The sequence below is a fragment of the Pleurodeles waltl genome, chromosome 7 (assembly GCF_031143425.1).
Source record: "Pleurodeles waltl isolate 20211129_DDA chromosome 7, aPleWal1.hap1.20221129, whole genome shotgun sequence".
Taxonomy (NCBI): Eukaryota; Metazoa; Chordata; class Amphibia; order Caudata; family Salamandridae; genus Pleurodeles; species Pleurodeles waltl.
The window spans coordinates 1,502,063,878-1,502,135,966 of record NC_090446.1 but is presented as its reverse complement, the minus strand read 5'-3'; the positions used below and the strand labels follow the sequence as shown (position 1 = coordinate 1,502,135,966).

General features: G+C 49.0%; 1 protein-coding gene across 1 annotated transcript; it reads right to left on the bottom strand.

Annotated features, from left to right (window-relative positions):
• Positions 1 to 12,463: 12,463 nt before the first annotated feature.
• LOC138247448 (protein RoBo-1-like) lies at positions 12,464 to 67,860 on the bottom strand. Its single transcript, XM_069202074.1, has 5 exons — positions 67,722 to 67,860; positions 60,326 to 60,445; positions 58,092 to 58,247; positions 36,946 to 37,095; positions 12,464 to 12,617 (listed from the first exon to the last, which is right to left on the bottom strand). Exons 1-5 carry the CDS (start codon positions 67,771 to 67,773, stop codon positions 12,487 to 12,489), a joined length of 609 nt encoding a protein of 202 aa, XP_069058175.1. The 5' UTR covers positions 67,774 to 67,860; the 3' UTR covers positions 12,464 to 12,486.
• Positions 67,861 to 72,089: the final 4,229 nt, after the last annotated feature.

The following is a 72,089-nucleotide window of genomic DNA, read 5'->3' as shown; positions in this document are numbered from 1 at the left end:
AAACGCGGTATTCCATTGGCGGTACACACCGCCGCGGTCAAAATACACACACACATAGAAAACTCAGCCACATTGGCCAGTTTGAAATACACACACCTGATACACATACTAACACCACTCCCACACACCCAACACAATATAAAACACACACCCACATCACCCACATGCCCCTACGACCGGAATCATTGACGAAGGCTAGAGAGAGAGCACAGAATAGACAATCCCACAACACAGAGGCACACAACACCATCACCCACACAGAATCCACGCACCAAACACCACACACCACCACACGCACCACACTCATCACCACAAACGCCACCCCACACCTCAACCACACCACCCCATGGCACCCCAAAGACACCCCAGGTTCAGTGACGCAGAACTCAGGGTCATGGTGGAGGAAATAGTCTGTGTAGAGCCCCAGCTCTTCGGGGCATAGGTGCAGCACACCACAATTGCTAGGAAGATGGAGCTATGGCAAAGGATAGTGGACAGGGTCAACGCGGTGGGACAGCATCCACGCAATCGGGACGACATCAGGAAGAGATGGAACGACCTACGGGGGAAGGTGCGTTCCATGGTATCAAGGCACAACATTGCGGTGCAGAAGACTGGCGGACACCCACCTACTCCCCCAGAATTTACCGCTTGGGAGTAGGAAGTCTTGCACATCCTGCATCCTGAGGGCCTCGCAGGAGTATCTGGAGGAATGGACTCTGGTAAGGCAAATCTTCACTACTGCTTCCCACCCCCACCCCACCTGCATGCCAAATCATACCCCCACCCTCACCCCCTCCCCCATCACACCAACCCCTAGCAAAAGGCTCACCATCACAACCCACCCATCCCAACACCAAGCCCTGCATGCGACCACAAAGCATGGATACCCATCACCAAAGCATGCCCACTGCACACACACATCACCCCCACAAGCCACCCTCACAAAATCCCCCACAAGGAAATGCCTGCACTTGGGTACACGGACACCCATCCATCACACGAAATGCCACACACAGAAGCAATAACCATACCTTTATACCCCTGCAGGACCCGAACGCGACCACACCGCCACGGAGGGTCCCGAGATGTCCATCCCGCCCCCAGAAGAGGCCCCCAGCGATGACAGCAGCTCTGTCTCCCTGGAGCCAGACGACCAGCCCGGCCCATCGGGGACCTCTGGACAGTCGGTTCCCCACAGACAGCCACAGGCTACACCAGACCCAACCCCCTCTGGGAACACCAGCACACCTCCCACCCAGCGGGCCCATGCCTCTGTCTCCAGGACACGTCAATCAGCGGTGTGTCCACCACTACAGGGCACCCAGGTTGACCCACCACCCCAACAACAACAGGGACCTGGGGGCAGTGGTAGTGGGCATACCGTCCAGGGGACAGAGGCCCAGGAACACAGGGGAACTGGGAGGGCTGCTGTGCGACAGGGGGGGGACAGGCCCGGGGAACCCACTCTCCAAGAGGCCCTCTCCTCCATCATGGGAGCATCCCAGGAGACGATGGCGACGGTACTGGCCCGGTTCCAGGAGATCCAGGAACTGCAGGAGGAACGGTACATGGGGTTCAGGGAGGAACTGAGGAACATCGGTTCCGCAATGGGGACCATCGTCGTGGCCCTTACCCAGATCGTCACCACATTGCGGGACCATGTGGCACCCCAAAGGGCCCCTGTCACTAGCCCAGGCCAGGAACAGCCTACCACCTCCGCCGGCGCTAGTGGACAGGAGGCCCCCACACAACGACAGGCCACCAGAACCCCACCTCCTGCAGAAGAAGAACCACCCCGCAAGCAGAACCTGAGATCTCACAAGAAGACAGAGTAGGATTGCAAGACCCCCGCCAGCCTAAGATACCCCCTGATGTCATCCCACTGTCCCACATTGTCACCCTGTCCAACTTTGAACTGCCCTATCTCCATCCTTCCCCAGGCATATGGCCAATGCACCTGTGCGACTGAGAACTGGACTCTGCCATGGACATTACTCCACCCCCACCCATCACCGTTTCCCAATCATGTACCTATATGTAGCACTTAAAATAAATCACTTATTGCACTTAAATAAACAGGAGTCTGCTTGTATTTACAACAAATGTATTACACAGAACGGTGCAATAATGTCCAGTTACTTTGTGATGACAACATACCAATCTCAATAAGCTTTAGTCCATGGGCAAACAAAGCTGAAGTCAGGCAGTGGGTCACACAGCTCTGAAAAGGGAAGGGAAAGTCACAAATCAGTTAACAGGAACTGGGGGGAAACACAGACAGTGGAGACGCATGAGGCCTTCAGTAAATGTAAAATGGGGTGGCTGATTCTTACCTGGGTGCTACTGAAAGTATTGTTGTATGACTGTCTCCCTGTTGTCCGTGTCGTCCCCGTCGTCTTCCTCCTCTGCACTCTCCACAGGCTCCACAGCTGCTACAACACCACCATCTGGACCATCCTCCTGCAGAAAAGGCACCTGGCGTCGCAATGCAAGATTGTGAAGCACACAGCAGGCCACGATGATCTGGCACACCTTCTTTGGTGAGTACATGAGGGATCCCCCTGTCATATGCAGGCACCTAAACCTGGCCTTCAGGACCCCGAAGGTCCTTTCTATGATCCTCCTAGTTCGCCCAGGGGCCTCATTGTACCGTTCCTCTGCCCTGGTCCGGGGATTCCTCACTGGGGTCAGTAGCCACGACAGGTTGGGGTAACCAGAGTCACCTATTAGCCACACACGGTGTCTCTGTAGCTGTTCCATCACATAAGGGATGCTGCTATTTCGCATGACATACGCGTCATGCACTGACCCAGGGAACTTGGCATTTACATGGGAGATGTACTGGTCAGCCAAACAGACCACCTGGACATTCATCGAATGATAACTTTTTCTGTTTCGGTACACCTGCTCACTTCCACTGGGGGGAACCAAAGCCACATGGGTCCCATCAATGGCACCAATGATGTTGGGGATATGTCCAAGGGCATAGAAATCACCCTTCACTGTAGCCAATTCGCCCACCTCAGGGAAAATAATGTATTTCATCAGGGCAGACAACACTCTGGACAAAACCTTAGAAAACATAGGCTGAGACATCCCAGATGATATGGCCACTGTTGTCTGAAAAGACCCACTTGCCAAAAAATGGAGTACTGACAGAACCTGCACCAGAGGGGGAATCCCTGTGGGTTGGCGGATGGGGGACATCAGGTCTGGCTCCAGCTGGGCACATAGTTCATGTACGGTTGCTCTGTCAAGCCGGTATGTAAGTATGATATGTCGTTCTTCCATTGTCGACAGGTCCACCAGCGGCCGGTACACGCGAGGACTCATCCTTCTCCTTGCAAGTCCCAGCGGACGGTGCCTAGGAAGGACAACATGGAGCACAGAGTCAAGCAACCCACAGGTTCGTTCACACAGCTTGCACAGTACATGAATCGCTATGCATTGAATGGCTTGTATGAGTGGCAATGCAAGGCCTAGGCCTGTGTGACGCAGTAGAAAACATGCCATGTGGGTCCTTGAAATGGCGGCTGCCTGACCTGTGAAGTGTGACAGTGGGATGTGAGGTCACTGCGCTGGCGTGGCACACCGTGGCGGTAGGCGGTCGAAGACCGCGGCGCAAAGCAGCATTGGTTAACATTGAACCCTATGGCTCTCATGAGCCAATGACGATGTGCGCCGGCGGTCGCGGTACGCACCGCCGCGGTACGCACCGCCGCGGGCGTGACCGCCATTTTCTATCTGATTAATCACTCGAGACCTGATCATCCACAGGAGAGGACCTATACTGCAAGTGCTGCTGTGACCTCGGTCTGGGAGATACAATGGCTGCTGCGACTGGGGAAAGGGCCCCTGCCTTCACTTCCGAAGAATTGGAGAAACTTGTTGATGGGGTCCTCCCCCAGTATGCGCTACTCTACGGTCCTCCAGACCAACAGGTTAGTACACAGGGTGCACGTTGAATGGGCTATGCCTGTGTTGAGTGGGGTGTATGTAAGATGGTGGGGAGGGGAACGAATGAGGAGTGCAACGCACGAAAGATGAGAGCATGTGCCACATGGCAAGGTTGGGGAGGGGGGGGCCACTCACATTGACCAGGCAGAAAACTGATGCGATTTCCTTTCCCACCCTGTACATGTCAAATAGGTCAGCGCCCATCAGAAGATCGATATTTGGCGTGTCATCGCCAAGGACGTCCGGGCCCTGGGGGTCCACAACAGACGGGACACCCACTGCCAAAAGAGGTGGGAGGACATCCGCCGCGGGACCAGAAAGACCGCCGAGTCTCTGCTGGGGATGGCCTCCCAACGTAGGAGGGGTGCCAGCCGCCAATTGACCCCCCTGATGTCCCGGATCCTGGCGGTGGCCTACCCCGATTTGGATGGACGCGTGAGGACATCACAGCAGACACAAGGGGGTGAGTATCAGCACATTCTGCTATCTTTGCGCGCAGTGAAGGTGTCTGGGTGGGGGAGGAGGGGTGTGGCTATCTCCAGGCCAGGGCGCATTCTGTAGGCTAGGCCCCTCCGTTAGACACGGCCCTGTGCCCCCGCCCCCCACCTCTGTAGGGTGCCAAGTACAGCTATCCATGGTCCGGCCTCACCCATGTGTGCATTTGCCGTCCATAGACCTGTAGGCCTAGTCACAATAACTGAGTAGTGTACCCCCATTGCGCGGCCTAGTTCAGGGGGCTTCTGTGTCTGTCCTCTCCGACAACGGTGTTGCCAATGCATGCACTCAACCTGTCTTCATTTCTCCCCACCCCCCCTTTTTTCTGTCTTCCTGTTCATGTGTGCATTAGCATCATCAGGCGAAGGAGAAGTGGCATCGGCGCACGAGGGAGCTGCATCTCACATGGCCCCGGAGGGCCATACAACAGACTCCGAGTACACCAGTGAGACGGAGGGCGAGTGGAGCTCCACAACTGGGACGCGTGGAGACGTCAGCGACACTGACACGTCCTCGGAAGGGAGCTCCCTAGCGGTGGCGGCAACATCCGTGCCCACCACCACAACAGGTACAGCCGCCACCCAGCGCACCAGCCCCGCCCTCCCAGCAGCCCCTCAGCCTTCGCTCTGTGCCCGCTCGCCCAGGAAGGCGGGCATCTCCTTCGCCCCAGGCACCTCAGGCCCTGCCCCAGTTACCCCTGCTGCCCTCAGTGAGGAGGTCATTGACCTCCTCAGGACACTCATTGTTGGGCAGTCTACCCTCTTGAATGCCATCCAGGGTGTAGAAAGGGAGGTGCATCGGAGCAATGCATACCTGAAGGGCATTCATTCGGGTCAGGCTGCCCATCAGCGATCGTTCAACGCTCTGGCCTCAGCACTGACGGCAGCTATTGTCCCTGTCTCCAGCCTCCCTCTTCTGACTCCCTCCACCCAGTCCCAGTCTCCTGTTCCTCTGCCTATCCCATCCACACCATCAGACCAGCCTGCACACACCTCTACACCCAAGGGCAGCTCATCCAGACATAAGCACCACAGATCCCACAAGCATTCACCCAAGCAACATCCAGATGCAGACATGCCAACAGTCACTGCCACCCCTGTGTCCCCCACCTTCTCATCTCCCCCCTCCCTCCCTGTGACGTCTCCACTCACACCTGCATGCACACCACCATCAGCCAGTACTTCCATCACCAGCACACCCTCCATTACAGTCCGCACACGCGCAGTCACCACCCCCACTGCCATTTACACGTCCCCTGTGTCCTCTCCCAGTGTGTCTGTCACCCCCTCTTCCAAAGCACACAAACGCAGGCAGCCACCCACCCAACAGTCATCCACCTCAAGACAGCCTCCGTCACAAGCACCTGCACCCAAAGACAGCACACTTGACTCTCCTACAACCACATCCTCTTCCTCCACTCCCAAACCCACTACACCTACCCGTCCCTGTCCTTCCAAAGTCCTTTTCCTTTCCAACCTTGAACTCGTTCCAATCACTGACCCACCCCCTCCATCTGGTAAGACCAAAAAAAGCACCTCAGCCACCACCAGCCCTGCATCTACTGTGACCATAGTGCAGGGCTATTGGAGTCCACCAGATCCTAGGGCAGGAACATCGGCCAGCAGCAAGGGGACAGCCAGCCCCCCCCCCTGGGAAGAGGACAAGGAAGAAAAAGGCCCGGCGCGACAAGCCTGAGACGGCTGCCACCAAGGACAGTAGCCTTGCCCCGTCACCTGCCACATCATCCAAGGGAGGCAAGGGCCACAGAGCTCCAGCGATGGAGGGCAAGGGCAGCAGGGCGGAAAAGTCAGGCAGCAGGCGAGCTGCCCAGGAGGTCCCCACCAGCCCCATCTTGGGTGTGACGGACGACACGCCAGGGCCCAGGACTCTATTACAGGAGGGCGCTGCGACCGCAAGTTCGGATGGGGAATGAGCGGGAAGTCTTGCCCAGGTCTGGCTCCCTAGACACACAGGACAAGCACCGCTGAACGGGCCCCGCCGGGCCAAGAACCGCTGAACGGGCCCCGCTGGGGCAAGAACCTCTGAACAGGGCCCCGCCGGGGCAAGCACCGCTGAACGGGCCCCGCTGGGCCAAGAACCGCTGAATGGGCCCCGCCGGGCCAAGAACCGCTGAACAGGGCCCCGCTGGGAGGAGCACCGCTGAACGGGCCCCGCCGGGCCAAGAACCGCTGAACGGGCCCCGCCGGGCCAAGAACCGCTGAACGGGCCCCGCCGGGCCAAGAACCGCTGTACGGGCCCTGCTGGGGCAAGAACCGCTGAACAGGGCCCGCCGGGGCAAGTACCGCTGAACGGGCCCCGCCGGGCCAAGAACCGCTCCGCTGGGCCCTTCATCTCAAGCACCGCTCCGCTGGGCCCCGCCGTCTCAAGCACCGCTCCGCTGGGCCCTTCCTGTCAAGCACCGCTCCGCTGGGCCCTTCCTGTCAAGCACCGCTCCGCTGGGCCCTTCCTGTCAAGCACCGCTCCGCTGGGCCCTTCATCTCAAGCACCGCTCCGCTGGGCCCCGCCGTCTCAAGCACCGCTCCGCTGGGCCCTTCATCTCAAGCACCGCTCCGCTGGGCCCCGACGTCTCAAGCACCGCTCCGCTGGGCCCTTCCTGTCAAGCACCGCTCTGCTGGGCCCTTCCTGTCAAGAACCGCTCCGCTGGGCCCTTCATCTCAAGCACCGCTCCGCTGGGCCCCGCCGTCTCAAGCACCGCTCCGCTGGGCCCTTCATCTCAAGCACCGCTCCGCTGGGCCCCGCCGTCTCAAGCACCGCTCCGCTGGGCCCTTCATCTCAAGCACCGCTCCGCTGGGCCCCTCCGTCTCAAGCACCGCTCCGCTGGGCCCTTCCTGTCAAGCACCGCTCCGCTGGGCCCTTCATCTCAAGCACTGCTCCGCTGGGCCCCGCCGTCTCAAGCACCGCTCCGCTGGGCCCTTCCTGTCAAGCACCGCTCTGCTGGGCCCTTCATCTCAAGCACCGCTCCACTGGGCCCTTCCTGTCAAGCACCGCTCCGCTGGGCCCTTCATCTCAAGCACCGCTCCGCTGGGCCCTTCATCTCAAGCACCGCTCCGCTGGGCCCTTCATCTCAAGCACCGCTCCGCTGGGCCCCGCCGTCTCAAGCACCGCTCTGCTGGGCCCTTCATCTCAAGCACCACTCTGCTGGGCCCTTCATCTCAAGCACCGCTCCGCTGGGCCCTTCATCTCAAGCTCCGCTCCGCTGGGCCCGCCGTCTCAAGCACCGATCCGCTGGGCCCTTCCTGTCAAGCACCGCTCCGCTGGGCCCTTCCTGTCAAGCACCGCTCCGCTGGGCCCTTCATCTCAAGCATCCGCTCCGCTGGGCCCCACCGTCTCAAGCACCGCTCCGCTGGGCCCTTCCTGTCAAGCACCGCTCCGCTGGGTCCTTCATCTCAAGCACTGCTCCGCTGGGCCCCGTCGTCTCAAGCATCGCTCCGCTGGGCCCTTCCTGTCAAGCACCGCTCCGCTGGGCCCTTCATCTCAAGCACCGCTCCGCTGGGCCCCGCCGTCTCAAGCACCGCTCCGCTGGGCCCTTCCTGTCAAGCACCGCTCCGCTGGGCCCCGCCGTCTCAAGCACCGCTCCGCTGGGCCCTTCATCTCAAACACCGCTCCGCTGGGCCCTTCCTCTCAAGCACCGCTGGCCCATTGACAGTGCCGGTTCAGTTTCGAGCAGGGCTTCAGGGAGCACTCGGGGCACCATGCCTCCTCCAATCACAGTGGAGTCGGTAATCCATCTGATGGAGTGTGGCTTTGCGCCCCCCCAAGATGGGACAGTGGGCATGGAGGCCCCTCGTGGATCTGGCGTCGTGGACTCATGTGCCCCCCCTTCCCGTCCCCCTGAGGTGCTTTGCCCATGTGTTTGTGCACATTGGCCCACAGACTATGGAACTTTGACGGAATGTGCAGGACTTTTTGCCTATGGGTATCTTGTTGACTATCTTCATTCCTTATTTTTTTATCTTTTATATGGCATATTTGCCATTCCTTCTATGGAGCTATTTATACATATATTTTTTCAAACATTTAAATTGTGTCTTTGGATTATTCCGGGGGGTTTGTGTGGTGTCACTCTGAATTGTTGCTCGGCAATGGGGTGTAGGTATTTGTGGTGGGGGGGTGGGTGTATGGCGCATGTGTGTCCCCGTAATCTTTTCTCCTCTCCCCTCCCCTGTGTTGTAGGTGCAGTACTCACCCTTGTCGTCTGCGCCGGCGTTCGTACTCCTGGTAGATGAGCAGGTAGACAAGAGCTGGTAGGATGTGTAATTCGGGCTCCATGCTGTCCTCCTTCCTCGTGGAGTGTGTATAGGTGAGCGTTTTCCCGTTCGTTGTCTGTTTCCGCCGTGTTTTTATCGGCGGGGCTCCCGCCCTGGAAAAGGTGGCGGATTGGTGAGTTGTGATAGGGTGGGCGGTACATTGTCTGCCGCCTGCCTGTTGGCGGTGACCGCCGCGCTGTTTGTCGGTCCCGCCGTGGCGGTCGGAGTGTTAATGTGGCGGCCTGTGTTGGCGGTTCCCGCCAGAGTTAGAATACCATTTTTTGGACCGCCGGCCTGTTTGCGGGTTGGCCGCCGCTTTATCACCGACCGCCAGGGTCAGAATGACCGCCTAAATCTCTGCTGTGTAACACAAAAGAGGTCGTGAAACAGCACTTTAGAGAGTATACTATGACTCTCAGACTTCAAGGTGCGCTGAAGTTGAGATCAGTTGAGCCTTATTCCCAGATTTCAACTACAGATGCCATGGAACTTTATTTAGCCTGGTTTGAGAGTCCATCAGTATGCTCTCTCCTAACCTTGGTCAGGCTAAACTTAATTCACTTCAGAGTGGCTTTTCCCATGCAGGCCACCTGGCGAAGAGATCTGCCCTCCGGTCCTTGTGACACAAAATCTAAGCAGAGCACGTCACTTTATTTTATTTTGTACATTGTATACTGATCCAAGATCAGTTTTCATATTGCCAATGTTGCATAGGGCAAATGTTAGTCATTAAAAGAAAGCAATGATCTACGTACTTAAACTATTGATGATCAAAACTTGCCACCCTATATTAAATTTTATTAGATCTGCTACAGTTATTAGGAAACGTTATGAACTGGTTGACGTACCTGCATAATCGTAAATGGTTACATGTCATGATTTTAGAATGCTGCATAACCCCCTTGTAGTAAGCAAGAAAGTGTACGTTTTCAGATGGACGATATTCTATTCTGTTATTTTAGTCCTAAATATGTCACATAGGCATGGTTTTAATGTAAAGCTGTATGGTTTAGAATTTTAATTGTATTGAAATAGTTTTAAGTGATTCTATGGCAAATGACGGATAAAGAAAGATTTTGACTGGTAACAGAATGCTTAGTGTTGTAGACACCATCAGTGAACTCTTAAACACTCCCCAAGTCAGAAATTCAGAAAGGTGGAGACCTCCTGGACCATTACCTTCTGGCTTCTCCAGGGATCAAATTCTCCATTCAACAGTTTAGAGGCTCTAACTGCCCCAGTGAGTCTTCTTCGTAAATGGTTATGTGTCAGAATACCATTTATAAAAATGTTATTTCAAAGGAATACAATTTACCCATATATAGATAGACCCATTGGGTGTAGATTTCCTATGTTTAACTCCAAAGGGCAACATTTTTATAAAAGATATTTAGGACACAATGTTTATGTCAGTTGCTATTCTGATGATGATATTTTAGGACCATAACCTGGAAGCTTGCTCCATCAGGGATTCTCTTAGAAGCAAAAGACTTTGGCCTGCATTTTAGTTGGGCAAGCATTTCCAAACATCAAACTGACTGTGCATTAGCATTGAAATGTTATGAGCTGGATAAATCCATCTATCATCTCTTCACTGTAACACACAAAGATCTAAGGGCCTCATTTATGAGGCCAGTGGCGCAGGGGGGCACAGCAAGTGCACCACCGGGAAAGGGCAGAAATGCACTGTATCTGCAAGATATGGTGCATTTCTGTCCTTTCCCCCAGACTAGAGCACAAATTGCTGCCTAGCGCCAACGCAGAAACCCTTATACCACGGTGCAAGGGTGCCTGCCTTGTGGGGAAGACTGCTTTTGTGCAGGAAGGTTACCTTCCTGAACAAAAACAATCACAAGAGCTGTTTTAATCTCTTTGTGTGCTGCAGTCTGCAGCACACATAGAAAGAGGAAAAATGGGGAAAAATAAAGATATGTTCCCCAGTTTTGTTACTCTAACGCCACCCCTGAGGTGGAGTAAGAATCTGACGCATACCCAGACTTGTAAATCTGTGAATGTGTTCGATTCCTTTGGATTCCATGGACGTTGCATGGTAACATTCCAAGCAACACCCATGGAAGGCCCCTCTCACTCAGAGTTATGCATGAAAGAGGTCCATAATTACAAGGCATGAAAGCCACGCATGTGGGTCTTGTAAATATGGGCTGGCACATTGTGCCACCGGAGCGTCAAGATAAATGATGCTCCATGGCGCAGTGTGCTGCTACGGCCTCGTAAATGAGGCCCTAAGAGTCTGTGTGTTTTTCCATCTCAGGAATGAATGCAATGGCCAACACCTCGCCTTATTGATGTATGTCACCAGACCCAGAGCAGCACCCATAATCCTTCTTGGGGCACAGACTTTGTAAGAAACGGGAAACAAATAAATTAAATGTGCCAATTAGGGGTGTACCTATTCTAACATGTTTAGAGAGGAGATCAAAGCACTTTACCGCTGGTTAGCAGCAGTAAAACATGCAGAGTCCCATTCCCAGCAAAGCAGATTCAGCAAAAGAATGCATACATCTGGGAGAACTGCACTCAAAGATGGTCTTTGCGAACAGTCCTGAATGCTCAAAGATACATGAAGAGAGCCCCTTCTAATTTACATGTCTTAAATGTGTCACACTGCCTTCACCACAGTAGCTAGGTGCAAAGGTATGAAAAGTATAAAGGACAATTTGATGACAGATTTGTTTGTCTCATGACTATTTCCCTGTGCTTACTTATTACCACGCAAAAAAAGTGATGGGGCAGAGCAGGATGGATACAGGAAAACACAGGAAAGTCCCACAAATGTAAGTGCATTCTGTGTTTGCAGAGTGTTGCTAATCGTTGTCGGGAGACATTGGCCAGAGGTGGAGAAGGACATATGGATGATGAGCTACAGAGTTTGATCATCTGCACTTTTCCGAGTCCTCTCTCAGAAGTGAGTGGGACTTTTTTTGCTTGGTCCTGGAAGGGAGCTGCTCAGGCTTGAGATGATCCAGGGATGAAAGGGATATGGTTAGGCAGCCTGTAGCAACTTATTTCAAAGACAATCGGACAAGTTAATCAGGATCCTCTATGGTATCCCGCTTTCAAAGGCTCAGTTGAATCAGATGCAATGTCAGTGGGAAATTAAACCCATTTGAAGTCTGAAGTAAATTACAAATGCTGTAGGCTTCAAAAATAACATGCTTAAGTTTTAACTAATCTTATAAAGGTTGACTGTGACTCTCATGATGTCTGCCTCCTGTATGGCTCTTCAACGTTCACCCATCAGTGCTGTATCCAGGCTCCCCAACTTCCATCTCTGCTTTGTCTGCCTTCTCTGTACTGTCAAACACTACCATGCACACCACTCCATTTCCTCTCTCTATAAGTGACATACATAAATATATTAGGAGTAGGCAAAACATTCTGTTCCGTCAGAAGAATTGGCAGAATTTTGGCATCTCTGTGTTACTCTTGTAACGTGGAGTTTTAGCCAAATTCCACCAAACACTGAAGGGTTTGACGTGCCTATAGGGGAAACCCAAACTACAGAAAAAAATGACCCAACAAAGGCGGCATTGGCCCACAAATAGCATGGTTGTATTTACAATGTGCATCCCTTTCGACTGATTATTTGTGCCATGATGCGGTTAGTTGAAATGGGTGGTCCTGTTCTTAAAACCTGACTCTCGGTATTAGATGGTTCCAGTCGTCACAGTGAATTATCGATGATGCTATCTATGATTAACAAGGCTGAGAAAAGGGGGGGTTGTAGACATCTAAGACCATGTTAAACTTTATTGGAAGAAAAACACTTTAAATCCAAATTATATGCTTTAGTTGTCGCCAAGCTGACAATTCCGACGTCACAGGCATTCTTGGTAGCACACCCTCTTATGCTGTACCCTTTCAGCGGTACATCTGAAACACAAAGACAACAAACTCTCAGTTTCCAAGCCTCTTATGTACTTTGGAAGTTGGTAAAACTGTATAACTCTGTATAAAATACACTGATTGGCTGAGTGAGATATTGTGTGAGTAGGAAAAGCTGTAGATCACATCACTTTCATGTTTGATGATTGAACTGTGATTTTTTTCCACAAACGAAGGTACGAAACAACATACTTCTTTCTGTTCAGGCCCATATTTATACCTTTTTAGCGCCACGTTTGCGCCGCTTTTTGACGCAAAAGCGGGGCAAACTTACAAAATACAATTGGGCCATATTTATACTTTTTGACGCAAAACTGCGCTAACGCAGTTTTGCGACAAAAAAATTAGCGCCGGCTTACGCCATTCTGAAGCGCCATGCGGGCGCCGTATTTATTGAATGGCGTTAGCCGGCGTTAGCCGACCGGCGCTGCCCGGTGTGCGTGAAAAAAAACCACGTACACCAGGCAGCGCCGGCGTAGCGAAAAATGGCGTTTGGGCGTCCAAAAATGGGGCAAGTCAGGCTGAGGCAAAAAAATTGTCTTAACCCGAATTGCGCCATTTTTTTTTGGCGCCCAGACGCCATTAACATGACTCCTGTCTTAGCAAAGACAGGAGTCATGCCCCCTTGCCCAATGGCCATGCCCAGGGGACTTCTGTCCCCTGGGCATGGTCATTGGGCATAGTGGCATGTAGGGGGGCACAAATCAGGCCCCCCTATGCCACAAAAAAAAATAAAAAAAAATACTTACCACAACTTACCTTTTCTTCCCTGGGATGGGTCCCTCCATCCTTGGGTGTCCTCCTGGGGTGGGCAAGGGTGGCAGGGGGTGTCCCTGGGGGCAGGGGAGGGCACCTCTGGGCTCATTCTGAGCCCACAGGTCCCTTAACGCCTGCCCTGACCCAGGCGTTAAAAAGAGGCGCAAATGCGGGGCTTTTTGCCCCGCCCACTCCCGGGCGTGATTTTTGCCCGGGAGTATAAATACCACGCACATGCCTGGGAGTCATTTTTTAAGACGGGAACGCCTACCTTGCATATCATTAACGCAAGGAAGATGTTCACGCAAAAAAATGACGCTAACTCCATGAACTTTGGCGCTAGACGCGTCTAACGCCAAAGTATAAATATGGAGTTAGTTTTGCGTCGAATTTGCGTCGAAAAAAACGACGCAAATTCGGCGCAAACGGAGTATAAATATGCCCCTCTTGTATTTTGCAAGTTTGCACCGCTTTTGCGTCAAAAAATGACGCAAATGCGGCGCTAAAAAAGTATAGGACAAATTGTGCCAGCGACTACACAACATGGGAATTTCCCACACAGATGGGCGTATTACTTAGGGTGAAAATAACTCACTTATAGAATAAACACTTTTGCTGCAATGTCACTTTAGTGTGATAACATTTGTTCATTGTACTACATTCTTAAAACCTTTAAGCTGTCACATGTTTCGCTTGCTGTTTGGATCAATCTAACAAGCTTTCTGAAGGCTGAATTGGGCAATAAAAAAAGACCAAAATCTCATTGCAAGGTTCATATTATGCTGTCTCAGGTATGCATTAAGTATATTAGTGGAATTAAGACATCATTGGGGTGATTCTGAGTCTGGCGGGCGGCGGAGGCCGCCCGCCAGACTTCCCCCACCAAAATACCGCTCCGCGGTCGAAAGACCGCTGAGGGTATTTTGGGATTTGCCCTGGGCTGGCGGGCGACCGCCAAAAGGCCGCCCGCCAGCCCAGGGCAAATCATCCTTCCCACGAGGACGCCGGCTCAGAATTGAGCCGGCGGAGTGGGAAGGTGCGACGGGTGCAGTGGCACCCGTCGCGTATTTCAGTGTCTGCATAGCAGACACTGAAATACAAAGTGGGGCCCTCTTACGGGGGCCCCTGCAGTGCCCATGCAATTGGCATGGGCACTGCAGGGGCCCCCAGGGGCCCCGCGGCACCCCCTACCGCCATCCTGTTCCTGGCGGGAGACCCGCCAGGAACAGGATGGCGGTAGGGGGTGTCAGAATCCCCATGGCGGCGGAGCGCGCTCCGCCGCTATGGAGGATTCACAAGGGCAGCGGAAAACCGGCGGGAGACCGCCGGTTTTCCGCATCTGACCGCGGCCGAACCGCCGCGGTCAGAATGCCCTGCGGGGCACCGCCGGCCTGTCGGCGGTGCTCCCGCCGACCCTGGCCCCGGCGGTCTCTGACCGCCGGGGTCACAATGACCCCCCATGTACTTGTCTAACAGTGAATGCCTGGTGCTTAACACTCCTCAACAATGAGTGAGGACTGGTGTCAAAGAGGCAAGCAGCGAGCACACTGAATATAAGGTAATCAGTGATGTACATGCTAGTGGAAAGACAGCAGGTGCACATATAGGGATAATAACTTGGTACATGGTTTTCAAAGCATAATGTTTCAATAAGGGACATAAACATTGTATGAGGTAATTTTAACTGCTCACATAAGTATCATAACTGCCGTTGCCAGTCACACTAGCATTTACAGAACTATTGTACATATGAAGGCTAGGCATTTTTTTATCTTTTTTAATTCATAATGCCGGACATTTTTTTGTCTTTTTTAGATCATAACAAGAAGAAGCAAATCTTGGAGAGACCAACTTTGGTTACAAGGCAATTTAAAACAATAGAAAAGGGCATCCCATATCAGTCACAAATGACTGCACAGTTGCCAACCCCAGGGAGTCCATGCCACAGCAGTTTCTACTGGCTACCAGTAGTCATTCAAAATGGTACCACATGCAGGGCCTTGTTCTGATTGGTTGAATGCTCGGGCAATGAGATTCTTCAACAAGATATTTCAACAATCCTTACTGGGAATGCTCTCAACCAATTAGAAGATATTTCACACAGTTAAGACCAGCATCGGCTGCCGCAAATGTCAAGAAGGAGGCGGTGTGGGGGATGATGGGGACAGGGGAAACAATGAGAAGAAAAAAAAACTTTCCAGCTGTTCCTGCCATCTCCTGCCCCATTGCTTGTCGCTCCTCCTCTTGTGATGTCCCAGTATTCAATGGGACACCAACACAGGCTCCCCAGTACTCCTGGTGCTGCTTTCATGCTAGACCTAGCATTAAAGCAGGGCCAGGATTGGTCTGAGTGGCTCAGGCTGCTACTCAGACACAGCCCTGGGGTCTGTACAGTTTTTTCAGCCCGGCTGGTCAACACAGCCAGGCCGAAGAAACCTAAGTGTGCCAGAGATGGCCGGCCAAACACACATGCGCACTTAGGTGTACTCCCTTCGACTCCCACTCCCAATTCCCATGACCCAGCCGGCCCCTCCCTGAACTGCTGGCTGAGCCAGCAGATAGAAAATAAGACAATAGCCAACTATTGTTTTATTTTTCATCTCCTGCCTCTTGGCCGGGGGGGCGACGCAGCTCCACCACTGTGGAGGAGATGCCCCTGGACAAGACCATCCTGATTTGGAGCTTGTGGTTTTCTGTGTTCAAGTGCAAAACCTGCCTTTTTTGCCTTTCTCTAGTCTGCTCTTACGTTATATTGTTTTGTATTTGCAGTTTTAAACACTGTGATCTTGGCCCAGTGGCACTAGAGCACTTGTAGGAAAGTAGCCTCTTTCTAGCTTGGTTACCCCTACTTTTCACCTGTTTGTCAGTGCATTTGACTGTCTCTGCTAACCAGGACCCCATTAGTTATGCTCTGTCCCTTAAAATTGGTTGTTCAATACTTTTAACACAGTATTTCACCCACAATTGGCATACTGGTGCCCCCTTATAAGTCCCTAGTATATGGCAACTAAGTACCAGGGCATTGGGGTTCCAGGGGATCCCTATGGGCTGCAGCAGTTGTTATGCCACCCATAGGGAGCCCATACAAAGGGTTGTGCAGGACTGCCATTGCAGCCTGTTTGAAAAGGTGCAAGCACTGCTCCAGGTAAATTATAAGTCATCCCTATAACAGGACCTCCAGCCCCGAGGACAAGATGCAGAGTACCTGTGTGTGAGGGTACCCCTGCACTAGCAGAGGTGCCGCCACGACCTCCAGGACCATTTTCCAAGACTTTGTGAGTGCGGGGACACCATTTTACGCGTGCACTGGACAGAGGTCACTACCTATCTCCAGCTACATAATGGTAACTCCGAACATGGCCATGTTTGGTATAAAACATGTAGTAATCATACCCCAATGCTTTTGCAAGCATTGGTTGTATGATCCCATGCACTTTGGGGGCTCCTTAGAGGACCCCCAGTACTGCAATTACAGCCTTCTGAGATTTTCCAAGCAGCCCCAGTTGCTTCCACCTCGCAGACAGGTTTTTGCCTTCCTGTTGCTTAAAAAGCTTAAGCACAAGAAGGCAGAACAAAGGATTTCCTATGGGAGATGGATATGACACCCTCTCTCTTTGGAAATAGGTGTTATGTGCTTGAGAGGGGTAGCCGCCCCAAGCCACTGGAAATGCTTTGAAGGGCACATTTGGTACCCTCCTTGCATAAACCAGTCTACACTGGTTCAGGGACTCCCAGTCCCTGCTCTGGCATGAAACTGGACATTGGAAAGAGGAGTGACCACTCCCCTGTCCATCACCACCCAAGTGGTGGTTCTCAGAGCTCCTCCAGAGGGTCCTTGGGTTTTGCCATCTTGGATTCAAGGTTGGCAGGGAACTCTGGGAGCATCTGAGTGGCCAGTGCCAGCAGGTGACATCAGATCCCTCCCCTGAAAGGTGCTGACCTAGTTAGGTGACCAATCACCCTTTCAGGGCTATTTAGGATCTCTCCTTTAGGTGGTTCTTCAGATTCGGATTGCAAGACTCCAGCAGGAATCCTCTGCATCCTCCACTTCAACTTCAACTTCTCACTGAAGAAACTGCATCTTGATCCTCCAGGAACTCTACAAACTGCAACAAAGAAGCAAGACTCCTTCTGCAACATTGTGGGGGTCATTCCGACCCTGGCGGTCATGGACCGCCAGGGCCGGGGACGGAGGAAGGTTGTTGGCGGTGCTTCCGGGGCAATTCTGACCGCGGCGGTAAAGCCGCGGTCAGAAAAGGGAAACCGGTGGTTTCCCGCCGGTTTTCCCCTGCCCCAGGGAATCCTCCATGGCGGCGCTGCAAGCAGCACCGCCAGGGGGATTCCGACCCCCATCCCGCCAGCCTGTTCCTGGCAGTTTACACCGCCAGGAAGAGGCTGGCGGGAACGGGTGTTGTGGGGCCCCTGGGGGCCCCTGCAGTGCCCATGCCATAACAGGGCCCCATTAGGATTTTCAGTGTCTGCAAAGCAGACACTGAAAATCGCGTCGGGTGCCACTGCACCCGTCGCACACCAGCAACTCCGCCGGCTCCATTCGGAGCCGGCTTCATCTTTGCTGGGGCTTTCCCGCTGGGCAGGCGGGCGGCCTTTTGGCGGTGGCCCGCCCGCCCAGCGGGAAAGTCAGAATGACCGCCGCGGTCATTTGACCGCGGTACGGTCTTTTGGCGGTCTGACCCCCTGTATCTTCAGCTCCTGCCAGCAACTGCAACTGTTTACCGGTTGTGTATCCTGTGAGGATAGCCTGTCTTCAGCCTGCACCAGAAGAGCGAAGGAATTCCCTTGGGTGAAGGAGTCACTCCCCTGCTTCAGTAGGCACCGACTGCAATGATGACCAGCTGCGTGGATCCTCTCTCCTGATGAGCTGCCTGGATCCTGCATCACAAGTGGTCTTGACGGTCCTCACATCCAACTGTCCAACTTTGGTGGAGGTAAGAGCTTGCCTCCCCACGCAAGACAGTACCCCGTGCACAGCGTTTTTTGCAGCTGCCAAGTCTTGTTGGCATCCTTCCACAACGTTCTTCGTGCACCTTGCTGCTCTGGCCCCCAGCACTCTTTTTTGTGACACACAGCTTCCTCAGTGATTCTCCAGCGGCGTGCGAGCCTTTGTTGTAGTGCTGCATGGGCCTCCTTTTGTACCTTCTTTGTCCCCCGTGCTATGGGACTCCTGTGTGTGCTGTCTGGTCTTCTGTGGGCTCTCTGAGTTGCTGTGAGCCCCCTTTGACTCCCTCTCCTGGGTAGAGTCCACCTGGTCCTTCCTGGCCCAAGGCCGCGCCATTTTCCGCCAACTGCAAGCTTTGTGTTTACCAAGGCTTGTTGGTGGACTACAGTAAGGCAAACCAGACTGAAATCCTCCATCAGGTGTGGGACATCACTTGCACCAACCAAGAACCCGACTACGTCTTCTTGGGTGCAGTACTGACTGTTCTTATTCTCCAGTGGTTCTTCTCTTGCACCTTCATCCGGGTTAGCAGGGGCTCCTGTTCTCCCTGGACTCTTCTGTGCTTCTTGGACTTGGTCCCCTTCTTCCACAGGTCCTCAGGTCCAGGAATCCACTGTTGGTGTCTTGCGGTCTCTTCTGGTTCTTGCATAATCCTTCTTTTTGTTTCAGTGTGTTTTCTAGTAAAGTTACTGTGTTATACTCCTACTTTCCTGGGGTCTGGTGTGGGTTCTACTACTTACCTGGGGTTTTCTATTACTCCCAGCTACCCTCTACACACTATACTTGCCTAGGTGGGAGACTGAATTTCGCATTCCACTTTCTTAGCATATGGTTTGTTTTCCCCCCAGGCTCATTTCTAAGTATTGTGATTTTCACTAATTGCAATATTTTCTAACTATTTTTATACACATTTCTGCATACTAATGTATATAATTTGTGAATTACGTACCTCCTAAGGGAGTATAGTCTCTATGGTATTTTTGGTATTTGTGTCACAAAAATAAATTACCTTTATTTTTGCAACACTGAGTATTTCCTTCCATTTGTGTAAGTGACTACAGTAGTAATGCATGAGCTTTGCATGTCTCCTAGATAAGCCTTGGCTGCTCACCACAGCTACCTCTAGAGAGCCTGGCTTCTAGACACTGCCTACCCTATACTAATAAGGGCTAACTGGACCTGGTATAAGGTGTAAGTACCATAGGTACCCACTACAAACCAGGGCAGCCTCGTACAGTGGTCTACAAAACAATAGACTAGGTCACGCATTTATTTTTGTCTTGTAGGGATAGGAGATTAAGGTGGTCATTACAACCTCAGCGGTCTTTTAAGAAGACCGCCGAGGGACCGCCGTGCGGAAGACCGCCAGTAGTGGCGGTTTGCCGCTCGGCGTATTATGACCGTTGGCTGCTCTCTGTCGTTTTTCCGACGGAGAGCCGCCAACAGCCATACTTGCGGGCCACGCCGCCAACAGAACACCACTGAGCTAATCACGTCCTGTGATTCTGCGCGGCGGTGTTCTGTTGGCGGTGTGGTGTTGGCGGAGCCGCCCCCATGGCTCCCGTCCCCTCCCGGCGGATCAACGGAACAGGTAAGTTGATCATCCGTTAGGGGTGTTGTGAGTTGTGTGGGTGCATGGGGGTGTGCGTCTGTGTATGTAGGGGGGTGTGTGAGTGCGTGTATGCTTGCGGGGGTGTTGCGTGTTTCGGAAATGTGTGCGTGAATGTGGGTGTCTGACTGTGTGTGTGGATGTTGCTATGTATGTCGGTGTGTGTGCGTGTATGTGTGTTGGTGGTGCCTGCGTGCGTGTCCGGTGTGTATGTGTAAGGTAATGTCGGGGGTCCGGGTGGGGTGGGGGGTGTAGGGGAGAGAGTCGGGGTGGGGTTGGGGGGGTGGGGGAGACCCCTATCAGTGCTAGGGAAGGAATTCCCTGGCACTGATAGTGCTTACCGCCATGGATTTCATAGTGGTTCCTACTGCTGGAAATCCACGGTGGTAAGCCGGGTCACAATACCGGCGGCGGTATTGTCACGCCCACCGGGCTGGAGACCCAGGTCTCCAGCCCTGCGGGCGGAACGGGGAAGCGGCGGATGACCATGGCGGTAACCGCCATGGTCATAATACTAAAAAAAGACCGCCAGCCTGTTGGCGGTCTTACCGCCGCTTTAACACCGTCCGCCAGGGTTGTAATGACCCCCTAAGTGATTTGCCCCAGCTCACAGGATGTATATCATAGGCTGGAATTAGAGCCTTGTTCAACATCTCTAAAGTCATCATAAATTAAAAATATTAGGTGGAGGTATCTAGTTGGGGAATAGGTTGATAAAAGGAAAGCCAATTAACTGTAAGAGGTGAGGCTGTAGAAGGCCCAGAAACAGCAGGCCATAAGGTCTTCAATAAGTGTTAGACTTTTCATCCTTGGCGTTGGTCTCCCTTAACTTTTTGCCTCTGTTCCCCAGGTTGTTGATGTAAACTGGACTCTGTTTTTGCTGTTTTGTTACTCTGGGCACTTTACCACTGTTATCCGGTGCTAAAGTGCAAGTGCTCCTATAAAAAATGTGTGTGTAATTGGTTCATCCATGATTGGCATATTTGATTTACTGGTAAGACCCTAGTACAGTGCACTAGAGATGCCCAGGGCCTGTAAATCAAATGCTACTAGTGGGCCTGAAGCACTGGTTGTGCCACCCACAATAGAAGCTCTGTAAACATGGCCACTGCAGTGTCTGTGTGTGCAGTTTTAAACTGCCAAATCGACTTGTCCAGTGTACTCACTTGACAGACCTAAACCTTCCCTTTTCTTACATGTAAGACACCCCTAAGGTAGGCCCTAGGTAGCCCCATTGGCAGGGTGCAGTGTATGTTTAAGGTAGAACATATACTGATGTGTTTTATGTGTCCTAACAGTGAAATACTGCCAAATTCAGTTTCACTGTTGCAAGGCCTATCCCTCTCATAGGTTAACATGCGGGCTGCCTTCAAATATGATTAAAGTATAGATTCCCTTTGGGAGCGGATAGACATGTGGAGTTTGGGGTCTCTGATCTTTTAGTAAAGTCGATTTTAAGATTGTGGGGGTGATTTTAACCCTGGCGGTCGGTGATAAAGCGGCGGCCAACCCGCCAACAGGCTGGCCGTCCAAAAAATGGAATTCTGACCCTGGCGGGAACCGCCAACACAGCCCGCCACATTAACACTCCGCCCGCCGCGGCGGTACAGACAAACAGCGCGGCGGTCACCGCCAACAGGCAGGCGGCAGACAATGTACCGCCCACAGTATCATAACTCACCAATCCGCCACCTTTTCCGGGGCGGGAGCCCCGCCGATAAAAACACGGCGGAAACAGACTACGAACGGGAAAACGCTCACCTCTACGCACTCCACGAGGACGGAGGACAGCATGGAACCCGAATTAAACATACTACCTGCTCTCGTCTACCTGCTCATCTACCACGAGTACGAACGCCGGCGCAGACGACAACGGTGAGTACTGCACCTACGACACACGGGAGGGGGGAGGAGTAAAGCTTACGGGCACACACATATGCGACCCCCACCCCCCCAAACTATGTACACACCAATGCAGAGCAACAAGTCACAGTGACACCACCCAAACCCCCCTGATAAATGCTAAGACATAATTAAATTGTGAATAAAAATGTATGTACATATTAGGCTCTGAAAAGTTATGCTCAACTAGCCAAAAAATCAATATCAAAATAAGTCTATATACAGTGCAATGGATAACCGAGGCAATTAGTCCTGCACATCAAAAGAAAATCGAAGTGTCCGTGGGCCAAAGTGTAACAACACAAGGGCAAAGCCCACACAGGAGACCTGAGTCCTCTGGAGAGAACACTGCAGGGGCATCTGAAGAAAAAACTACAGGCACCTCAGGGGGAAGGGAAGGGGGGGGCACCATAGCCACATGAGTCCACGACGCCAGAACCACGAAGGGGCCACCATGCCTACTGTGCCATCCTGGGGAGTGCAAAGCCACAGTCTCTCAAGTCTCTACAGTAGGTGGGTTGCCCACTGTTCCATCCTGGGGAGTGCAAAGCCACAGTCTCTCAAGTCTCTACAGTGGGTGGGTTGCCCACTGTTCCATCCTGGGGAGTGCAAAGCCACAGTCTCTCAAGTCTATACAGTGGGTGGGTTGCCCACTCTTCCATCCTGGGGAGTGCAAAGCCACAGTTTCTCAAGTCTATACAGTGGGTGGGTTGCCCACTGTGCCATCCTGGGGAGTGCAAAGCCACAGTCTCTCAAGTCTATACAGTGTGTGGGTTGCCCACTGTGCCATCCTGGGGAGTGCAAAGCCACAGTCTCTCAAGTGGATTACAGTCTCCACTGGTCAAGGAGGAGGCATGGTGGGCACAGTGAACCGTTAACAGTGCTTGACAGGAAGGGCCCAGCGGAGCGGTGCTTGACAGGAAGTGCCCAGCGGAGCGGTGCTTGAGACGGTGGGGCCCAGCGGAGCGGTGCTTGAGACGGCGGGGCCCAGCGGAGCGGTGCATGACAGGAAGGGCCCAGCGGAGCGGTGCTTGAGACGGCGGGGCCCAGCGGAGCTGTGCTTGAGACGGCGGGGCCCAGCGGAGCGGTGCTTCAGACGGCGGGGCCCAGCGGAGCGGTGCATGACAGGAAGGGCCCAGCGGAGCGGTGCTTGACAGGAAGTGCCCAGCGGAGCGGTGCTTGAGACAGCGGGGCCCAGCGGAGCGGTGCTTGAGACGGCGGGGCCCAGCGGAGCGGTGCATGACAGGAAGGGCCCAGCGGAGCGGTGCTTGAGACGGCGGGGCCCAGCGGAGCGGTGCATGACAGGAAGGGCCCAGCGGAGCGGTGCTTGAGACGGCGGGGCCCAGCGGAGCGGTGCATGACAGGAAGGGCCCAGCGGAGCGGTGCTTGAGACGGCGGGGCCCAGCGGAGCGGTGCTTGAGACGGCGGGGCCCTGTTCAGCGGTGCTCTTCTGCACGGCGGGGCCCTCTTCAGCGGTGCTCTTCTGCACGGCGGGGCCCTGTTCAGCGGTGCTCTTCTGCACGGCGGGGCCCTGTTCAGTGGTGCTCTTCTGCACGGCGGGGCCCTCTTCAGCGGTGCTCTTCTGCACGGCGGGGCCCTGTTCAGTGGTGCTCTTCTGCACGGCGGGGCCCTCTTCAGCGGTGCTCTTCTGCATGGCGGGGCCCTGTTCAGCGGTGCTCTTCTGCACGGCGGGGCCCTCTTCAGCTGTGCTCTTCTGCACGGCGGGGCCCTGTTCAGCGGTGCTCTTCTGCACGGCGGGGCCCTCTTCAGCTGTGCTCTTCTGCACGGCGGGGCCCTGTTCAGCGGTGCTCTTCTGCACGGCGGGGCCCTGTTCAGCGGTGCTCGTCCAGTAAGTCAAGGGAGCCAGACCTGGCCTGGACTCCCTGCTCAGTCGCCCTCCGACCGTGCTGTTGCTGGACCCTTCGGTGACGGAGTCCTGGGCCCTTTGGTGTTCTCCCTAACACCCGGGATGGGGCTTGTGGGCCCCTCCTGCTCTGCGCTCCTGCTGGCTGACTTCTCCGCCCTGCTGCCCTTTCGCTCCTTAGATGGGGCTCTCGGGCCTTTGCCTCCCCTAGCTGTTGTGGCTGGTGAAGTGGGCGAACTTGGGTCCTTGGGGGCAGCCGTGTCAGTCCTCTCACGGCGGCCCTTTAGTTTCCGGGTCCTCTTGCCTGGGGGGGGCTGGCTGTCCCCTTGCTGCTGATTGAAGTGTCACTGCTGGCAAAGGGTGGACTCCAGAACCCATGCACCACAGTGACACTCGAAGCTGGGCTGGTGGTGGCTGAGGTGCTCTTGGGACTCTTTGCAGATGGAGGGGGTGGGTCAGTGGAGGGAAAGAGGTCAAGATTAGCGAGGAAAACTTTCTTAGGACCAAGGTAATAGGTAGGAGAAGTGGTGATGGGAGTGGAGGAAGAGGATGTGGTTGTAGGAGAGTCAGGTGTGCTGTCTTTGGGTGCTGGAGGCTGTCGTGAGGTGGATGGCTGTTGGGTGGGTGTCTGCCTGCGTTTGTGTGTCTTGGAAGAGGGGGTGACAGACACAGTGGGAGAGGACACAGGGGATGTGTAAATGGTAGTGGGGGTGGTGACTGCACGTGTGCGGACTGGACTGGAGGGTGTGCTGGTGATGGAAGCACTGGCTGATGGTGGTGTGGATGCAGGTGTGAGTGTAGACGTCACAGGAAGGGAGGAGGGAGACGAGGAGGAGGGGGACACAGAGGTGGTAGTGACTGTTGGAATGTCTGCATCTGGGTGTTGCTTGCGTGAATGCTTGTGGGTTCTGTGGTGCTTGTGTCTGGATGAGCTGCCCTTGGGTATTGAGGTGTGTGCAGGCTGGTCTGATGGTGTGGATGGGATAGGCTGAGGAACAGGAGACAGAGACAGGCTGGAGGCAGTCAGAAGAGGGAGGCTGGAAACAGGGACAATGGCTGCCGTCAGTGCTGAGGCCAGAGCATTGAACGATCGTTGATGGGCAGCCTGACCCGAATGAATGCCTTCCAGGTAGGCATTGCTCCGATGCACCTCCCTTTCTACCCCCTGGATGGCATTCAAAAGGGTAGTCTGCCCAACAATGATGGTCCTCAGGAGGTCAATGACCTCCTCACTGAGGGCAGCAGGGGTAACAGGGGCAGGGGCTGAGGTGCCTGGGGCGAAGGAGACGCCCGCCTTCCTGGGCGAGCGGGCACGGAGCGTAGGCTGAGGGGCTGCTGGGAGGGCGGGGCTGGTGCGCTGGGTGGCGGCTGTACCTGTAGAGGCGGGGGGCCCGGATGTTGCCGCCACCGCTAGGGAGCTCCCATCCGAGTACGTGTCGCTGGTGTCACCACCGGTCCCCGTTGTGGTGCTCCCCTCGCCCTCCAGATCACTGGTGCCCTCGGTGTCTGTTCCTGGTCCCACCGGGGCCTTGTGACTTGCAGCTCCCTCGTGCTCCGATGCCAAGTCTCCTCCGCCTGATGATGCTAATGCACACATGCACAAGAAGATGAAGAAGAAGGGTGGGGGGAGAAAAACGAAGACCAGGTTGAGTGCATGCAATGTCAACACCGTGGGCGGAGAGGACAGACACAGGAGCCTCATGCACTAAGCCGCGCATTCGGGGTACACTACTCAGTACTTCTGACTAGGACAACAGGTCTAGAGACGACTAAGGCGCACATGTGTGATGCTGGACCATCGATAGCTGTACTTGTCACCCTACAGAGGTGGGGGCCGGGAGCACAGGGCCATGCCTAAAGGAGAGGACTACACTACAGAAAGCGCCCTGGCCTAATGTCACCCACAACCCTCCTCCCCCACCCAGACGCCTCCACTGCGCAGAGAGATAGCAGAATGGGCTGATACTCACCCCCTTGTGTCTGCTGTGATGTCCTCAAGCGCCCATCCAAATCAGGGTAGGCCACCGCCAGGATCCGGGACATCAGGGGGGTCAGGGTACGACTGGCACCCCTCCTAGGTTGGGAGGCCATCCCCAGCAGTGACTCGGCGGTCTTCCTGGTCCCGCGGCGGATGTCCTCCCACCTCTTGCGGCAGTGGGTGCCCCGTCTGACGTGGACCCCCAGGGCCCGGACTTCCTTGGCGATGGCACGCCAAATGTCCACTTTCTGATGGGCGCTGACCTATTTGACATGTACAGGGTGGGAAGGAAAAATCATCAATTTTCTGCATGTTAGATGCGATTGGCACCCCCTCCCCAACCTTGCCATATGGCACATGCTCTCATCTGTCGTGCGTTGCACTCCTCATTCGCCCCCCACCCCACCAACTTACATCCACCCCACTCCACACAGGCATAGCCCATTCAATGTGCACCCAGTGTACTTACCTGTTGGTCTGGAGGACCGTAGAGTAACGCATACTGGGGGAGGACCCCATCCACAAGTTTCTCCAACTCCTCAGACGTGAAGGCAGGGGCCCTTTCCCCAGTCGCAGCAGCCATTGTCACTTCCAGACCGAGGTCACAGCAGCACTTGCAGTATAGGTCCTCTCCTGTGGAAGATCAGGTCTCGAGTGATTAAGCAGATAGAAAATGGCGGTCACGGCCGTGGCGGTGCGTACCACGGCGGTGCGTACCGCGACCGCCGGCGCACCTCGTTATTGGCTCCTGAAACACATAGGCTTCAATGTTAGCCAATGCGGCTTCGTATAGCGGTCTTCGACCGCCTACCGCCACGGTGTGCCACGCCAGCGCATTGACCTCACATCCCATTGTCCCACTTCACAGGTCAGGCAGCCGCCATTTCAAGGGCCCACATGGCTTAATTTGTACTGCGTCACACAGGCCTAGGCCTTGCATTGCCACACATACACGCCTTTCAATACATTGATAATCGAGTGCTATGCATGCAGTGGTGAACGTACCTGTGATTTGCTTGACTCTGTGCTCCATGTTGTCCTTCCTAGGCACCGTCTGCTGGGACTTGCGAGGAGAAGGATGAATCCTCGCGTGTACCGACCGCTGGTGGACCTGTCGACAATGGAAGAACGCCATATAATACTACGATACCGACTTGACCGAGCCACTCTATATGAACTGTGTGCCCAGCTGGAGCCAGCCCTGATGTCCCCCATCCGCCAACCCACAGGAATTCCCCCTCTAGTGCAGGTTCTGTCAGTCCTCCATTTTTTGGCAAGTGGCTCATTCCAGACAACAGTGGCCATGTCATCTGGAATGTCTCAGCCTATGTTTTCAAAAATCTTGTCTAGAGTGTTGTCTGCCCTGACGAAACACATGCGGCGCTACATTGTATTCCCTGAGGAGGTTGATTTGGCCACTGTGAAGGGTGATTTTTATGCCCTTGGAGATATCCCCAACATAATTGGTGCCATTGATGGGACCCATGTGGCTTTAGTACCCCCAAAAGACGATGAGCAGGTGTACAGAAACAGGAAAAGTTACCATTCTATGAACGTCCAGGTGGTCTGTTTGGCTGACCAGTACATCTCCCATGTGAATGCCAAGTTCCCTGGGTCAGTGCATGACGCGTATGTGATGCGAAATAGCAGCATCCCTTATGTGATGGAACAGCTACAGAGACACCGTGTGTGGCTAATTGGTGACTCTGGTTACCCCAACCTGCCTTGGCTATGGACCCCAGTGAGGAATCCCCGGACCAGGGCAGAGGAACGGTACAATGAGGCCCATGGGCGAACTAGGAGGATCATTGAAAGAACCTTTGGCCTCCTGAAGGCCAGGTTTAGGTGCCTGCATATGATAGGGGGATCCCTGATGTACTCACCAAAGAAGGTGTGCCAGATCATCGTGGCCTGCTGTATGCTTCACAATCTGGCATTGCGACGTCAGGTGCCTTTCCTGCAGGAGGATGGTCCAGATGGTGGTGTTGAAGCAGCTGTGGAGCCTGCGGAGAGTGAAGAGGAGGAAGGCGAAGAGGACGACCCAGACAACAGGGACAGAGTTATCCAACAGTATTTTCAGTAGCACACAGGTAGGAATCACCCACGCCATTTGACATTTACTGAAAGCCCCCTGCATCTTTACTTTGTGTATTTCCCCCCAGTTCTTTTAAACTGATGTTTGATTTTCCCTTCCCTTTTCAGTGCTGTATGACCCACTGCGTGACTTCTGCTTGGTTAGCCCTTGGACTAATGCTTATTGACATCGGTATGTTCTCATCACATAAATAACAGAACATTATTGAACAGTAATGTGTTATACATTTGTAAATAATACAGGCTGACTCCAGAATGATTTCAGTGCAATGAGTGATTTATTTTTAGTGCTAGATATTGGTACATGATATCAAAACGGTGATGGGTGAGGGTGGAGTTATGTCCATGGCAGAGTCCAGTTCTCGGTCGCACAGGTGCATTGTCCATATGCCTGTGGAAGGATGGAGCAGGGGCAGTTCAAGGTTGGACAGGGTGACACTGTGGGACAGTGGAATTACATCCGGGGGGATATTAGGCTGGCGGGGGTCTTGGCATCCTACTCTGTCTTCCTTTGAGATCTCAGGTTCCTCTTGCGGGGTGGTTGTTCTTCAGCAGGAGGTGGGGTTCTGGTGGCCCGTCGTTCTGTGGGGGCCTCCTGACCACTAGCGCCGGCGGTGGTGGTAGGCTGTTCCTGGCTAGTGACAGGGGCCCTTTGTGGTGCCACATGGTCCCGCAATGTGGTTTCTATACGGTTGAGGGCCTGGACTATGGTCCCCATAGCGGTAGCGATGTTCCGGAGTTCATTGCTGAACCCCATGTACCGTTCCTCCTGCTGTGCCTGGATCTCGGTGAACCTGGCCAGTACCGTCGCCATCGTCTCCTGGGAGTGATGGTATCCTCCCATGATGGTGGTGAGCGCCTCTTGGAGAGTCGGTTCCCTGGGCCTGTCCTCCCCCCCCTGTCGCACAGCAGCCCTCCCAGTTGCCCTGTTTCCCCGGGCCTCTGTCCCCTGGACGGTGTGCCCACTACCACTGCCCCCAGGTCCCTGTTGTTGTTGGGGTGTTGGGTCAGCCTGGGTGCCCTGTAGTGGCGGACACACCGCTGATTGACGCGTCCGCGAGACAGAGGCATGGGCCCGCTGGGTGGGAGCTGTGCTTGTGTTCCCAGAGGGGGTTGGGTCTGCTGTAGCCTGTGTCTGTGTGTGGGGAACCGACTGTCCAGAGGTCCCCGATGGTCCGGGCTGGTCATCAGGTTCTAGGTCGACAGAGCTGCTGTCCTCGCTGGGGGCCTGTTCTGGGGGTGGGATGGACAAATCTGGACCCTCCGTGGCGGTGTGTTGGCGTTCGGGCCCTGCAGGGGTAAAGGAGTATGGTTATTGTTTCGGTGTGTGCCATGGCGTGCATTTTGAGTGCCCTTGGCCCCCAGTGCTGGCATTCCCTTGTGGGAGGTGTTGTGAGGGTGGTGGGGGGAGTGTATGGGTATGTGCAATGGTCATGCTTTGGTGGTGGCTGTCTATGGTTTGTGTTGGCATTCAGGGGTTGGTGTTGTTTAGGGTGGGTTGTGCTGGTGAGACATTGGCAGGGAGGTTGTGTGCTGGGAGTTGAGATTGGGGGTGAGGGTGGGGGGGGGGGGTTAGCATGCTGGTGGTTGGGGGGGGTGAAGTAGTTGAGATTCGACTTGCCAGAGTCCATTCCTCCGTGTACTCCAGCGAGGCCATCAGGATGCAGGATGTTTACCACCTCTTGCTCCCATGCTGTGAATTGGGGTGGAGTGGGTGGGGGTCCGCCGCCAGTCTTCTGCACAGCGATGTTGTGTCGCGACACCATCGAGCGCACCTTCCCCCGTAGGTCGTTCCATCGCTTTCTGATATCTTCCCGATTTCTGGGATGCTGCCCCACAGCGTTGACCCTGTCTACGATCCTTTGCCATAGCTCAGCCTTCCTTGCTATAGTGGTGTGCTGCACCTGTGTGCCGAAGAGCTGGGGCTCAACCCTTATAATTTCCTCCACCATGACCCTGAGTTCTTGGTCCGAGAACCTGGGGTGTCTTTGGGGTGCCATGGTGTGGTGTGGATGAGGTGTGGGGTGGTGTTTGTGGTGATGTGCGTGGTGATATGTGGTGATGTGTGCGTAGATGTGGTGTGGGTGAAGAAGTTGGGTTCCTATGTGTGTTGGGGTTTTCTATTGCTGTGCTCGCTCTCTCTATCTCTGTCTCTCTCGCCTTCTCTCCGATTTCCAACTAGTGGGGGTTTGTGGGTGATTTGGGTGTGTGTTTTATAGTTGATTGGATGTGTGGGAGTGTTGTTTGTATGTGTATCAGGTGTGTGTATTTCAAATTGTCCAATGTGGCTGTGTTTTGGAGCTGTGTGTGTATTTTGAGCGCGGCGGTGTGTACCGCCAATGGGATACCGCGGTTGAAAGACCGCCGCGTGGATTCGTGGGTCAGAATGGCATGGGCGTGTTTGTGTTGGCGTGACAGTGGAGGTTTGGTCATCTCCAGTTTTCCGCGGCCCGCTGATGAGGCAGACTTCCTTGGATGTCGGATTGGTGGCGGTTTCACAGTTGGTGGTCAGAATGACCGTGGCGGTTTACCGCGGCCGCGGCGGTAGAATGGCGGACTTCTGACCGGCGGTACGGGCCTTTTACCGCTGAGGTCAGAATGACCCCCTGTGTGTTTGAAAATGTCACTTTTAGAAAGTGAGCATTTTCTTGCCTAAACCATTCTGTGACTCTGCCTGTTTGTGGATTTCCTGTCTGGGTCAGTTTGAAAGTTGGGCTGTTTGCATCTCTCTCTAGACAGTGACACAAAGGGAGATGGGGTGTAGCCTGCATATCCTTTTGAGCCATCTGTGCTAGGAGGGAGGGAAGGAGTGGTCACTCACACCTGAAAGGGCTGTGCCTGCCCTCACACAATACAGTCTCCAACCCCCTGGTATGGGTCTGGGGCCTGGCCTGGGCAAGGCAGGATTTCACAAACAAGAGAGACTTTCCTTTGATAGGCCTACGTCAAAGGGCAAAATGGGTATAAGAAGGGACACAAAACCACAGACTTTAGATCACTTCTGGAAATCAAGTGGAACCTCTGCCTGGAGAAGAACTGAAAGCTGAGGAAGAAGAGCTGCCCTGCCTGTGACTTTGCTTTGTGGAGCTATCCTGCAGTTGCTGCTTCTGCCTGTGCAAGAGGACAAAGACTGGACTTTGTGTGCCTTCCTGCTTGTAAAGAACTCTCCAAGGGCTTGAAACTGAGCTTGCCTCCTGTAGTTGGAGTCTTTGGGACAGCAAAGACTTCTATCTGCCAGCACCTGGAGTCTCTGCTGAGACTCCTGCCCTGCCAAGTGTTGCTCTATCCAGTTTCTGGGGCTTTGAAAGGAGAAGCTGGCAGGCCACGTTTGAGAAATCACATACAGACCGCCGTGCAGGGAAAATGTAAACGCAACCTCCGGAAAAACCACGTGCTGCCGGCTTTGTGGCTGAAATCGATGCTCCGCCTGCAGCATGGCTGGGAGATCGACGCACGCGGCTGGAGAAACGATCCGCAATATCACTGACAGAGGCTGGTGAGATCACAACCCACACTGTGCGGTTTTTGGATCATAGTGCAGCAGGATTTCTGATGCAAACATCACTGGGCATGTAAAAACAACGCAAAGCCTGCCTGGTCCCCGAGAGTGCTTGTCCGGATCGACACATTGCTCTCCTGCAGAGAGAAGAAATGAAGCACGCCGACCCGACCAAAGGGGAAATGATGCACGGTCTTGCTTGTGAGTGATATCGACGCACACTCCCCTGTGCAGGGTTATTTTTGACGCAACCCAGGTACATTTTCATGCTAACAGCGTTAGCGTTGTGTTTAAAAGAACATGAAGACTCTTTTTTACATTTTGATTAATAACTTGACTTGGTGGAGTTTTGTCGTTTTGGTTTTGTTTTGTTTAGCTAAATATTTTCTACTTTTCTAAATGTGTGTTGTTTCATTTTGTAGTGTTTTCATTAAGTTGGTACAAATACTTTACACTTAGCACTCTGAAGCTAAGTCTGCCTGCTTGTGCCAAGCTACCAAGGGGGTGAGCGGGGGTTAACTGAAGGTGATTCTCTTTTACCCTGACTAGAGTGAGGGTCCTTGCTTGGACAGGGGGTAACCTGACTGCCAACCAAATACCCAATTTCTAACAATAAGCAACACTTGCTCAGAGGGAGCCTGTAAAGGAGAGGAAGATGGGCAGAAATGCTAGTCTTCCTGCTCAGCCCCAGAAAAACACTAGTCTCTGCATTCTGGTTAAGGGCCTGAAGATTCTTTTTCTAGAGCTGCTATGGAAGAATTTAGTAATGTTGCTGATTACTTTAAGCACAGAGAAGCAAGTACAGGTAAGCTTCTCAATATGTGCTGCAAAAGTGAATTTGTCATCAACATAACACAGAAAGTTAGACGTTTAATGCAAAAGCACCTTGCCTATGGACAAAGATTTGGTTAAAGTTCAAAACAAATCACCAGTCCCATAATCCCCCGCCTGTGCTCTGAATGTGATGCATTGTAATCAAGCAATTCTTGGAGAGATACAATTGCTACATTTTATTGAGGACAGTGCATTCATCACAATTTCAGATGATTCACTAGAAACATATGTTTTTTTTTAATTGGCTGCCAGTGCTGCAGTCTTAAACAAGATCAGGTATGTTTTTTTATTCATTTATCACACAATTTCACATCTATATTATTCCCCTACATTTATATGTTAACTGTAATAAGTAGATGCACCCAAGTGATCTATAGTGAATATGATACAATTCATATGATTTGTACACAGAATGTGTCTCTTGCATCAGCAGTCATATCCAATACTTTATTCACAAAACCTTATTGCCTCATTTCAACCACACCATCAAAAACTGCTAGACACTAAACCACAGTCTTAGGTCACCCATCTCAGTGTCTTCAGTTTCTGCTGTATATCTGTGTTCTGCATCTCTATAGAAGTAGTAGAATTAGACATAACATTTCTATACAGCTATTGACTTCCCCGCCCTTTCCTCTAACATCTTTCGCCCTACCCAACCTCTTTGTGGTTGGCTCACCACCACTTGGCTGCTTCATCAAACACTATGCCGGTTGTCAATGTCTGCTCATCCTTCTTGAGCCCCTTCCCACCCTTTCAGACCCCAAAACACTGAACAGCTAGCTTTAGGGGCAGAAAGAGCAGTTTACTCCTCTGCCTAGCCTCTTTATTCAACCTTCTCTTGTCTCTTCAAATCACTAGTGGTAGCAGTCGTGCCAGTGGAAGAATACCCCCACATGCTCCGCTAGCAGCCTTCTCAGGCTCCCTTCCCATCACGTCTCAATTCTCCACTCCACTGACAAGGAACAAAGCTAGCTTCATCACCTCCGTTCACCACATTCATCCACCATCACACTTCAATATTATGCAGCCTTCTGTGCTGTTGCCCACCTTCTGTGTTTCTGACACATTTAGGACCCTTGACATTGCAGTCCCTTCACTCAACTGGCTTTCCTCCTACTTCTCTCACTAGACTACTTCTGTCCTGAGTCCTCTAATTTTTCACTGTACGCCACTTATCTTGGCATCATCATGTCCACTGGCTGATGCTTCTCTGAGCAGTGTCAGGATTGGCGCAGGGCAGGCTGGGAGCCTGTGCCTGCAGCGCCAGTGACGAGAGACAGAGGAGGGGCGGCAACGGAGGAGGTACGTTTTTTTCTTCATTATTATTATTTTTTTATTATTAACTGTCCCGCTATACCTCCCTTCCCTGCGTGCCGCACAAGCCGCCCTTTAAAATAGGAGCGAGCTGCGACTGATTGGACCCTATATCCATGCCCTTAACTTTACTGGAATTTCTGAACAATTAATGCAATAAAGATTTGGGTCAGCCATGTTAGTGATTTAGGGCCATATGTATGAACACGTTTTTCCATAGACACAGAATGGGTAAAACCCTTTGATACATCTGCCCCTTAGTTCTGGTTTATATTTTGCATTTTACTGAATCTTGCACTCCATTAGAGTGTTAGCTGTTTCCAGGATGTTGTTTTTCTGTATTTTGTGTAGCATATTACTCTTGTAAAATGCATGCTTTGAACTAAGCCACATTCAGGTGTTTATAATGGCTGTGATTCAGAGCTCTGGATCTGAGACTGAAGCCAGTGCAAGTTTTTCACAGTGCCTGTCAATGGGTCAAAAGGCTGTTCAGATGCATGGTCAACCAATGCCAGGCCATTCAACCATTGATCAAGCTGTTCTCTGTAGTTTAGGTTTTAGGTGTAGTTTTAGGTGTATATCTGTTGTTGTGTTATTAAATTGGGATACAAGAAGAAAGCTCTGAGAGAAACCAAAATACCAGACAGGTGGAATGGCACACTATGGAAATCATACAAATTGTTTGTGTTTAAGTCACGGCTATAACTAAATAGGCCACACCCTTTTCAGAGATCCCTCCACCTTTTTAATCACACCTAAAGCTCTGCATGCAGCATTTCCTAGGGGTACAACTATGTCAGGTGTGCATATGTACCTAAAACAAGAAGTCTTTTGCCCACTACACGGACCTATTGTACATGTTTCAGTTTCTATGGTATGCAGAGGTCTATTTTTTATCCATGTTCCTCGCATACAACAGTCTGTGTGACACCAATCTTTGACCAGATTAATTTCTGTTTCACTCATCTGTTTTCAGTCCCTTGTACTAAATGTACTGTTGTTTCATTGTACAATATTGTTTTTCTAAATTTTACTTGCTGTTGCATTTAAATAGATGCATGTTTTATTTTCTTCTATTTAATTTAATAAACACATTTTATTTAACCATTCTTATCTAGTGTTCTTAGCTACAGTGTATCAGTGTGCTGTACAATTATAAAACATAACACATAGCATTTTACTGAGAATTTTTAATAAGTAACCATATCAAATAACTGATAACCAACTCCACGTTCATTTAGTAAGCAGGAAACAATTGGTGAAAAATCACAGCGACGGTGGCCTACAAGGATCAGCAGACCATGACGTCTGTGATTGATTATAAATAGATTTTTTTTTGTTTTTTAAAGTTTCAGTGAGATTTGACATTGGTCTCTTAGAGTACTGCCTACTCTCCATCGAACTTTTACCCAAATTCACAAAGGGGAAAAGGATCTAAGGGAACGCCTCCTCCATGCAAATGAGTTACCACCCCAACTTGGAAGTCAGTAACTGTTCAATGGTCTGCAACTAGAAAATTGGTTGCAAGCCATTGATACCTTTTTTGGTTTATCAAAGGGAAACCCAAACACACCACGTCTATGTACCAAATCAATACCTTGATGTAATCCTGTTTTATGAGTCAGTAAAACTTAATTGAATACTAAAAAGGGCTTTCTACATGACCCAAAACTTTTTTGTGGTCACAAACTCTAAATTGGAGTGTTTGTGGCCACACAAAAAGTTTCAAACATCTAGCCCATATCACTGCACATAAGAGTGGCTGGAGAATAGCAGAAAGGCCACCTAGTACAACTGGTGTCTCAGCCCTGCATGTGTTCTCTCAGGAACATGCAAATCTTTCTACTGTATTACTACTGCTGTGTATTACAGTATGTGGCCTCTCTATGCGTACTCACAAGGACATACACATGCTATCAGTGTATGACAATATAATTGTTTGGCACCAACCCCCCTTTTTAAATTTCCCACTTTTGCAACAAACATATTAGTTAAGAGATTATTCCATGGAAGTCATGTCCCAGTGGGACACATCTGATAAATCCCAAATATGCCAGAGTCACTTCAGAAGTGTTTACTTTCCCCGAAGTGAAGTGACTTTAGTCACATATTATTACATCTACTTTATAATAATTATTAAAAGGAAATTTATGAAGCAACGTCCACACTTATATTAGATGATTATGGGCCTCATTCTGACTTTGGCGGGCGGCGGAGGCCGCCCGCCAAAGTACCGCCGTCAGAAGACCGCTGCGCGGTCAAAAGACCGCTGCGGTAATTCTGAGTTTCCCGCTGGGCTGGCGGGCGACCGCCAGAAGGTCGCCCGCCAGCCCAGCGGGAAACCCCCTTCCATGAGGATGCCGGCTACGAATGGAGCCAGCGGAGTGGAAGGGGTGCGACGGGTGCAGTAGCACCCGTCGCGATTTTCAGTGTCTGCTTGGCAGACACTGAAAATCTTGTTGGGGCCCTGTTAGGGGGCCCCTGCAGTGCCCATGCCAGTGGCATGGGCACTGCAGGGGCCCCCAGGGGCCCCACGACACCCGTTCCCGCCAGCCTGGTTCTGGCGGTGAAAACCGCCAGAACCAGGCTGGCGGGAAGGGGGTCGGAATCTCCATGGCGGCGCTGCATGCAGTGCCGCCATGGAGGATTCCCTGGGGCAGGGGAAAACCGGCAGGAAACCGCCGGTTCCCCTTTTCTGACCGCGGCTTTACCGCCGCGGTCAGAATGCCCCGGAAGCACCGCCAGCCTGTTGGCGGTGCTTCCTCTGCCCTCTGCCCTGGCGGTGAGACACCGCCAGGGTCAGAATGAGGGCCTATGTGAGGTTTTATCACAAAAACAGTTTTCCATAGTTCCCAATTCAGATAATTTGCATGTTTTTTCCATTTTATTCATTTTTGTCCAAGCGTAGGGCCCGAGTCACAAAGGTAAACTAAGTTTAGACCAAAAGCCTGAACTTAGGTCAAAAGTCAAACTTTACTACGAGTAAAGTTAGACTCTTGGTCTAAGTTTAGACTTTTTACTATAAGTAAAGTTAGATTTTAGGTCTAAACATAGACTTTGTGAATCGGCCCATAGTTAACTTTATGAGTGTTAGTTGGTGTGAAAATGCTATTGTACTTTTTCTTTGGAGTCCTGTGAAACTGTGTCAAGGCATTAACTCATGAGAGTTTTGTATGCTAGTGAGTGCAATTCTTAGCTTTTTCCTGTAAGTGATTCAACCCTCGCAATGGAAAATGACATCAAATTGGGCTAGGCTAGAAGTTGTTGTCAAAGTCCTGACTTTCATGAGAAAGCCCATCTTGTCCATTATCTTCATGACATTTGCACCCTATATAATTCTTTCCAAGCACCAGTCCTTCACTGGCATTGCCAGAGGGGGACATAGACAATCTAATTATACTCAAAATCATGAACAGTTTCTACAATCTGGTGATATGGGAACCTGGAGACATAAAATGCAATTTCAGTGCCACCATCTTGTTTGATGCATAATTTCTGGGGGTTACCTGGTCTGATTGCTGATCCAGTGAGGGTGGCACACTGGTCCTCCTTGCCTGTGCAGAGAAGGTCTTCGGTAGGTGTGCATCCATCAGAGGACTGGTCCGTAAAGCACGTGGGACACTTGTATCCATTTGCGGTCAATTTTACGGGAGGAACTAAAGAGCAACAAGGAAAATAAATCTCAAGGTTTTTTATTACATTTGTAAATTCAAAAATAGCACAAAGGTGATGATGCCTGATCCAACATCAACAGGATAGGAGGACCATACATGGCCCATCCCACTCCTGGTAGCACTGTCCCAGTTATCCACCTCCCGAGGTAGCTTCTCACCTCTCAAATCTCCCATAAAAATGGATGTCCAAGATGCACTTCTGGAACAACATACAGTTTTGAAACAGGGGATGAGTGAGACCATCTCTACATCTCCTCTACTGGGGACATGTAACAGCAAAGGTCCTGCCAGTCTTAACTACAATGGCAGTTGTCCCAGCATCTTTATAAATTAGTGGCTTAACATTTTCCCCAAAGCCTCCATCCACAACACTGTACCTGGGGATTGCACATAAGAAACTCTGAGGCCTATCACATGGGCTTCATATAATGTAGACTGTGAGGTATTTTCATTCTCTGCTGGGGTAGAGAAGACAAGCAGTCATGGCTTGTTCTTGGAGAAGTATATAATAGGGACTGAGGTATAACACTCAACATCAAGATGAAAAAAGGTATTTATTTACAGGTGTGTAAACAAGTAAATTAAACACAGCACACAGACAACCGAGAAAGTCCTAACACATTCCTGGGTTGACTAACAACCTTGAGCACTTGTTGTACTAATTATGTTGGTTTATTATAGCATTGGAGTCCCAGTGGGCTGCGCTTGAGTTGAACCTGGGATCTTTGGGGCTACTTACAAGTGATGCATTGTTACCTTATTGCAACAATCATGATATTTTGGACTCTCTGTTTTAATGGCTATGGCCTGAGTGGACAAGTGTGCTGGCTAAAGGTTCTGCTGCTCTCTTTTTAGCCAGAACACTGTTCAAGTATTTCTAAAACCAATTTTAAGGCTGCAACTGGTTTTTAGTGTATGGCAATGGAGGGAAGTGATAGAGAATCAATGCTAACTGTCAAGTCCTCCATTGAATACATAGATGAAGGACGGTATTACCACACTCTTTTTCCCAACTGAAATCTTCTAGTGGTAAGGTGCACCAGTCCGTATATGAACAGGACATTAGGTCAGAGACCCAGCACAATTAAAATAGTGTGAGACCTGGCATCCTTGGCGTAGTCTCCTCTGTCTTTTTACCTCTGCTTCCTATTTTGACTGTGTGCTGGACTTTGTTTTTGCTGTTTTTTAGTACTCTGGGCACTTTACCACTGCTGACCTGTGCTAAAGTGCAAGTGCTCTCTATGTAAACTATATGAGTATTTGGCTATTCCATGATTGGCATATCGGATTTACTAGTAAGTCCCTAGTAAAGTGCACTAGAAGATCCCAGGGCCTATAAACCAAATGCTACCAGTAGGCATTCAGCACTGATTGTGCCGACCAAATGAGTAGCCCTGCAAACATGGCTCAGACCTGCCAAAGCAGTGTCTGTGTGCAGTTTTAAGCTGCCAATTCGACCTGAAAAGTGTACCCACTTGCTAGTCTCAAACCATCCCTTTTTTTACACGTAAGGCACCCCTAAGGTAGGACCTAGGTAGCCCCATGTGTAGGGTGAAGTTTATGTAAATGGTAGGACACGTACTGATGTGTTTTACATGTCCTGACAGTGAAATACTGTAAAATGTGTTTTTCAGTGTTGCAAAGCCAATCCCTCTCATGGGTTAACATGGGGACTGCCTTTAAATATCCTTTAAGTGCAGTTTCCCTTTGGGAGCAGATAGAGATGTGGAGTTTGGGGTCTCTGAACTCACAATTAAAAAATATATCTTATGGTAAAGTTAGTTTTTAGATTGTCAGTTTGAAAATGCCACTTTTAGAAAGTGTGCATTTTTTTGCTTAACTATTCTATGCCTCTGCCTTCTTTTGTATTCCACGTCTGGGTCAGACTGACAGTTAGGATGTTGTGAATTTCCTCTAGACAGTGATACCAAGGGAGCTGGGGTGTAGCCTGCATATCCTGATGAGTCTCCTGGACTAGAGTGGGGAGGGAGGAGCTGACACTTACACCTGAAAGGACTTTGCCTGTCCTCACACAATGCAGTCTCCAACCCCTGGTGTGTGTGTGGGGCCAGGCCTTGGCAAGGCAGGATCTTGTCACCAACAGAGACTTTCCTTTGAGGTTTGCCTACTTCAAAGGGGTACCCAAAATCCCAGATTTTTAGAACACTTCTGGATCAAGAGGAAGAAGAGCTGAAGAGCTGGAGGGGGAATAAAGCCCCTTTGCTGTATGTGCTTTGCTGGGTTGGCCTGCAGTTGCTGCTTCTGCCTTACAGAGGGCAAATGTAGGAAGGTAGCCTCTTTCTAGCCTTGTTACCCCCACTTTTGGCCTGTTTGTGAGTATATGTCAGGGTGTTTTTACTGTCTCACTAGGATCCTGCTAGCCAGGGCCCAGTGCTCATAGTGAAAACCCTATGTTGTCAGTGTGTTTGATATGTTTTCACTGGGATCCTGCTAGCCAGGACCCCAGTGCTCATAAGTGTGTGGCCTATATGTGTTCCCTGTGTGGTGCCTAACTGTATCACTGAGGCTCTGCTAACCAGAACCTCAGTGTTTATGCTCTCTCTGCTTTCTAAAATTGTCACTGCAGGCTAGTGACTAATTTGACCAATTCTCATTGGCACACTGGTACACCCATTTAATTCCCTTTTATATGGTACTTAGGTACCCAGGGTATTGGGGTTCCAAGAGATCCCTATTGGCTGCAGCATTTCTTTTGCCACCATAGGGAGCTCTGACAATTCTTACGCAGGACTGCCACTGCAGCCTGAGTGAAATAACGTTATTTCACAGCCATTTTTCACTGTACATAAGTAACTTATAAGTCATCTATATGTCTAACCCTCACTTGGTGAAGGTTAGGTGCCAAGTTACTTAGTGTGTGGGCACCCTGACACTAGCCAAGGTGCCCCCACATTGTTCAGAGCAAATTCCCCGGACTTTGTGAGTGCGGGGACATCATTACACGTGTGCACTACATATAGGTCACTACCTATGTGTAGCGTCACAATGGTAACTCCGAACATGGCCATGTAACATGTCTACGATCATGGAATTGTCCCCCCAATACCATTCTGGTATTGGGGGTGACAATTCCATAATCCCCCGGGTCTCTAGCACAGAACCCGGGTACTGACAAAATGCCTTTCCGGGGTCTCCACTGCAGCTGCTGCTGCTGCCAACCCCTCAGACAGGATTCTGCCCTCTTGGGGTCTGGGCAGCCCGGTCCCAGGAAGGCAGAACAAAGGATTTCCTCTGAGAGAGGATGTTACACCCTATCCCTTTGGAAATAGGTGTGAAGGGCTGGGGAGGAGTAGCCTCCCCCAGCCTCTGGAAATGCTTTGATGGGCACAGATGGTGCATAAGCCAGTCTACACCGGTTCAGGGATCCCCCAGCCCTGCTCTGGCGCGAAACTGGACACAGGAAAGGGGAGTGACCACTCCCCTGACCAGTACCTCCCAGGGGAGGTGCCCAGAGCTCCTCCAGTGTGTCGCAGACCTCTGCCTCCTTTTCTGGTTATTTAGGGTCTCTCCTCTGGGCTATTCCTCAGATAACGAATGAAAGAGCTCACCAGAGTTCCTCTGCACTTCCCTCTTTGACTTCTGCCAAGGATCGACCGCTGACTGCTCCAGGACGCCTGCAAAACCGCAACAAAGTAGCAAGACGACTACCAGCAACATTGTAGCGCCTCATCCTGCCGGCTTTCTCAACTGTTTCCTGGTGGTGCATGCTCTGAGGGCTGTCTGCCTTCACCCTGCACTGGAAGCCAAGAAGAAATCTCCCGTAGGTCGATGGAATCTTCCCCCTGCCAACGCAGGCACCAAACTTCTGTATCACCGGCCCTCTGGGTCCCCTCTCATCCTGACGAGCGTGGTCCCTGGAACACAGAAGCTGGGTCCAAGTGCCTCCCACAGACCAGTGGCCCTTCTGTCCAAATTTTGTGGAGGTAAGTCCTTGCCACCCCACACCAGACAGCAAACCTGTGTACTGCGTGATTTGCAGCTGCTCCTGCTTCTGTGCACTTCTCCAAGGATTCCTTTGTGCACAGCCTAGCCTGGGTCCCCAGCACTCCGTCCTGCAGTGCTCAACCCACTGAGTTGGACTCCATCGTCGTGGGACTCTCCTTTTGTGACTCTGAGTTCACAGATCTTCTAAGTGCCTGTTCAGGTACTTCTGCGGGTGCTGCCTGCTTCTGCGGGGGCTCTCTGAGTTGCTGAGCGCCTCCCCTGTCTCCTCCTCCAAAGGGCGACATCCTGGTCCTTCCTGGTCCCCAGCAGCACCCAAAAACCTCCACTGCGACCCTTGCAGCTAGCAAGGCTTGTTTGCGGTATTTCTGCCTGGAAACACTTCTGCAACATCCTCCATCCAAAGGAGAAGTTCCTAGCCCTTTTCGTTGTTGCAGAATCTTTGGCTTCTTCCACCCGGAGGCAGCCCTTTTGCACCTTCATCCAGGGATTCCTGGGCTCCTGCCCCCCCTGGACACCATCGCGACTCTTGGACTTGGTCCCCTTACTTTACAGGTCCTCAGGTTCAGGAATCCGTCTTCAGTGTTTTGCTGGTGCTTGTGGTTCTTGCAGAATCCCCTATCACGACTATTGTGTCTTTCTGGGGTAGTAGGGTAACTTTACTCCTACTTTTCAGGGTCTTGGGTGGGGTATTTTGGACACACTTACTGTTTTCCTACAGTCCCAGCGACCCTCTACAACCTCCCATGGGCCTGGGGTCCATTCGTGATTCGCATTCCCCTTTTGGAGTATATGGTTTGTGTTGCTCCTAGGTAATAGGGGTGTACATTACTTACCTCCTAAGTGAGGGTATTCTCTTAAATACTTTTGGCATATTGTCACTAAAATAAAGTACCTTTATTTTTTGTAACTCTGAGTATTGTGTTTTCTTATGATATTGTGCTATATGATATAAGTGATATAGTAGGAGCTTTGCATGTCTCCTAGTTCAGCCTAAGCTGCTTTGCCATAGTTACCTTCTATCAGCCTAAGCTGCTAGAAACACCTCTATTCTACTAGTACGGGACAACTGGACCTGGCACAGGGTGTAAGTACCACAAGGTACCCACTATAAGTCAGGCCAGCCTCCTACAGCAAAGACTAGACTTTGCTGTGTATCCTGCTTGAGCGGTTTCTCCAAGGGCTTGGACTTAGCTTGCCTCCTGTTAAGGACTCTCAGGGCCATCATAGACTTCACCTACCAGCCTCTGGGTTCACTAGCTGTAGAGTCTAACTTGCCAGTGGTGCCTATTCCAGTTCTGGGCATTTGGGAGTGAAAGCTGGTGAAAAACCATCAACTTTGGACGACGCCCGGACTGACGCCGCTGCTTAAATCCGTGATGCTGCGTGCAACTGAAGCTGTGGTTCTGGCTGGAGTGCGACGATCCCAACCGACCTTGCAGTCCTGACGCTGCAGCAACCGCTTATGTCCCATGACTTTGTGAGTACTGAGTGCTGTGTCACCAATGTCTATGACACCCAAATCCGCCGCAGCACCTGCAGCCCCGTGTAGTGACTGCAATCCCGTGAGGTGAGTCCGGTCTTGACCACCGGACATCGACCCCACTGGAGAGATAGGAACCACGCTTCACACCGCCGCTGCCTCATCTCCACTGTTCCGCAGCAAGGACCTGATGTTTTACACCAACGTGCTGCTTCACAGCTCTGCAGCATTGGAACCGCTGCCGCACCATATCCAGGGACACCACACTTCCCCAACTCCGTGCACCGGCTTGTTTCCTCATTTTCAGAAGGTACTGTACCTGGGGGTCTGTGTGACTCCGTGACCGGCACCAATGGCATTGGATTGTTGTGAACGACTCTGTCACAACACTGTTATAGCATCAAATTGAAACATTTGTGTTTCTAAGCACTATATTGAAGCTTAATCTTTGAAAATTCAAAACTTTGCTTGTGTATGTTGATTTTTGTGGTCTTGGTCTTGTTTTACTCTGATAAATATTGGCTATTTTCATTCTGTTACTGTGTGTGTTGGTACAAATACTTTACACATAGCCTTTGCCAAGCTACGAAGGGGGTGAGCAGGGGTTTTCTTAGGAGTGTAACTCCCTTACCCTAACTAGAGTGAGGGGCGCTGCTTGGACAGGGTGCAAACTGACTGCCAACCAGAGACCTCATTTGTATCAAATAGTATCATCTCTATACATTCCATCATCGAGTATTTTTCTTTGTGTTCCTCTGTGTCATTGGATGTGGGTCTTGATGGCTCCTGGATGGACTCTGTTTATTGAGCTATCCTCCATATTCTCCATCCGGCTGGGCCTTGGGCAGGCAGGTTCTCCCATGCTTAAGAAAGCCTCTTTTTTCTATAGGATTTCTGTTCCTCCTTTCGTAGACCAAGCCAGCTGCTCTTCTCCTCACAGGCCACATTATCCAGGCATATTCTAGGAGTACAAATTTTGTCCCCAGCTGGGGTAGGGGGAGAGCAATCCACCAGAGGTTAATTTCAAGGTTATGTGCTTGTTTGGAGCTGGTGCAAGGATGTCCAAATGGGAGGTCCTATTGTGTCTCAGGGGCAGAGTATTTATCCTCCTCTAGTGGTTTAGTGATCAGGGCAAGAAATCTGACCCAATTAAATACTTTCTTATTTCAACAGGCTTGACTCTTTTCAATCAGGGAGATGTACATCTTATTATTGTGTATAGACTTCACAGACTTCTCAGGTGACAATAGAACAACTGCCTCTCTTAGGCTATAAGGCCTGGATCTCATTGCACAGTGGTCCATCTTCGTACACATTATGAATCCACCAGCCTTCCAAAATTAGGCTTGTGGTGGTACACTCTGGCGGAGTTCTTGCAACTTCCACTTTGAAAGGACTCATCTTACAGCAATGGTTTATGTTCTGGCAGATTTTCCTGCTGACATTACTGTTCCTCCACCATTAGGAAGGCAGTTGAGATTGTGGCATTAGCTGCCCTACCATACCTAGACCTACCAAGTCACTTCCATGTCTTTTGGTGGAAGCATACTCCAAGTGATCTCTTGTGGCAGCTCCCTCATCTTCTAAGACCCTTGTCCACCAGGCATCCATACTTGGACGTTAATTCAGGGCAAGGGTAGCTTGTTTATACTCACCGCCCATCTTCAGCTTGGCATTGGTGATAACCTCATCAGCTGCAATGCTTTTGTGCCAAGAGATTCTAGGGAAATATTTTGACTGCCCTACTGTTTATGTGTGAAACATTGATGACCTAGGAGTGGTGGCATTACAAGTGACTCAACCAGATACCATTTATAAACACACCATTTATAAACAGAGGCTCTAGTTATTTCTGGCTGTTGGCAGGGGTTTGAACCTTACCTCCTCTTAAAGCTCTATTAACTCTGAGGGGCATCTATTGCCACTCTGATAAAACTGCAGGATTACAGTCTGTGTGGCTGAGGGAATATTTAGGCAATTACAATTTAAATGATCATGTGACCCACAGCAATAACGCCTTGCCCTATTCAGTTCAGTTCATAAATCTTTATTCCATAGCATGTTGGCAACCATAAAAGTCAGACACAATACATACAATAAAAATATATATAAAATATAAGAAGAGCGGAAATGTATACATATTAAAATATTTTGAGCAGTTCAGTACAATATATAATAAAACCATCGGAACATTGTTCTCCGAGAATGTACAGCAGTATTAAAAAATGAACCAAAGTTAAGAATTACCTCCCCATTTTCTAAGAACAATAAAACTATGGGGGTCATTATGACCCCGGCGGAAGGCGGAGAAGCGGCGGTAAGACCCCCAACAGGCTGGCGGTCTTTTTTTTCGAATTATGACCATGGCGGTTAGCGCCATGGTCATCCTTCGGTTCTCTATTCCGCCCGCCGGGCTGGAGACCTGGGTCTCCAGCCCGGCGGCCGTCACTATACCGCCGGCGGTATTTCGACCCGGCTGACCACCATGGATTTCATGCGGTTTGAAACCGCCATGAAATCCATGGTGGTATGCACTATCTGTGCCAGGGAATTCCTTACCTGGCACTGATAGGGGTCTCCCCCACCCCCATCCCCACCCCGTCTGCCTCTCCTGCACCCCCCACCACCCCTACCACCCCCCAAAGGTGGCAGGGCCCCCCTCCCCACCCCGACCCCAACATCACATCACTCACTCACACACGACACGCACGCAGGAACCACCAAAACACATGCATGCACACACACCGGCATACATGCCACCATCCACACACACAGACACGCACACCCACATTCAAACATACACACACACATCCATACAGACATACCCACAGACACACATGCACTCATTCCCATACTCACGACACCCCCGCAAGCATACAGGCACTCAGACATGCCCACGACATACACACACACACACCCCACGCACGCTCACAACACACAACACCCGCCCACCCCCCTCCCCTCACGGACGATCGACTTACCTGGTCCGACGATCCTCCGGGAGGGGACGGGATCCATGGGGGCTGCTCCGCCGACACCACACCGTCAACAGAACACCACCATGCCGAATCACAGGACGTGATTCGGTGGGCGGTGTTCTGTTGGCATGGCGGTGGAGGTGGAGCAACCTCCACTTCCCCGCCGCCCGCCAGTATGGCTGTTGGCGGCTCTCCGTCCGAAAAAGGACGGAGAGCTGTCAACAGTCATAATAAGCCGAGCGGCAAACCGCCAACACTGGCGGTCTTTCGCACTGCGGTCCGAGGTCAAAATGACCCCCTATGAACGTAATTCTACAAAGTTTAAGTTCAGACTAATACTTCTTTAAAATTGGAATGAAAAACATTATAGTATATTACATATAAGATGTGCAGAAAAACATAAAATGAAGCATTGTCAGTTAGGAAACATTATCACATGGACATGGTAAAGATTCAGTATGATGTAAACGGCCCATTAGAAAACATAGTAAATACTTTACAGTATCAGACTTGAAACAGAAGAGCAGGGAGCGTTCCCACCTATTATGAACAAGCCATACATAATTACTAGAATAATTAAAATCCCTTAGGTCCAGATATCTGACCAAATTCACACTCCCTGCAAAACTTCTTACACGTTCAGATTTCCAGATCGAAAACCAAAGTACAACAGGACAAATATGAATCAGATCCTCACGATAGGGTAGCTCAGGTTCTTTATGACTAATGTAGGTAGCAGCGCTCACAGGGAGGGGCAGTAATCTCTGAAGAAATCTGTTTTCTTCTCTTTGAATTCCAATACAATTCGATATGTCCCAAAACCTCAGCACTATACATAGCTATTGGCACACATTGGGGCTTATAAGCAGTGACATTAAACAACCTCCCCCCGAAGGGTGAGGACGGCTGCAGAAAGCCCTATTAGCCTTACAAAATGTACCTGTACAATGGACAATGTTAGCTGACCAGGAACCTTAAGCTGAAAAAGAATACCTAAATACGGGAAAGTGCTTTTACTAGTCAGAGAGTCGGTACCATTACACAATGTAGTCAACATTTCACGCTTAAGGCCACAGGACATAATATGGGACTTGGTGAAATTAGCCCTAAGATCAAACGAGGACATAAGAGTAACAAAAGCCAACACAAGGAGGCACATCTCTTTAGGAGTCCATGCTATAAGCACCGCATTATGGGCCAGATGTATCAAAGGGTTTTACCCATTCTGTGTCTATGGGAAAATGTGTTTGTACGTATGGCCTTATCTGCCTTCAGAAGTGCAGAAATTGACTTTTCTCCAATTATTGGAACATCTTGAGTGGCACCTATAAGTGACGAGTGCAAATCGTTTATATTTAAAATTAACAAAAGAGAGGCCAGCTTACAGCCCTGTCTGACACCGCAAATAATTTTAATATCTTCAGAGACCTCCCCCAACTGGCTGATGCGGACCCTTGCCTTTATTCTCTCATGCAAGTAGGCAAAAAATGTCCCAGGACATCATCAAGCCCCATGTCAATCAACATGCACCATAATTAGGTCTGTTGGTGCAGGATGATACATGGATGCGTGTTTAGCCACAGTATATTTACCTAACACCAAGTTAATGTTAGGGCATTGTTCTATAGTGTACACTGTTCCAAATGGAAAAATATAATCACTAGGGGAACATTAAAGTTCAGGAGCAAGAGCCCTCACACATCCGAGAGGATGTCATGCTTCATCATCGGGTAGCTCCTCGTCAGACCGGCGCTGCAATGTCTGACGGGCTCCCCGTAAGGGGGCTCTTTGCCGGAGATCTTTTAGGTAGCAGCCGTGGTAGCGGACACTACAAGACCTGGTGTTGCGGTCAGGCGCTAATCCTGGCAGGAGAGTGAAAGCTAAAATTGGTTCCCAGTCTTAATAGGAGCGAGTCAATTTAATTAATCAATGGAATAAGACCGGGACCAAGATTAAAAACAGAAGGAAAGTGTAAAATGAGGAATAATGCTCAACCACTTTCTGCATGGTGCTGGAGCTTAAGGAGATTATCGTCGGGCTCCTAGGACATGGTCAACATGTTTCGCGTACAGTGGTCTAACAAGATCCTATGACGCTTCTTCATGACCAATACATAATAATACTTCTCCTGTCTATATTACCGAAAGTTTGCAAAAATGTCAAACAAATCATATAGTCACTTACATTGAAGTTCAGTAATTGTCAGAAACCTCTAATGGTCGCCCTAGAAAAATACAAACAAATCATTTTGATCAAAACACACAGAAAAATAAGGAAGGACACCCGTGACACAACAGTGTGTAGGAACCAGTTGTGTAAAAAAAGTTGTCTTTTCGGGAGAGCACGTCAGGGTAGGTTCCCCTGCAGACTGCCGTCATCCACAAAGTAAGTGACCTCGCGTTTGTGTGTTTATCGCTTTTTTCGGTTACTTATTTACTCTGGGGACGTATATTGAGCTCAACTAATGACATCTCTCAAAGTATTAACAGACTTAGGTCGGGGTAATCCCTTAATATTCTATGGATAACCACGCTTTGCCAGTGTGTTTTTGCCTTTGTAAATCACCACGCAGACTATTACACTCTGCTACAGTACTCACCAAGCGTTTTTAGAAATATTTTTTGTTGTAAAACTGTTTTATTCCTCCCAGTTTTCCTTCAACAAATGCCATAAATGCTAGTGACGAATCTGTGTATGAATTTCCAAGTGACATGGACTAATAATGTACTTGATGTTCATAATCAATTTAACCAACCGACCTCTAGTAGTGAATGTGACTTTTTTGGTTCTGATTGATTACACTGCATTCATGGTGTCTGTTTTACCACTTTATTAGTAGTGACTGCTTTCGGCATGCTACTTCCCAAGGGGCCCCCCATGTACCAAGGGATGGTAAGCATATTGTCTTATTATGTTTTTACACAACTGGTTACTACACACTGTTGTGTCACGGGTGTCCTTCCTCATTTTTCCGTGTGTTTTGATCAAAATGATTTATTTGTATTTTTCTAGGGCGACCGTTAGAGGTTTCTGACAATTAGTGAACTTCAATGTAAGTGACTATGGGGGTCATTCCAACTTTGGCGGGCGGCGGAGGCCGCCCGCCAAAGTTCCCCTGTCGAAAGACCGCGGGGGTCATTTCGACTTTCCCGCTGGGCCGGCGGGCGACCGCCAAAAGGGCGCCCAGCGGGAAAGACCCTGCAACAATGAAGCCGGCTCCGAATGGAGCCGGCGGAGTTGCAGGGGTGCGACGGGTGCAGTTGCACCCGTCGCGATTTTCACTGTCTGCAAAGCAGACAGTGAAAATCTTAATGGGGCCCTGTTAGGGGGCCCCTGCACTGTCCATGCCAGTGGCATGGGCAGTGCAGGGGCCCCCAGGGGCCCCACGACACCCGTTCCCGCCATCCTGGTTCTGGCGGTAAAAAACGCCAGAAACAGGATGGCGGGAAGGGGGTCGGAATCCCCATGGCGGCGCTGCAAGCAGCGCCGCCATGGAGGATTCTCTGGGCCAGGGGTAATCCGGTGGGAAACCGCTGGATCCCCTTTTCTGACCGCGGCTTTACCGCTGCGGTCAGAATAGCTCTGGAAGCACCGCCAGCCTGTTGGCGGTGCTTCCGTTGCCCTCCGCCCTGGCGGTCATAGACCGCCAGGGTTGGAATGAGGGCCTATATGATTTGTTTGACATTTTTGCAAACTTTCGGTAATATAGACAGGAGAAGTCTTATTGTGTATTGGTCCTGAAGAAGCGTCATAGGATCTTGTTAGACCACTGTACGCGAAACATGTTGACCATGTCCTAGGAGCCCGACGATAATCTCCTTAAGCTCCAGCACCATGCAGAAAGTGGTTGAGCATTATTCCTCATTTTACACTTTCCTTCTGTTTTTAATCTTGGTCCCAGTCTTATTCCATTGATTAATTAAATTGACTCGCTCCTATTAAGACTGGGAACCAATTTTAGCTTTCACTCTCCTGCCAGGATTAGCGCCTGACCGCAACACCAGGTCTTGTAGTGTCCGCTACTACGGCTGCTACCTAAAAGATCTCCGGAAAAGAGCCCCCTTACTGGGAGCACGTCAGATATTGCAGCGCCGGTCTGACGAGGAGCTACCCGATGATGAAGCATGACATCCTCTCGGATGTGTGAGGGCTCTTGCTCCTGAACTTTAATGTTCCCCTAGTGATTATATTTTTCCATTTGGAACAGTGTACACCTTTTTTGTATGTTCAGTTAATTGGGAGACCGTACACTGGACCAACTAATCTCCCAGTCCCTCCCTTTGTTGATACATTGTTTTATAGTGCCTAGTTTACATCTGAGCCCAAATTGACAACCACTTAAAATGGACTCAGCATCCATCTAATCCATGACCCAGTCATATATAATCCAACCCAGTATTTTAGCCGTGCTGTCTATAATATCTGTAACGTGATGGAAATGAGCGGTCCCCCTTTTTATGGGTGAGCACAAAGTGCTCCGTCCATTCTATAATCTCTCTTTGGGGTTGAAACCACGCCCATGCCACGTCAGCCACTTATGTTGGTTTGTGGGCTTGCCTTTTAAAATCCGATTGCTTTCATTTGTGAAAGGCATGCATACGTCATGCATTTCCAGAGTTTAGCCCACCTACACAGCACCGGTAAAGTACCAAAAACATATGAGGCTCGATGTGTTCAGCCTGGGGTCCGGACTACTTTATCTGTTTATTTTCCACTAAGCGCGATCGAGCTGCATTTTACATAGCACGATCACACTGCATTTTTTTGTTTTGCTTTACAACGCTAATAACTTTAACTCGAACAAATGCGAGACCCGTTGCATTGAAAATGCTTGTTAAATATGGGGACTGTAATAGGCATTCCCCGTGAACTGGGAAAGGTAGCATGCGCCAAATTATAAAAGGTGTTGTTGAGAAGTAAGGCCCAGAAAGGGGTACTAGATCTAATTAAATTAATAGGTACCACATCTGGGCCAGATGCCTTCCCACTTTTACTCAGGATGATCGCCTGCTCTACCTCTGACAACGTAACAGAAAAACCGGAAACTATTGACAAATCAACTATCCCTATTGGTCTCAGGTGCCTCCTTCCTATCTTAAACCATTCACATTTTTGAGACACTTAAAAAAGAGTTCTCCTTTCATCACCACCTGGGAATTACTGTTTTCATTCTTCAAATTTTGGGCCTTATGCCATATGTTCTTATCACCGAACTTGCTTCTTCTGGCCTCCCAGTTCATAACCCACTTATTAGACTGTGCTGTAAATAATTAAGTGCCACTGTTCTGTGAATCAATCATGACAAACTTTTTCTCAGCAGACAGAGCAAAGTTGAGTTATTCACATCAAGTTAAACAACCCATGGAAAATTGTCGGTTTTTTTCCCTTCACCTATCACAAACACTGTACCAATTACATGAATAAATGTTTCAATTCACATTCAACATCTTTTTAGGATCTTTACATTGTTTAAAGTGTTTTAATACTGGCTAATGTTCCACCCAAATCTGAAAATGATAGAATCTTTCAGTCTGTCATACTGCTCTCCATTGGAGCCATGTTGCCCGCTAGGGAAACTGCATAGTGGAGTGGCTCATCCACACAACTTGGAAAGAGGTTACATGCCAGTTAAAAAACATTCACCCATGAACTTACTGGACTTGGAGGGGTCCTAGACTGAGACGCATCCATCCCCTGTAGGCGCTACATTGGTGGTTGGAACCTCAAGCTTCATCGCTTCTAGGGCATTCGCAAGCTTCATCTCCTGTAACTCTATCTTGCTCTTTCTGCTTAATGTCTTCCTCTTGACCCCTGTTATTCTGTTTTACCCCAGGTGCCTTTACCTCTTTTTCACTAGCAAGCCTTTCTTTATTGATTTCAAACTTTATATCCCACTCGCCATCTTAGAACCTCCGCCTTTCCCTTTATCTATCTATGGGAGCAAGCACTGATTGGTATAGGTATGTCCCCAATGGGGAAACCAGGGACCCAGAAATAGGAAGAGTGGAGGGTCGGTATCTGACGGACTATACCGACTTCTGGTTCTGTGCTGGTGATGACGATTCTTTCACTTTAATTTTTTTTTTAAATACATACTGATACTAACATGTTGCACAAAAATGTACTAGGTGTGTATTTTTCAGGTTTAGATTGACCACAGCTAAGTAAGGCTGATTTTTGAAATGGTTACTGTCTGGCTGCATATTGTTCCATGTTGTGTACCTTTCCTTTCTCAGGAGAAACTGAACCAGAAAATAAGTGATGTAGTTTTTTTCTGTTCCCATATGAAAAGCTTTCTTTAGGTAATATGTGTAGAACGTGCTAACAAACATAAGCAGAGTAGGGGTGGGCGGAATTTTCAATTCTAGCAGCACAACTGGGGTAATTTAGTAATTCCGCATTACTCATATAACGCAGAATTACCATTCCACAGCAGAATTAAATCAGCATTGTAACAGGGCTGGAAGAGGGAGCAGTCCTTCTATCTTCAGAAACCACTGGAGATTAAACTTTAGTGTGCAGTGATTTAAACATAGAGGGACTGCTCCCTCTTCCAGCCATGTTTAAAACCACTGCTGTGCAGTGCATACTCCTCCGCACCCTTACATAATTATGTAAGGGCACTGAGGGGTATGCACTGCACTGGAGTAGTTACCCCTTGGTGCCCTTACAAAAGTATGTAAGGGCATGAGTGGTATGCCCTCCAGCGCATACCCCTCGGTGCCCTTACATATTTCAGTAAGGCAATTGATGGGTATTCCACCATACTAAAGTGCAGTGCATACCCCTCATTGCCCTTACATAAGTATGTAAGGGTAACAAGTGGTATGCACTGCACTGGAGTGCAGTCCATACCCCTTGGTGCCCCTAGTTAAGTATTTAAGGGCACAGAGGGGTATGCACTCCTCTACAGTGCACTACATACCCCATTTTGCCATTACATAAGTCAGTAAGGCTACTGAGGAATATGGACTGGAATGGATACCCCTTGATGCCCTTACATAATTATGTAAAGGCTCTGAGTGGTATGCACTGCACATTGTGGTGCCCACTCTGTCCCTTCGTGGAATTCTGTAGACTTCCACGGAATCTTAATTTTATTCTGCTGAATTACGTGGAATGAAACTCACCAAATCCATCCACCCTTAATTCAAAGTACTGCCTTGTAGGAGGCTGGCCTGGCTTATAGTGGGTACCTGATGGTACTTACACCTTGCGCCAGGTCAGGTTATCCCTTATTAGTAGATTCGTAGTGTTCTAGCAGCTTAGGCTGATAGAGGTAGCTATAGCAGAGCAGCTTAGGCTGAACTAGGAGACATGCAAAGCTCCTACTATACCACTTATATCATATAACACTATGGCGGTGATTCTAACCGCGGCGGGCGGCGGTTGCCGCCCGCCATGCGGTTACCGCCAAATGACCGCACCGCGGTCACAAGACCGCGGCGGCCATTCTGGCTTTCCCGCTGTGCTGGCGGGCGACCGCCAAAAGGCCGCCCGCCAGCACAGCGGGAAAGACCCAGCAACGATGAAGCCGGCTCCGAATGGAGCCGGCGGAGTTGCTGGAGTGCGACGGGTGCAGTAGCACCCGTCGTGAATTTCAGTGTCTGCTAGGCAGACACTGAAATTCCTTTTGGGGCCCTCTTACGGGGGCCCCTGCAGTGCCCATGCCATGGGCATGGGCACTGCAGGGGCCCCCAGGGGCCCCGCGGCACCCCCTACCGCCATCCTGTTCCTGGCGGGAGAACCGCCAGGAACAGGATGGCGGTATGGGGTGTCAGAATCCCCATGGCGGCGGATCAAGCTGCGCCGCCATGGCGGATTCCCATGGGCAGCGGAAAGTCGGCGGTACACCGCCGGCTTCCCGCCTCTGGCCGCGGCTGTACCGCCGCGGTCAGAATGCCCGGCGGAGCACCACCAGCCTGTTGGTGGTGCTACCGCCAACCTCCGCCATGGCGGTATTTACCGCCAGGGTCAGAATGACCCCCTATATCATAAGAATCACAATACTCAGAGTTACTAAAAATAAAGGTACTTTATTTTAGTGACAATGTGCCAAAAAGATCTCAGAGGATATACTCCCTTAGGAGGTAATTAAAATACACAAAATATACACACAAACCAAAAATCAGGTAAGTAAACAGTTAGAAAGTAGTGCAAACACTGTAGGATACAATAGGATGCAATAGACCTAGGGGCAACACAAATCATGTACTAAGAAAGTGGAATGCGAACCACTTAGGGACCCCAGGCCTAGTGTAGTGTGTAAAGGGTCATTGGGAGTGTAAGAAAACAGTAAGGGTGTCCAAGATACCCCACCCCAAGACCCTGAAAAGTAGGAGTAAATTTACCCGACTTCCCCAGAAACACACAAATGTCGTGATAGGAGATTCTGCTGAGACCACAACTGACTGCAAAGCACTGAAGATGGATTCTTGGACCTGAGGACCTGCAAAGGAAGGGGACCAAGTCCAAGAGTCACGAAAGTGTCCAGGGGGGCAGGAGCCCACTAAGCCCCGGATGAAGGTGCAAAATGGGTGCCACTGGATGGAAGAACCTGAAGATTCTGCAACAACGGAAGATGCCAGGAACTTCTCCTTTGCACAAAAGATGTGCTGGAGGATGCAGAGTTGTTTTCACACAGAAAGACCACAAACAAGCCTTGCTAGCTGCAAAGGGTGCGATTGAAGAAAATGGGTGCTGCCCGGGCCCAAGAAGGACCAGGAGGTCGCCCCTTGGAGGAGGAGACAGAGGGGGCACTCAGCAACACTGAGAGCCCATGCAGAAGCAGACAGCACCAGCAGAAGCACTTGAACACGGGTTCAAGAAAACTGAGCATGGCGGTCATCTTAACACTACAAAGGAGGGTCCCACGAAGCCGGTGGTCAACTCAGTGAGTTGAGCAGTGTAGGACGGAATGCTGGGGACCTGGGCTGTGTTGTGCACAAAGGATTCCTTGCAAAAGTGCACAGAAGCCCTAGCAGCTGCAGTTCACGCAGTACACAAAATTACTGTCTGGTGTGAGGAGGCAAGGACTTACCTCCACCAAATTTGGACAGATGGACCACTGGACTGTCGGGGGTCACTTGGATCCAGGGACCATGCTCGTCACAATGAGAGGGGACCCAGAGGACCAGTGAAGCAGAAGTTTGGTGCCTGCGTTAACAGGGGGAAGATTCCGTCGACCCATGGGAGATTTCTTCTTGGCTTCCAGTGCAGGGTGAAGGCAAACAGACCCAAGAGCCTGCACCACCAGGGAACAGTCGAGAAAGCCAGCAGGATTAGGAGCTACAATGTCGCTGGTAGTCTTCTTGCTACTTTGTTACGGTTTTGCAGGCATCCTGGAGCAGTCAGCGGTCGATCCTTGGCAGAAGTCAAAGAGGGAGATGCAGGGGAGCTCTGGTGAGCTCTTGCATTTGTTATCTGAAGAGAAGGCCACAGGAGAGATCCTAAATAGTCCTCAGAGGAGGATTGGCCACCTAGTCAGGTAAACAGCTATCAGGAGGGGTCTCTGACATCATCTGCTGGCACTGACCACTCACAGGCCTCCATTGTGCCTTCACACCTCTGCATTCAAGATGGCAGAGATCTGGGACACACTGGAGGAGCTCTGGGAACCACCACTGGGGTGGTGATGGACAGGGGAGTGGTCACTCCCCTTTCCTTTATCCAGTTTTGCGCCAGAGCAGGGCCTGGAGGATTCCTGAACCGGTGTAGACTGGCTTATGCAAGGAGGGCACCATCTGTGCCCTTCAAAGCATTTCCGGAGGCTGGGAGAGGCTACTCCTCCCCACCCCTTAACACCTATTTCCAAAGAGAGAGGGTGTAACACCCTCTCTCAGAGGCAATTCTTTGTTCATCCTTCCTGGACTGGGCTGACCAGACCCCAGGAGGGCAGAAGCCTGTCTGTGGGTTGGCAGCAGCGGTAGCTGCAGTGAAAATCCCAGAGAGCTAGTTTGGCAGTACCCGGGGTCCATGCTGGAGCCCCGGGGATGCATGGGATTGGCACCTCAATACCAGATTTGGCATTGGGGGACAATCCCATGATCTTAGACATGTTACATGGCCATAATCGGAGTTACCATTGTGAAGCTACATATAGGTGTTGACCTATATGTAGTGCACGCGTGTAATGGTGTCCCCGCACTCACAAAGTCCAGGGAAATTGCCCTGAACTATGTGGGGGCACCTTGGCTGATACCAGGGTGCCCTCACACTTAGTAACTTTGCACCTAACCTTCACTAAGTGAGGGTTAGACATAAAGGTGACTTATAAGTTACTTAAGTGCAGGGTAAAATGGCTGTGAAATAATGTGGACGTTATTTCACTCAGGCTGCAGTGGCAGTCCTGTGTAAGAATTGTCTGAGCTCCCTATGGGTGGCAAAAGAAATGCTGCAGCCCATAGGGATCTCCTGAAACCCCAATACCCTGGGTACCTAGGTACCATATACTGGAGAATTATAAGGGTGTTCCAATGTGCCAATCAGAATTGGTAAAAATGCTTACTAGCCTGCAGTGACAATTTTAAAGGTAGAGAGAGCATAAGCACTGAAGTTCTGGTTAGCAGAGCCTCAGTGACACAGTTAGGCACCACACAGGGAACACATTCAGGCCACAAACTATGAGCACTGGGGTCCTGGCTAGCAGGATCCCAGTGATACAGGCAAAAACAAACTGACACACAAGTAAAATTGGGGGCAACATGCCAGGCAATATGGTGCGTTCCTACATGCCTGCACCAATTGTATCTCATTATGCTGCAGATAACTGTAAGTCAAAGGACGTTAGAGTGGTCTAATTGTCCATTAGCTTGTGAAAAAAAAATTGTGTTATGTTGATGTACTTTACCCCGATTGCCCATTTGTGTGAGATCCATGTGTAGGTGTATCAAGTGTTAGAATTTTTGTAATTTAACTTAATGCAATGTTGAGAGAGATTTGAGTGCCTTTCCAGTAGATGCCCTTTCACATGCCTTTAGAGCAATATCCTTTTTCCTGACATCACAGCAGAACTGTTCCCTGAATTTACAGAGCAGAGTTGTCTCTTTACTGGAGAACTGATCTTGCTTATCTTTCCTTTGATACACATTTATAACAGTTAGTCTTCGTTCATAATCTTTGAATTGCTTTCAATAGATTGACTAGCAAAGTCATGTATTGATTATTGATTGAAAACTGTTTTTATAATTTTGCTAATCCTTTAAAAAAACCTTTATGGTTGGAAACTTTACCACTCTCTGCTTTCCTTGTGGAGCCAAATGTGCTGCATGTTATTAAAACATATTGAATTTTGATGCCAGCCTGAGTGTTTTCCAAACCTGAATTTGTAGCAGAATTTGCATGGAGCAAAGTGCTCTATCACTAGTCCAACTACGGGCATCCGACCAGCTCATAAACCCAGTCAAAAATCTACAACATTCTGTATAAGCTGGTTTCAGCTGATCACCTGTCAGGGTGCATGTGCAGCTTCCTTTCACAGTCCTATTAGGATTTACCTAGTGGCATAACAAAGGCCCGTGCGGTGCAGCAGGACCCTCAGCAACAGCGCCTGACCTGAGTGAGTCCAGAGGGCGACCCCCTTCAGGTTCTTTGCAGGGGAGGCCTCCTCCAGTTTCGTTATACCACTGGATTTATCAAATAGCTGCAAATTGATCCAACAATTAGTCTCGAGATTGATCTCCCTCCTATATTCTTCGTTCACGGTAGGTGGATTGCTTTCATTGGGCTTCCAAATAGCACCCACATTACATCTAAAAGTATGTGTTAGTAATGCTACTATGGTGAATTTATATGTTACAAACAGGCGCGGCCCATCCTTCAGGGCGGAGGGGCCACACCCCCACCTTTTGCTCATCATGAAGAGTGCCGGTCAGACTGAACAAAGGTCAGCTTGACAGACACTCTTCACGTTCAGGTCAGGCAGCTAGGAGCAAGACATGCGCAAATCGCAGACTCCTGGCTGCCTGAGCGGAATTTTGCTGGGCTGAAGAGGTCACAGCTCCTGTGGCCGTCACCTCCTCAGCTCAGCAAAGGTGTCTCGAGGCCCTCCCCCGGGTGACGGGGGAAGCGTCACCCATTGACTTCGACCTGGGCGCTTCAGCTTTAAGCCCTGAAGCGCCCAGGGTGAGTGTCAATCAGTGACACCTCATCACAGAGTGGGGTGGGATCAGCAGTCTCACTAACCCCATCCCACTCTGTGATGAAGTTGGGACTGCTGCCCAGCCAGCGAGCGAAGGCAGCAGCACCAACCCTCCTGTGACCTCCGAGGCTGAAGGTAAGTGTGTGTGTGTGTGTGTGATCTATTGAATGAGTGTTTGGTGCTTCTGTGAATGTTTGAATGTTGATGAGTATTTTTAATGGATGTGCGTGTATGCGTGCGTGTGTGTGTGAAAGCATGAGTGTGCTTCCCATACGCCCCCCTCCCTCCTAAAACTGCCGACCGCCACTGGTAACAGACAATTCAATTTGGAGGTCCCCTTTAAACAGTTTGAAACATTTTTCATTTTCAAGATTCCGGTCACATGCTGAAAGTCCAAATCAGGCATGTTCCTTACCATGAATTTTGTGACGGTTACATTCGTTTGAGTCACAACAGTTTTGTGTGATCCACAAGGAAAGGGCAGGACTCGTGAAACCAACTTCTTTACCACAAGTGACCTGTTTGGCTGGATCGACGCAACCCTTCAACGCAGTTAAGACGACATTGGGCCCTATTGGAAAAGAACACACTTTCTAGTTAACAACAAGCATTTGCAATGCAGTGGGTCTTGCATTTGCTCGAGTTAGACCTACTAGCGTTGTAAACTGCTAACCAGAGTTTTCTTGCCACATAAATTAAAAACGAAAAGTAAAACAGTTTCACATAAGCGAGCCGATTCAAAGTGCCACGCCGTGACGTGAATGATACACACAAAAGGAAAAAAAAGTTTGCTCACAGTCAAAGATATTGACAAAAGTGCATTTTGCCATGTAACAGGGTTGATGTCCAAGGAGGTAACTGAACTGCCCCAAGGATGTACAAACATAAAGCATTTACCAATGATAACAAAGGGTTTCTGAAGGGCAAGCTGATGAACGAGCGATAGTGATGGGCGTGAGGTGGGCGTGGTTAGAAGTTAAAATAGATAAAAACATGTCGCAAATCAGCACTTGCGCGCTGCTATGTTCACCCTAAGAAAGGGAACAGCACCGATAAGCATCCTAATAGCCAAAACTTGCACTATTACAGGCAGTCTCTCTCCAAATGACACTGGGACAATCAGGGCCGGCTTTAGGGCGGTGCAAATGGTGCGGCCACACTGGGTGCTGACCTGAATTGGGGACGCTGACCTCAGGGGGAGTGCTGTGTTTAGCAATAACTTAGAAACTTGAGATTTAAAAGCGCCTGTGGAAAAGTACCTTGTGCTTGCAGCCTTCAAGAAGCAATTAAAATGTCAAGATACCTCTTGTGATTAATTTTAGGGAGAGCATGTGAGTGTTGTCTAGCAGCAGCTTTAACTCCCCATAAATTAGTACAGAAGGTTAATATGCCTGCTGCAAAGAACAGATCCATATTTTATGTGGTTAGATGATTGGATTGGTAAATCCAGCCTTTATAAGTGCCTTAAAACAAATGAATGTGTGTGAAAGGGGGCTATGGAGAGATGAGGGGCACATTGACCAGGTGGTAGTGAGGGAATCAGAGGAGGTGGTCATGGGGTGGGGGGCACCAAAAAAGACTGTCGCACAGGGCGCCACCAGTGCTAAACCCTACCCTGGTGACAACCTAGGTTCATTTTTACAGTGTTTTTAGAATTGCTGCATTCTTTTCTCTAGACATTATCTGCACTATGACCTTGATTCTCTCAGTTCAGTGTGTGTTGTTGATACCAACAGCTACTCTTCTGAGTGCCGACACCAGTAAATGTAGCTCCTGGCATGGCAGGCAGTTCTATAACAGTTTCAGAGGGCAAAGGCATGCCATATTTAGGTGAAATTGGGCACGACTGATAGAGGGGAAAGACAAATGAATGGCTATACAATTCCATTTATAAATTGAGCTAGTAGTGTGTGGGTGAACCACACACCTCTCTCCCCCATATATCCCAACACATTTGTAGCAAATTCTGGACCCTTACAGAGTCTCTGCTGCACTGATTACCGTCTTCTTCCAGCATTTTGTAAATGGTCTTTCTAGCCTAATTTCCGGAATATCTTCTCACCTAAATGCTCTTTAAACCACGTTCGAATGCTTTAAGTTTTACAATTGCTGTTATCAGAACAGCCCATCCATATGTTTGAGCTAGCTGCCTCAATAAAGTTCTAGTACTTTACATATATGGCGACAAGCTTGCATCTCCCATAACGTACACAAAAGGTGTGCGAAATAACATAACTGTTACCCTCAAATTATGTGGAATGATAGAAAATTGTGCAAAATAAATGGGAATGGTTCATATAGAAAAATTTTCTTTGGCACATTTTCTGCCCGAATCTGTCTCCAGCAAGACTTTTTATGCTGGAAACAGCTTCCTCGACAGAAAATGTGCAAAATTGCACCTTGGCGTAATCTCGACAAGTGGCAAAATTTGCGCAATGCAAAAATACGTAAATTACGCAACCGTTCCGTTAAATTAGCATATGCTGAATCGGAACTGTAGGAGATCTTTTCACTCAGACTTTCTAAATATAGGAAATCGCCCAAAAATACCCAAACTTTAATACACAGCACATAAATGATAGCTACCTCTGTGTACAGCAGCGAAATATCTTGAAGCCACAATTCATCCATGCATCCACGGACACGTACCTGCTGTGTAGTTCTCCCGGCCACTGAAGCAGTGAGTGACTCCTTTGGGGCAAAGGTCAAGGCTACCAGAGCAGCTCTCAATGTTGACGCTTAAGCACTGCTCGCCAATGAGGGAACTCCCTGAAAAGACAAGAATTTTCACATTGTCAGATTTTGTGTTGTTATTTATGCAAAGGTTTTTCTACCGAGCACAGAATGTCTGTCTGGAAAATTAAATTTGTGATTTATGTTGACTCAGAACTTTTTCAAAGATACAAGGGTGGTCCTACTATACAGCATATTATGAAATATGCCTTGGTATTGGATTAAACCGCATGTAAATTCCACTTTTTATGACTATGTCCAATCTGAGGACTGTGTACATTAAGGCCCAGATTTATACTTTTTGACGTATGACACCAGCCGGGCGGCATATTTAAGGAATGGCGCAAGACGGTGCTAAGGGCTGGTTAGCTTCAAAATAAATGATGCTAACCGGGTGGGGGAGGCGTAGGGCAAACAGGAGGTTGTGCAGGAAAGAATAGCGCTAGTCAGGTTAGAGTGAAAAAAAATACTTTAACCTGACTAGCGTAATGTTTTTGACGCACAGCCCCGGGGACATGACTCCTGTCTTAGTAAAGACAGGAGTCATGCCCCCCAGCCCAATGGCCATGCCCAGGGGGCTTGTGTCCATTGGGCACAGTGCCATGTAGGGGGGCCCAAATTAGGCCCCCCCCATGGCACTTTAAACTTACTTACCTGGGATGGATTCCCCCATCCTTAGGTGTCCTCCAGGTGTGGGTGGGGGTGGGTGGGGATGTTCCTGGGTGCAGGGAAGGGCACCTGTGGGCTGTTTCCATTGTCTCTGACCATGGTAAATGGCCCACAGGTACCCTAAAGTCTGCCCTGACCCAGGCATTAATTAATGGCACTAAGCAGGCTTAGCGCCATTATTTAAGGCACTCCTCCTCCCATGCGTGATTTTTGCACAGGAGGATAAATAAGGAGCAAGAGCCTTAGAGTCAATTTTGCCCGGGAACGCCTACCTTGCATCTCATTGATGCACTGTTGTTTTCGGCAGGCAAAAAATGATGTTAACTCCAATATTTTGACGCTAGACGGGTCTAGCGTCAAAATATAAATATGGAGTTAAGTTTGCGCCGGATTTGCGTAAAAACAAATTACGCAAATCTGGCGCAAACAGAGTATAAATATTAGCCTAAGTGAGGCTAAGCAGCAGTGCTGGTGAATCAATTTCTAAAGTTTATGCACATTAAGAATTGACGTGAGACGGAAATTGCTACAAAAAACAAGCACTGGCAATTCTAATAGGTCTGGCTTATAACTGAAAGTTCCTCTTCTATCATTGATGTATTTTAGGCATAAAATAATAAGTCATCATGCAGGCACTCTGCCACTCATTCCTGGTCATGGCTTGTTTTTGCATTTATTCAATTTCTCCCCTGCAAAAAACATACACATATACCCTCATGCCACATAAATAAAAAGAAAATTAAAACATGGCAGCATCTAAACTTGGTGAGCAAATGCTTAAAATACAAAAATTAAATTAAGCAAAGGAGCAGACGGTCATCTTCCAATTATGTTGTACATAGTGTACCACTGTTTTAAATTTCCATCGTAGCTGCCACATTTAGTACCAATGTATTGGCCACCTTGGAGTGGTAAAACAATGACACAATATGCAATATACAGTCTTAGAATATAGGGTATAGTGTATAGTGCATCACTGTTGTACTATGCCAAGGCGGCCGACATAATGCTTCTAAATACGTTGACCATCTTGAACTTTAAAACAAAGATGCCCTATAGGCAATACCATTCCAAGATGGCCAACCAGTTTAGAAATAGAAATAGAGGCCACGTAGGATGCAGCAGAGGATGGAGAGGATGCAGCAAATGTAATTTGGGGCAAGCAAGCAACCCAGCTGGACTGTCCAGTGAGCTGCAGGTTGTGCATAAAAAGAATGAAAAAAATAAAAGCTGACCTTTAAAATAAAAAAATTGAAAACTATAGGACTGGCCACCGACCCAGACAAAGAAGTGCACACATTTTCAGATGGATGGCGCGTATGTGATCAAACCAAATACTGTTACTCACATCCAATTGCAGCAACTAGCTAATGGATTGACCCATGCAGTATGCTGTCACAGGGAGAAGCAGAATGAGAATAACACTTCAACAGACAGAAGAGGCCTAGCCCAAAGACCCTTTAAGTATGTATGCATTGAGAGAGCAGACACCACCCCACTTAAGAAAGCTTACCATTACCAGACTTTTACTCAAGTTATCTGTGAGATTCCATGTAACAAGATGCCAGTCTACAGCCTTTAATACAGTGTCAACTCAATCCACCCTTACAGGCCTAGTGGCAATAATAAATACATTTCAAAATAATTAGGCCAGGTCAATTCCAGTTGTAAATATAAAGTGGTACACTGTTCCGGATGAGAGAAAAGAAAAGGAGTCCTGAATTTCAGGAGCAATGGTCCTCACACACCTTATTTGGTGTCATGCTTCATCATCGGACAGCTCCTCGTCAGACCGGCGCTGCAATGTCTGACGGGCACCCCCCGAAGGGGGGCTCTTTGCCGGAGATCTTTTTGTATATTTGATGATGCCGTGGAACCTAATATGGATCCGAGAAAGGACAAATCCACAAGAGAGAGAAAGATCAAGATAAAATTGGCTCAGATCCCTCACTCAATGATTTATTGCTTGCTATTGGGAAATGGTCAAGATTAAAAGAATGTAGGGAGTGGAATCAGAGGTAATGCTCGGACACTCTCACAAAACATTTACAAAGAGAGGATGGTGGAGATAATCCACTCCTCATTAGTATGCGGTCGACATGTTTCGCGTCTATGATGGTCCCACAGGATCCAGTGACGCTTCTTCAGGACCTACTAAATCAAAAAATCACTCTCAAAATATCAATATACCTATACTCCTGCTGACTACCGTTCACAGTCAAGGCGTCATCAGTCACTTATTGAGGTCAAACCGGACTGGCTTCTCTTTCCTACTAGTCACCCTAAACCAGGGGAAAAAAGGCTCAAATTAGCACTGTAAAAATTCACTCCTTCAATACTAGAGAGTGATAGATTTGTGATGAAGAAAGCAATCGTGACAAACTGTGCAACACTCAGTGATCAGGTGGGTGCGAAGCAAGCCATGCTAATAACACATCAGAAGGCTTACCCTCTTTACTAAAAGAACAGGCTCCATGGGATCACGCTGGCCTCTTGCCTGGCTCACCGAAAAATCTGGTTGGTAAGAAAACATATACCAAGAGGAGGACCACATGTTATAGTCCAACATTAGTCTATGGGATATTCAGCAGAGTAGCTGGATATCAGTAAACCATGGCGTGGAAACGAAAAACAAAAAACAAAAAGTAATACTTCACAGCTGTGTAGGTATGTCATAAACACACACCAATAACAATATCCACAAAGCAAAGAAGATAGTGCACAGTTTAGTATTGGTACGTCACCCTCGGAATCGAATATGAAGTAGGGTGTTCAGTACAACCACATTTAGGTAGATCAAAATGATCGTTTGCTCTAATAAGTTATGCGGTGTGGCACACATCAAAAGTAATTCGCAAAAGTAATTCGCAAATGCGAGGAGAAGGAAGTTCCAACAATGATATATCAAATAATGGTATAACCATTCTGAACGTCCCCTCTTGAAAGTAAGGAGTCTCACTCGGCCAAAAATAGAATACACAACAGATCCGGGTACGAGGGAAACAAGTTGCTCTTTTTTATATCACTCGCCTAAAAAGAAAACATCCCATAGACTGGTGGATACAGGCACCGTCTATCAGGATTGAGTACGTCTTCAAAGACACTCGAAAGAATCTATCAAGAGAGGCTGAGTCGGGGCACTTACTTTTCAAGTAGCCGAGGTCCTCCGTAGCACCTACCCTGGGGTCCGCGGTCCCGGATGTGATCGTAGCCCAGGGACCGGCGGGTTTAAATATAGCGCGTACTAGGCGCGTATGTCTTAATTTGGGGATCGGTATCCTAGCAACCCCCTCGTGAGTTGCAACCATATATGGAAACAAACGATGGACTATAAAAACGAGGTGGTGGGAACCCCTCGTCCGTGTCGGCCATCTTAAAATGGTGAATGGCCAAAAAGAGTCAATAATGAGCCTCGTATGAAGTGATTGACCAGACCTGGGACAGATCATTAGTAATGCCAATGATATGGATCTTGGTATTTCTAAATTCACACAGTCTGGTCACTTTGTACATTGTATGGTGAAAAAAGGGGTAACAGTGTTGGAGACTGACATTAAAGGTGTCGTCATAGGGAATTTATCCAAAGCAAATGGGTATTTATATGGGGATTACGTGGTCAAAATAAACATACTACTGCCTAATTTGATAGGTGGAACCAAGGGATGTCATCATTGAGTCCCTGACGGTGGGTATTCAAAGATACACCCAACGTTGTTCCAATTCAAAAAGTGAATGTGTGCCTGTCGAGTCACAAGTCTGTAGCACTACCCACCACATGTCATCTGGTGTATGTTTGAGTTCGGTGAAATGGATGCTGAGTTTGGTAGTGGCACGTCCACATCGGATATTACTCCGGTGTTCATTTATCCTGATTTTCACAGGTTGTGTAGTCATCCCTACGTATCGTAGCTCACAAGGGCAAGTAATCAAATACACACAATTCCGAGTATTGCAATTAGTGTGTTTCCTCAATTGCCAAGTGAGGAAGGGTTCAAGGTGTAAGGTGTCTGTACGTTTGGTGAGTGAACAGATGTTGCAATTTCCACACGGAAAATGGCCCATGACTGGGGGAAGGTCCCATAAAGTCCTCTGTCTAGAAGGGGTGATGGTAGGTTTGGGTCGGGTATGTACCAACCATGTCTCTTGAACGCAAACACAGGTTTGGGAATATTTTCACCACCACTGCAGAGGACTGACCATCTCTTATTGATTATCTTCTTCACCGTATTTGAGAAGGGAGTGAACGTTGATACACAGGTGAGTTTGTGGTCTGTGGATTTTGGAGTTAGTTGTAACAATGACTCTCTATCACTGTCCTTAGCTCGTTTATAAGCTGTATTGATAACTCTCTCTGGATAATGACGGTCATGTAGTTTGATCTGTAGATCAGCAGCTTGGGTATTGTATAGTCGTAAATTGCTGCAGTTCCGTCGAAGGCGTAAGAATTGTCCAAATGGTAAGTTTTGTCTAAGTGCCTTAGGATGGTGACTATCATATAATAGTAGGCTATTCCGATCTGTAGCTTTTTGAAAAGTGCTGGTCTCTAATCGACCTTCCTCAATGCTGATTAGCAAATCTAAGAAAGGAACCTCAGTGGTAGAGACAGAGGAGGTAAATTTGAGGAAAGGATCCAAATTATTTATCCATGTAGAGAAAGAGTCTACCAAAGCTAAAGGCCCGTGCCAGATGACAAGGATGTCGTCTATGTAGCGACGCCATAGCTTAATATTTGTGAAGAATGGATTAGACTCTGGCAAAATAAAGTGTTTTTCAAAATCGTACATGTACAGACATGCTAGGCTAGGGGCGAATGTACTGCCCATCGAGGTGCCATGAATCTGGTGGAAGAGTTTATCCTCGAACTGGAAAAAATTCCTAGTCAGGGCCAAACTGGCACAGTGCATGATAAAGTGAACAGGTGTCGTTGATTCTAGGCTAGTAGATGTAAGAGCTGACTCAACTACGTCCAGTGTGGCTGCTTGCGGGATGTTGGTGTATAAAGCCTCAACATCAAGGGTGATCAATTCCAGTTGTAGCATTTAAAAATAAACATATCAGATCTGTAGCATCTGACAATTGCATTTTTTTTTCTTATTTCTATGAATTTGTCAACATTCATTTTTTGTTTTGTGCAAATAAAATGAACTAGTTTTTTAAAACCTTTTTTGTCCTACCAGGTACCCCTGAATAAGATTAACTACAAGGCATTTGTTTTAATTTAGTAGCAATGTACAATACATTACGTATTCATTTAATGTTCATTTTAAATTTTTTCTCACGCACCGAAAACCCAGACAGTGTGATGTCAGATAGACTGGTACTGCAAAGGAGGTGCCACAGAGCTGGGCACAGATGAACATGTGACATAGGAAATGTGAATTATGTCTAAAGTGATGGAAAAACCTTTGAGGTTTATGAGTGACTGATGACCCCTTTGCATCTGACAACCTACTGTAAATGTTCCTTGTTTTCTCTGCAGTTAGAATGTATAGCCACCATCAGGCTTAGTATTAGCATGGGGAGCTTTTTAAAGGTTGAGGGGCACATTTATGAGGATTTGGGGCAGAGCAGCGCAGCAAGTCACCTTGCTGCGCTGCCCTGCATCAAAGTGAAAGAGCAGAAGTGCATGGTACCTATACCATACAGCCCTTTCCTGCCCTTTCCCCCTGCGTTGGCGCACAATGGGCTGCCTAGAGCCATATTAGGCAACCTTGCACCATGGTGCAAGGGAATCGGCATTTTATGCAGGAACATCTTCCAGCACCAAAACAGTCCTCAGAGGCATTTACAGAATTCAACACACATCGAAAGGGGAAAAAATGAGGAGAAATAAGGATATTTCTCCTTGATGCGCCTCCCCTGGGAAAGCATGCGGTTTTGGTACATCCCCAGGTTTGCAAGGTCTTATAAATCTATGGATGCGTTAAAATCCATGAGTGTTACGTGGGAACACTTACCACAACGCCAATGGAATGCCTCCCTTACACAGAGAAAGGCAATGCAGCATATTGCAGCATTTTGCAAAGTGGCTTAGTGTGGCCTCATAGATATGATCTGGAGGTTTGCACTGCTGTTGCATCACAAAAAGTGGCGCAACAGTGGCACAAGGGGCTCATAAATATGCCTCCCTAGGCATAAATATATACAAATTGAGATCATTTCTTTCTGTATATAAGTGAAAAAAATTGCAAAAATGAAAAAAGTTCAGTTAGTTAAGATGCATGATTATTGGAAGAAACCTTCTTTCGAAAAATATTACGTGAAAAGTTGGACATCAATTAATTAGTTGGATTACTATTCTTCTACTTCAACCCTCGTTTGCCTGTACCCACACACAAGCTATGCAGCCTGATTGAAGAAATGCCTTCTACATGAAACTACTGTAACCCCATTATTGCTCATTAATAGAATCGATTCCCCTGTGCAGTCTCGTTGTAAAACATATACAGGGATACGGTCCCCTGGCCATTTCTCGAATTTTGCTAGGATGAGATGGCATGCGCCTCCTGTTGATTGTTTAGCACTCTAGTACATGTTATGAGTATGTGCTGATTTGCCTTTTCTTGTTATGTCAGTCTGAGATTTTTTGTGGCAGAAGAGTTTAAAGTTTGCGTAATGAACTAAGAAGCTGATGAGGTCTCACCTCTGTTGATCGAAGCAGCGAGAAAGATAGCGGCGGTGAGGAACGGCCACATGGTGTTGGAAAAAAGATAGAGCTGGGTACTGCAGATGTTCAGGGTTGGAGAAGTTCTTCTGGTCTTCTCCACTTCTTACTGTCTGACCATTGTATTTATTCTGTTGCAGCCGATGGAGGGGAGGTGCTGCCTGAGCCCCTCACAAGGAGGCAAATGCTGATGTGGCGGTCTCATGGTTTTCTGCTGCTCAATGATTGGTCGCAGCTCTTAGGCCTCCAACCATCACTCCTCCCAATACATTAGTAAAAGAACAGGCTGGCATGATGTAATGTACTTCTTTCCACCAACAGCTTCAGTTAATAGAATAGTGGATTATTTACACTCACCCATCTTTTCTGAGCTAAGAACTAGTTGTGGGCACTTTGCCATTGGTCAACTTCCAATGCTGTCTCTGAACATCCCAGGCAGGCCTCTCTGTCTATCCAGCAATTATTAGACCTAGAGGGTGAGATTGTGAAATGAGTTCTTAAATTGGCTGATGCAATGTGACAGAGGATATGTCATGGTGGCTATTGCCGTGAAATGTTTGACTCTATCTTGAAATTTGATAAACTGAGCGCGTCTTGTTATCAAGGTAGGATCTGAAGTGATTGATGTCACATGTAATAGCACAGGAAGATGAGGATGACATCTGCACTCTGCAAAGTAGGTGTAGTCTTCAGTCCATGCTGCGGGTACGCAGATGGACCGTGACCTCTAACTGAGGTTTATAGTCATCTCATTCAACATTCCAAACCACAGTGATGCTACTTGGCTTCATAGTAAAGACAAACAGGAGTAAATGTGTGAACCTTCAATGTTTATTAACAAATTAGTAAAGTTACAATTTCAAATACAAGACCGTCCAAGGAGGACAGGGCCAAGTGTCCTGACTAACTCAGTTCACACAGTTAAAACATGAATTTCTGATACATTATACCGGCTCCCACACAGTAAGAACCAATACAAATCAGTGTTCCTGCAGTGCTTGGTGTTGGTTTCCTTCTAACACATAATGCCATGCCAGAGTCTTCCATCATGGTAGCCATGATCCATGCAGGTGCTGAGAATCACCGTCCAAACCAGTTAAATGCTACTCTAGAGGATTCAAACTGTAAGCAGGCATAGCAAGCAACAGTACACAGTTTACATTAATATGGAGTTGGGCACCTAGACTCACTCATGTCAATGTTACAATTCACATATTCTAACCAAAGGTTATTAATAAACTCTGGTTCATTCAGTTTAATAAACCTAAGTTTGAAATAACATGTAAAATAAAGTGTACACACATGTAAGCAATGGTAATGGGGGTTACAGACTAACATTACTAACCGCAATGGCATTGCTTCACCATGTTAGGGTAGTAAGAAAATCCTAGATTATAGACGTGAGGCAAGTGAATAAACGTCTCTGATGGCACGGACGAGGAAGGATTTTGTTTTGAAAAGATCAATGGGCAAAAGTTACAGGCCCACATCTTCTTTACCCCTTGCCACTGCACACATGGAAAGTATCCTGTGGCCAAGGAGATGGCTTAGCCTGAGAAGGACTCCCTATGCCTGGACAGAGAGAAGTAACAGGAGCAATCATCGACTATGGAACTAGTGATAATACTGCGATTAGATGAATCACCAGCATGAACACTGCAGACATCTGAATAAGGACACACTTTGGGCTGAATTCATGTATGTGAAGGTATTCTAATAGCTTACACCCATCCTAGAGCAGCAAAACACGGTGTGTTGTCAAACAGTTGTACAAAACGAGAGGGGCAAAACACACCTGTGGGATGGGTGGAAGAGTGAGCCCAAACGTTGAGTGTGATGGAGCTCCTTGAAGACCTTGTTACTTAGAACTTTCTTCACCACTAGGGGCACTAGGATCAGCTTGATATATGGGAGTATGTTGATCCTAATTTTGGTTACGGATATTGATTACAATGTTTTCTTATAGCAGCTTTTTATTTTCACCATCACAGTTTTTCCAGAGCGGCAGGAATGCTGTTTTAAATTCCTTTGTAGGTGGGCTATCAAAACTTGTTGATGATCCTGTGTGTTTTAGGAGTTTGTGATCTGTGGTTATATTCGTTTTAGCCTTATTATGAGATATGCAACAGTGCACAGGATGCTCTTCATTGGTGCTAGAGTTCAATCTGGAGCCTGTATGAGCAGTGTCTTGTTACCACCAATATAGCAGAAGACCAAGGCTTTTTTCAAAGGACAGTACTGTTCCATCATAACATAAGCTGTATACTTTTTTCTCAGATGGATTGCTGTCATATGTAGAGCAGTCTTAGCAAAGGACAACATTTGTTTGCACCTCAAAAGACTTTAGAGCTTGATACTTTGCCTATTGTATTTACCTCCAGAATTACATGTTAAAAAAAACCTCTGATGCAGCCTTCCAAATAAACTTTGTTAAGTTAACATATTCTTAATGATCACCTACTTATTGATCACTCACACTTGTTTATTCCTGTAGTCCCCCCTGTGGTAAGCTTGTTTAGGTAAACTCGTATCAAAAAGACTAGTAACTTGAATAATTCTACTCTTGTGTTATTACCTCTAAAAGCAAATTAAGCTGACACTTTAACCTGTGTTGTTTTGTAGGTTGTCTTTGTCTCCAACTTCAATAGCACCACCTCCTACCCCCACTCCACTGGAACTCTCTACCGCTTTGTACTTGTGCGACTCCCTCTAAAATATTTATGTAGACCCAGTCATGGCTTGCGGCAACCAGAAGGGGCGGGGTGGCGTGCACGGGGGTGTAATAAAAATTAAATTAAAAATAATTTTAAAAAAAATTCCTCCGTCGCCGCCGCCCCACTCCATCCGCTCCTCTGCTTCAGGCACAGGCTCCTAGTTGCTCATACAGCGTCGGGATTGGCTGGGAGCTCCCAGCCAGGGTGCTCCCAGGCAGAATGGGAGCCTGTGCATTCTCTGTCCAGCCCAGCATCTGTGCTGCTGGGCTGGAGACAGCCTACTGCTCATGTGTGTTTGGCCAGGCCAAGACTGCTGGCCAAACATACATGCGCACTGAGGAGGAGTGCTGTGCCCTCCCCCCAGTGGTCGTCACAGTTTATGATAGTTTTTGGGTAAAAGGTTTGCAGCTGCCGCTGCTGGAGGTGTGAGGGGGGAGGCAACACTCCTCCGCCTTCATGGAGTAGCCACCCATGTGTAGACCACCACCAATATCATGGGTGACAAAGGTAATATGGTCCCATACATAATGACAGCCCTTCATATTGCATGCCCACCACCTTAATCCTACAGCTCTATTGCTTGTCTAAAATATGTCTGATAGAAGTGTTATTGCTGCTAAATTGATGTATCTTGTTTTACCCACCAGTGGTAGCCCTTGTGCACAAAAAAACTTGATGTAACTTTGAGTCAACTCTTGTTGATTTACAGGTGGGATAATCAGCCATTATAAACACAAATGCCCAACCCAAATTGGTCATATGAGTTACTTGCCAGGTTCTATTTATTTATAGCTACATTTTAATCTTGCCTATGGCCAAGTTAAAGACAGTTTATCTCAAAGTATTGCCAATAGGCCTGCCCAACAAGTACACTGATAAGACCAAACCTAACTGAAACCTGCCTGCAAGCCTCATATTAGACCATGTTCAGCTTCAAACTCCTGTGATACTGCTCAGCCTTTTATCCTCTTGACGCTGATAAAATGAGAAGCTTTAAATTCAGTAAGAATAAACCTTTGATATTTATGGGCATATTTACAAGCCCCCAGTGCCACCTTGCTCCACCATAGCGTATTTTTTTTTGTTACGCTAAAGAGGCGCTAAGGTGACTTTTCCCGTGGGGCGTATTTACATAGTGGAGCAATGCAAACCTTTGCACCATTTGTTCCGTCAATTTCACTGCCTGCTCAGAGCAGGTGTTAAAATGACGCACTCATCTTAATCAATGGGCCTCCCTGTGCTTTGCTGCAGTAGCATCAACTTTTTTTTGTCAAAAATATTGATGCTATTGTCCTAGCGACCACCATGGTGCGCTGTATTTACAATACGGTGAAACCATGGTGTTGTTATATGGGGCAGGGTCAACACAAGAAAAGTGATGCATCTGGACGGATGCAGCACTTTCTTGTAAATATGCGCCTAAGTGCCAAGATACTGCTGCTACTATACTGCTCTGGGGAGTAGCTATTGATAGCCCATCAGGTACAGTTCCACTGGGTCCCACAGACCCTCAATATTACTCTATTTTGCTAACTAAATAACAGTGAGGGGCCCTATTCCTCACTTGTGCTAGGTTCCATGCACCCTTGCTAAACTGCTGCCACAGCTAAAAGACCTACAATAGACAGCTATT

Bases quoted from the DNA above. Each gene is read 5' to 3' on its own strand.
- LOC138247448 (XM_069202074.1), bottom strand. From the start codon at position 67,773: ATGTGGCCGTTCCTCACCGCCGCTATCTTTCTCGCTGCTTCGATCAAC. The intron at 60,446-67,721 runs GTGAGACCTCAT...TTGTCTTTTCAG, and splicing joins CGCTGCTTCGATCAACAGAG to GGAGTTCCCTCATTGGCGAG. The intron at 12,618-36,945 runs GTAACCCCCAGA...TTTGTGTTTCAG, and splicing joins TGGATCAGCAATCAGACCAG to ATGTACCGCTGAAAGGGTAC.